At 41.1% G+C, this 71,931-nt stretch overlaps 2 protein-coding genes and 1 long non-coding RNA gene across 3 annotated transcripts in view; 2 read left to right on the top strand and 1 right to left on the bottom strand.

Annotated features, from left to right (window-relative positions):
- Positions 1-18,479, top strand: part of AQP1 (aquaporin 1 (Colton blood group)) — a 19,521-nt gene extending 1,042 nt beyond the window's left edge. Inside the window, exons 2-4 of the mRNA XM_071559914.1 lie at positions 13,891-14,055; positions 14,604-14,684; positions 16,585-18,479. Coding sequence (XP_071416015.1) covers positions 13,891-14,055; positions 14,604-14,684; positions 16,585-16,764 — 426 coding nt within the window. The 3' untranslated portion in view covers positions 16,765-18,479. The remainder of the gene's footprint in view (positions 1-13,890; positions 14,056-14,603; positions 14,685-16,584) is intronic.
- A 17,103-nt stretch (positions 18,480-35,582) lies between these two features.
- Positions 35,583-38,599, bottom strand: LOC139674050 (uncharacterized). The gene is made up of 2 exons (XR_011698258.1): positions 38,230-38,599; positions 35,583-35,679 (listed from the first exon to the last, which is right to left on the bottom strand). It is a non-coding gene; the product is annotated as an uncharacterized lncRNA (long non-coding RNA).
- Positions 38,600-41,387: 2,788 nt separating this feature from the next.
- On the top strand, positions 41,388-66,582 carry GHRHR (growth hormone releasing hormone receptor). The gene is made up of 14 exons (XM_071560630.1): positions 41,388-41,417; positions 42,070-42,117; positions 49,495-49,600; positions 50,220-50,327; positions 51,497-51,597; positions 54,786-54,883; positions 56,622-56,754; positions 57,618-57,771; positions 59,310-59,370; positions 59,474-59,543; positions 61,082-61,173; positions 61,684-61,813; positions 63,285-63,326; positions 65,658-66,582. Exons 1-14 carry the CDS (start codon positions 41,388-41,390, stop codon positions 65,778-65,780), a joined length of 1,296 nt encoding a protein of 431 aa, XP_071416731.1. The 3' UTR covers positions 65,781-66,582.
- Positions 66,583-71,931: the final 5,349 nt, after the last annotated feature.

Raw genomic sequence — 71,931 nt, 5'->3', positions numbered from 1 at the left:
CTGCAAAGAAAACCTCTGGGAGCAGAGAGAGGTGTGTAACAAGAGAAACCCTGTCCCCAGAGGTGTGAGCACTACCTGTTGCATTAAGGCAAAGTGCTCAGATCCCTCCTGACAGAATCCCATCTGCCTTTTCTGTGCATTTCTGGGGAAAAAATGGGACAAATCCTGAATTCTCGAGTGTAAACCTGCGAGGCACAGGTAACAGGGGTGCAGGTTTCATCCCTCTCCCAGCCAGATGTTCATATCATGCTGCCTGAAAACTGTCTGGCCACAACTCCTCTTCAAAATGTTGGCATTTTGCTGTAGTTGTTGTACCATAATAGCAGAAAAAAAAAAGATAAATACTCTTTTAAACTGAAATCATCCCACTGACAGAGGCAATGCTACAGCCACACAGTACTATAAATGGAAATTGCCTTCCAGCCATTTATTTCACCTGATCTCTTAAGAACAATTATTTCACATATTTTCTATGCCCCCTTTCTTGCAGAATATTCCTGATTGCAGTTTGTAACTTAAGCCAGTTAGAAACATTCTGCCTCTTTGGTATTTGGGACAAAAAGCTGTAGTTACAATACGCTTTCTGAAATAATTTAGGTGAAATATTAATACGGTTTTGCATGCTGTGACATCACAGAATTCAGGTGATGAGCCAGTTTTTTAAACATAATAAAATCTGGCATTAAGGTGATTCCTGAGCTCAGTATCATCCACCCTGGTGTTACTCTCAGTTGGCTGCTTGCCTCCCTCCAGCCTGGTGCCTGCTGCTATTCCATCCTGCCACCCTCTTGGAAATTTTGATGGGTTAATTCAAAACACTTTGGGGAAGAAAAGCAAATAATTTTATTGACTCCAGAAGGCCCTGTGTGTGTGTGTGATACATGATCTCTTCCTCTGAAACCACTGGCAGAGGGAACAGCTCAACCACATGGGACCATATCAGCCCAAGTGGTTTCCTCAAGAGGTCCAAGTGCCATTAAACACGGGAGGTCTGGTTTCGGTAGCACTTAAGCTTGGTCTTTCCCTTTTGCTTCCATAAAATCCTGATGACTTGTTCTTTCCTCTAACAAAAATCCCTAAAACTGGCCATTTATAAAGTAGAGTAAAGGTCTTCCTTCTCCTCAGTCAATAACTCCTCAAGCTACAAAGGCAAAACCAGACAATGTTGTGTCTCCATCATATAAATTTTACAAATTTGGCAGCAGTTTCTGTGCAATGAATTAATGGATAATATAGATCCTAAAAGCCCCAGTCTCCGTGTTTGGCACTGTCAAAGACATAGAATTTTGGTTATTTTTTCTTTCTCTTTCACATCCGTTTGTAAATGTTCTGGCTGGAGGAGCAGTGGGGAGACATCCCTGGGGATGGGGAGGGCAGCAGCTGTTCTTCTCCCTTGCAGGACAGAACTGGAGAGGAAAGGAAAGCAAAACCCTTCATTTCCCAGTGACAAACCTGGAGTGTGTGGGAAGGGGAGGGCTGAGGGGGGAGTTGGGTCTGAGCCCGAGCCAGGGGGAGCAGCAGACGGGCTGTGCTTGTGCAGAGCTCAGTGGGGCACAGCCTGAAACCACAGCCCAGCACCAGGAGCATGGAGCCTCCCTCAGCAAACAAAGCACAAGGAGGAACCACAGAAAGTTGCTTTTATGTTCTGCTTTTTAACCTGAAGGCAAGGAGGGCAGGGACAGGGCTGGCATCCCTGTCAGCTGCTTTGTCTTCCTGCCCTTCTTGTGGAAAACAAGGTGTGGGTTCTCTACTGAGGTGCTTGTTTGACAAGGTTGGGATGAGGGCTTGGATGGGACTTTGTCCTCTGTTCTGACCCTGACATGCTCTTGGAGAGGTGTATTTTTAATGGGAAAAATGGGGTGGAAGCAGTTTAATGGAGTGAGTGTCCATCAAATGTTCCCAGTGCACACTGGGTGGGGTTGCATGCCTGAACTTAGGTGTATCCTGCCCAGTTGTAGGTCCTGCACTGAGGGACCAAGCTGAGAACCCATTTCCACCATCTCCTCTCCAGTTCTCAGAGAAGGAGAGACAAGGAGAGAGACTTCAGCCTTTACATCCATTAAGTTGCCCTCCAGAGACACCCAGTTCTTCTTTGGCTTGATGAGGCTCCAGGCTGGGGATTCCCTGCTAAGCATCCAAAATTAAGGAGGATAAATTTGTGTCTTCGTCACTACCCAAAGGGAACAAGGGAAACACAAGCAAATGAAACACAAATCCCAGCCATGGAAGGTGCAAGGCTGAAGAGAAAGAAGGGAGAATGAAAATGCAGAATGTTCCTTTAACATGTTCCACATTAAGATCTGTTTTACACTAAGACAAGCAAACCAGTCACACATTAAGAGTTTGATCCAAACTTTACTGAAGTCAAAGGAAATATTTGTGATTACTTTGGCTGGTTCCGAATAAGACATTTTGGGCCATATTCAGGGAGGGATTTAGATTACTGAATCCTCTTAAAACACTTAACTTCCCATATATTTTAGTGGTGGTGTGGGTGCCAAAGTAAAAACTTTGAGAATTGGAAAAGCTGAAAGAGGAGTGTGCAGTGCTTGCTCTCTTTAAAAAAATTCATTATTTTTCCTTACCTCATCTTGTAGCTTTTTTTGGAAGTTGCTTTACTATGTTACAAGTTTCCATTAGGTAAAGCTGTAAGAATAGGGAATACCTAATCCTAAATGCATCCTCTGCCAGCAGAGCTGGCTATTGTCTAGTGAGCACAGATCTGTAATTTGGATAATGGAAGAAATTATTCAGCACAAGCAGTTAACGACCAACAGAGAGCTCGAGCACGAAGGACTGGTGAGAGGAGACCTCTGAGCTTAAGGTAACACAATATTTGCTGTTCAGGGATGTTTATCTGGAGAATTTTTATCAATCTTTTAAAAATGCTCTGAAGAAATTTGTTTTGCTCAGGTTAATTTAAATATTCAATTAATCGGAGTTTGTAACAGACTCTGCTTTACAATTTCATGTTTTCTGTGTTTTGACACATTGATTGGAGTGCCAGGAAATCTGCCCCCTAAGTCTATAATTTGGAAACTATTTGAAAACTCTGACTTTAAAGTTTATGATGAATGATATTGTTTGAAAAGTTATAACTGGATCAAAAATTGGAGGCAAGAAAAACAGACCTGAAGGTAACGTTGCTCGGGTAGATAAAGAGAAAAGAAAAACAACCAAGAATAACAAATAGAAGGACTTGAGTTTAGAAAACACTCAGTGCACAGACAAATGTTGTTTGTGTAACTCAAGTTCTTTCTGGAAAAGCCAGAAGAGGGCTGTGGTCAGTGGATTTCGAGGTCTGGAGCCTTTTCTTAAGATGGGTGAATAGTCAGACAGATAATATTCCTGGAGCATGGAAAGTCACTTGTTGCTGGAACACCCTTTGGATTTCCAGTGTGCTTGTTGGTGTCTCTGCCACTCCTCCTGAAAGGGCTGTCCCCAAGTCTGGATAAGCTGTGGCTGAAGAATTGGTGCCCATAAGGGTGTAATACTCTTTGGTGATAAACAGTGTCCAGATCCAAATCCTTTCTCAAAGACAGGGAGAAAGCAGCCCTTTGCCATCCTTGATTCTTCCTACCAGGGCAGTGACTGTTGCTTTGAGACCCCATTCACCCTCACCAAAGCCACACCACAGAATCAGAGAATTGTGGTTTGAAAGGGACCTTAATGACCATCTCACTCCCACCTCCTGCTGTGGGCAGGAACACCGTCCACCAGACCAGGTTGCTCAGAGCCCCATCCAATTTGGCCTTGGACACTCCCGGGGATGGGAACAAGTCCTCTTTCCGTAACAAATCCCACTAAGCTGTGTAGTGATCCAAGCAGCAGAGCAGCTTGGAACCCTTGTGCTGGAGAAGGTATCTTTTTGCTCTGCTGTCTGTGTGTTCCCCAGCTCCAGCCTTACTCTGCTACCTGGGAAAGATGAACAATCTCTTGTGTCCAGGAGACTGAAGCATGGAATGGTGCACATGATATATGGATCCTTATCTTCTGCACATGATCTTATCTCTAGAGCATCAATGCTGGTGGTTTTTCTCCCAGCAAATTTCCAAGGCACAGAGACTTGTGGTGCAAACACAAAATTGCCCCTGCACTGGGAATTCTGTTTCATAGGGTTGACACCTGCCACACCTTTTAATCGTGTTCATGAGTCAGCAATGAAGTTTTATCTTGATATTTCTCATTTACTCTTTCCCATCCTTTAGGAAGTTTCCTCAGAGAGGATCTTGGTTGGGAATCACCAGACTCCCAACACTTGGTCCAGCCCAAATCTGGTGGTCTCTGCCCATGGGGAGCAGGCCTTGCATGGCTGCCTGTGGTGACTCAGTGTTTGCCTTGTGCTTTCCCTCTCTCCTCTTGCCCGCGCCCTGCGAGTCTGTTCTCCTTCAACCTCAAATTAAACAAAGGCCGCTTGAGTTGGAAGAACTTCCAAAATAAACTGAGCGTTTAACAGTGTGAGTGGACAATTGAGTAAGTGATGCTGCTTTTCCTCTGAGTCAGTGTGGAAAATTGCAGTTCCAGAGGTGCTGCTGGATGGACAAGACATGCAGTTGAGTTCCTGACCTTTAACGCTTGTTAAAAAATCCTTGATGCCTTTTTTTAAGAAACTGTAGATTATATGCTGTGACTTTCTCCAGTCTCAATGCAGTGAGGAGCTTCATCCTCCCTGTCTCTGCCCTCTGCCCTCCCTGTTTTTGATCCAACACCATCTTCTCCTGCCACCCTTGCTCTGCTGGGACATCTGTGTGCTTAAACACTCAGGCTTTTACAAGAAGTTGCTGCATTTTTAGAGTGAGCAAAACCGTTCTGGTACATGAAATTAATCTGGGTTTTTTATTTCTTAACAAAGAGTGTCACAACAATGGCCCTTTGTTCAATGTCAGTCTTGCAGCAGAGACTTCTTATGGCCTGCCAGCATTGCATTGGATCCTCCAGGCCAGGCAGGTGGGACACAGGAAAGGCACCTGCTCAAAACTGGCCTCGGTCTTGGCCTCTTTCTAATAAGTTCACACAGTGACAGCAGAAACATCTGGGCTGAGATGTGAACTGATGGTTATCGCCCATCTCCGGAGCATTTGGGGCTAACAGGGGTTGTGGCTCTAATCCTTATCTCAGATCTCAGAGGTTATCATCCAATTTCCATTTCCAAGATCTGCTCAGTGCTTCTATACTAATAGAGCCTATCCCGAGATTCTGGCAGAGAACAGCAGGGATGCAGCAGCGTGGCCATGTCTGGCACCAGGCAGGGCCCTTAGTGACCATCCAGCATTCCCTTGGTGCTGGAACAGAGGGTTTCAGGGTGGGGTTTGTGCCATGATCCACATCCAGAGGACCCAAGGACATCTAGTCCATTGTTTGAGAAATGCTCTGCAAGACTAAAAGGCCCTTTATTTTTTCTATTTAGAAATAATAGAAATTGATGGCAGGAGTGCACAGAGGGTTACAAAACATTGAGTTGCTATAGATTTAAAACCTTACTAATTTGGTAGATTAAGTGATACTGTAATTCAAGTGGAGCTATGCTGGGATTTTTAGAGAACCATTTCTTTCTGTGTTTGACCAGCTGTCCAACTGAGTAGGATTAAGTATGAAATATAAGGAAATTCATTTTGCCACCACCCTTCCTGCCCAGTGAATGAAAAGTTAAAATTGTTTTCCTTTCCATAGCATTCTGTGTTATGCCATATGTATGGGATATTCTGTGTATAGGTGTGTGCACACCCACACATACTCACACACCAGTGACAGAGCAAGAGACAGAGATTCCTCAGATGAGGCAACCCCAAATTTAATTTCCTACTTTAAATTAACTAGAATTTTTTAAAAAACTATCTGTTAATGGCTGTTTAAAGATCTGCCATGGCAAGAACCTGGGAACAAATGGAAATTTCCACAGCAAACATGAGAATGAATATTAGGGATCAATTCAGAGGAAATTGGTGCAATGGTAAGAAAAAGCATTTAAGTTTTTGCAGCAGAGTTTATGGGCTTCAGCAGGTTATGTGAACCTTCAGGGAGCTGAGAACATTTCCTTGATCAGAGGAGCCTAAGAAGTATCACTGGCTGGGCTGTATGGATATTTTTAAGAGAAGCATTTTTAAAGCAAGGATACCAAACCACATCACAAATACTAAAGGAAGAAAAAATAGCCCTTGAAAAATTTCCTGTTTGTCTCGAGAGGAAATTGCTGTTTTCTTTAGAGAAGTGGTACATTTTTGCTTATTTGTCCACTCTCCAGCTTAATAGAGAGAATTCAATAAGAGAGAGATCTTACCTGGTACCACAATTGAAAATGTCAAAAAAAAATCTTAATTCTTAGAAAAATCTCTACTCCAGAGTTAGGGAAACCAGCCTTGTGCTTGTGCTCAAATTCATAGATAATAAACTATCTGTATGTTATGTTATATGTCTGCATTTTTTAATTTTTTTTTTATTTCCCTGCCTTTTACTGTTGTCTTTTTATTACAACTAAGCAGAGGCATTTTTTTCCTATGTGTTGATCTGGTACCAGTCACAAAGAGACTTCGTGTTCTGCTGCTGTGCCCATCAGTACCTCCAAAATAATAACAATAATACAGATGTCACAGAACATTTGAATGTCTCCTGGAGGTTTTCCTGGCCTGGCTGGAGCAGCAGACAGTGCTGTGTGTTTATTAATGTGTAACCTGATGGGAAAGTGCTGCTCTTCCTGCCCCCAGAGCCAAAGCAGAGCAGGTGTGTAACTGCAGCAGCTCCACTGCTGAGATCTGGGCTAAGGCACAACATCAGCTGCTAAATCAAATATACAGGGCCTGACAGGCATCCTGGAGGAAACTATAAACAGCAGGAGGGCAAAAACGTGGCCTGAAATCTTTGCAATGGGTTCCTCTTTTGGCATTTTGACTAGAAAGGAGTAAAGAAATCCTTTGTGTACTTCTCTGGGTGAGCCCTCTGCATCTCCTCTCTAGGAACCATAGAGGGGTATCACAGAAAATGAAAATTTTCCAGGCTCTTGACATTAATTCTGTGCCAAGTGCAGTCAGTGGGTGCTCTCAGAGCAGAACTGTGGCCCATGTTTCCTCACATGAAGGCAATGCTGACTGTATTGGGCTGAGGAATGAGTAAGGTCAGGTTTGGCCCCTTTTCCTTCCTTTGTTTTGATTTCTTGCTTGATGAACAAGGTGGAGAAGTGAAAGAGCTGGAATTGTTCCCCTGATTCCTCAAATCCAGTGCATGCATTCAGAGCTGCTTTTTGACTCCATGGAAATGCCTGGACTTCACTGCTCTTCAAGAATGACTGTATGAACTGCCTCAAACTTGGGAAGTTTGGAAACTTCACAGTTGTGCTGGAGTGTTTCTCTAGAAATATAAAATATCACTTTGGTGCAATTGCCAGCAACAATATTGTGAGGCTTGTGCAAATCCAGCTGGTTATTCCAGTAACAACACTTAGCAAGGATGATCCTATTAGGCTCAAAATTCAGATATTTCCAAAATTCCCCATAGAAAGACTATATCCTTCTGGGGTGGTAATTCAGGAGATCATGAACAACCTGTGGTATAAAGGAGGGCTTTAACTATTACAGAAAATTGACTATTTGCTTGGGGTTTGCTGGGTAAAGAAAAAAAATACAAAATCTCACAATTCTTCATCCTCTCAATAGAGGTTGTTTATTTCTCAGCAGCAAGATTTAACAAAAAAAAAATTTTAAGCAACTTTCCCAGAGGCATATCAAAAAATGAAAGTGTAAATAAGACAAAGGGTCTGTCTCCAACCAGCTGTGCTAAATGCAAGTCCTGTAGAGGGACTGACTTTTACTGCCTATCACTGACCTGACATACAAACTGTATGTGCTCTGGTTTAATATAAATTAAACCATCTCTCTTCTCTTCACACTGTGACACAAAGCCCTGGCTGGTTTCTCCTCAGCCTGCAGAGGGTGGGAGGAGGGAGCTGAGTCCTGTTCCTGGAGGGTGTCTGCTGTCCAAAGAACGGAAAATATGATTTCTGCTGTGGGAATTGAATGAGTCCCCTTTAGAGCTCTTAAGGCTGTATTTATAGGAAGGATAATCTAGCAGAGGACAATATGTTTTGTCCCCAGGTTCTGCAGAATGTTTCTATTGTTGATCTAGGACACGATCCAAAGCTAATTCATAAGCAGCTTCTGAGAGCTCCTGTCATATAATTTTAAGTGATACTCTTCAGATCTTTGCCTGTCTCTACTTCCTAAAGAAATGGGACTTTTCTCCAAACTCCAGCACTCAAATAATGGGTATAGAAATATCCATTTCACAGTGATACTGTTAAAGTGAATAACTGTAGTTAAATAGCCAGGGATAAAGTCTCTGAATTAATTTTGACTATCAGTTAAAGGAAGGGTTATATCTATAGAGATGTGGGACAGACTTCCAGCAAAAGAAAGGGATGTTATCAAGATAGAAGTTATCAAGTTCTTTTTGTGACAGAACTGGAGCTGAAAGAGGTAAATGGCTGAAAAAATGGCAGGCAAGGCAGAGGGAGAGGGTTTGGAGGGAAGTAGGGATGTGAATTTCTGAGATTCTATTGGAAGAACATTGCATTGAAGAACTTTGTCAGCTAAACACTGAAATGATAGTTGGTATAAAGCAGCATAATTAATATTTCAAGCAAGGGGATGAAGAAGAGAGAATAAACCATTTAAACTAATGTGAAGAGTTTCCCTTATTTAGCACAGGAGGGATGATCAAAGAAGGGAACGTTTAAGTTGTAGGAAAAAAATGCAGTAAGATGACAAGAATTTGAGTGTATAAAATGCTTTAATAAAACGTCTGCCATGGCAGAGATAAGGCAATAATTTCAGTGGGATGGCTGGAGGATGTAAAGGAGAAAAGTCCCAGCCATAAGTGATGTTGTATTTCTCACTAAATTGCTGTGCCTCAATTTTTCTCTCTCTAAACCACACCAGCCAGCAGTGCTTGTAATAATGTTTCATAAGAATGGGGAAAGCTAAAAAATACATCTCTGCAATTCCAGAGGCCTAGGACTTTTCTGGAACAATGAGAAAGTAATCCCTGTTATATGAAAGTGAGCTGGATCCCAGGAGCCACAATCCAGGGCTAAGGGTTGGTTGGATGAGATGGAGCACCACGTGGTGCAACCACCTTGCATAACAAACTGTCTGATCCATGCAACGGGAAACAGGTTTGAGCCTGATATACTCTTACTCATAATGAGAAAAATATGAAGCCACTGGAGAAGTACACAGAGGGGTTTACCTTGGGCCAGTTTAATTTCCTGTCCCCATTTCTCTTCTGGAGGCAGACAACGAATAAATATCCTGTTCTAAAGAAAAAAAAATCAGAAGGAAAGAAAACATACCATTAATTTGCCTGAATTATTTCTGTGGAAGTCAATCAGCTAAACATGGTGGTTTAGGGCACTTCTGAGAAACAAATTCCATGGTTCCTGTCTCCTGTCCTGTGGAGAACTGGAAGCAGTGAGACCTCTACCCATTTTCTAAGACAAAAAGCAAGTGTTCCTCTCAGCTAATTAATGCCATGTTCACATCTAGATAATATGTTTTCATTATTCTTTTCCTCAGGTTTAACAATCCTCATTTGATTGTATCTCATGTCTGTTGAGCCATTGACCACTATGGGTTCTATCACCAATGGATCTGTGCAGAGCCTTCTCAGGGACTGATCCATCAAGTGGTTCTTCTATTTGCATCTGCCACCAGCTGCTCCCAGACAGTAACTCAGCTGAGCCCGAGCACCCCTGGGGCAATTCTGCCCCAAACCTTCCCACAGGAAGAACCTTTCCAAGGAACCAAGGTCTCATATGATAACAGCTTGGAAAGGACCTCAGGAGGTCTCTGGTTCAACCTCTGGCTCAAAGTGGGGTCAGCACTGAATTCAAACCTAGTTTCTCAGAAGCATTGACAGGTAAAGGTAATATTTGGATGGGGACTCAGAATTGTATCTCATCTCATCCCCAGCAATGCAAAGCAGAGGTCTCCAGCCTACCTTCAGTGCTTCCTTAAGTTACAAGCAGTTGCATCTCAGGAACTTTCTGGATAAGATTTGATTTTTGTACATTTATTGAATTCCAGCAGATTTTTTATTCCATGAACTTGTCCAGAGTCACAGGCAACTGGGGTAAAAGTATTAATCATGTAATCATTATGGCTGGAAATAGTGGGGTTTTGTTCACAGGTTACACCTCCCTTGAGGTGTCTACATGTGGATTTCTACTTGTCATTTGGGTTCTGTGACAGCCAAGAGAAATATTCAGTGCAAACAGCCAAGACTGATTCAGCTGATCAGATAAATGTGTCTACATGTGGCTCTCAGCTCTTGTCAATGATGTAACACATTTCTTATGTGTGTTTCTGGTGCTTCTTCTGTAAAAATAGTGACTTAAAAATGAAGTTTCATGGCATTATTCATGTGAACAAAAAAAGAGAAGAAGTCTGGGTGGACTTCTATGATGTGGGAAACTCTGTTGGAGATGAATGTGGGTCTGTGTGTTTCATTTTTATCCTTAAAGAGAATTGGTTCCTTAAGGCACTGAATCTGCTCAAGTCTTCCAAGTCTGAAGCATGAAAAGCTCAGGGAGTCACTGGGCTCTTCCCTGTCCTCTGATATTTTTTCTGTTTCTTTAATGACCATTTTTGGACTGAGATGGGAAGATATCAGAGACTTCCCAGCAGATTCTACCAAGGCAAATGCAGTGTCAGCCCACATACCTTGTGACCACTGAAGGGAACAAAGTCATTGCACTGTGGGTGCAGCTCACGGGGAAGGGTCACCTTCACCCCACCACTGCAGTACAGGTGTCTCTTACATTTTGAGGCATAATTTTGTTTATTCAGGAACCTGAGATATATCCCCCTATATTCTTGATGTTCTCTGCAGCAGAATGCCAGATGTTAAGACCAGCTGCTGATTTTTAGTCAGGTTTAATGTATGGTACTGCTTCTTACTAGATTCAGATTAAACTTTAGACAACTCCAGAGCTCCTGGAGTCAGGTATCCCACAACAATTCAAGCTTTCCTTACAAAACCAGATAAACAAGGGGAAAATACAAGGAGAGGACAACAACCTCATGTTGGTTGTGCCCACAAATTTATATGTACATTTTAACTTGGCATAAGGAAAAGCACCTCCCTACTCTGTGTGTTGTGCCCCAGCAAAGCAGAACTTCCAAGCCTTGCCTGGGTTTGCCTCATTGGGAACCTGGCCCGGAGTCCTTGCTCTCCCAGTGGAATCTTATGTTCCTGGCAGGCTGTGTAAAATTACACACTAGAGGAAAGCAAAAGCCTTCCTATGACATTTCCAGGTTTTCTTTGATTCCACACAGCCCATCAATAAGTGTTGATTAGCAGGGAGAATGACCTCAAGTCACGTCAGCTGGAGGATGTGTTTTTCCTGGAGGGAAAGGAAGAATATGATTTCCACCTCTCAAAGATAAGGACTATCACAGGTTTTTAAAGCACAGTTTTGCTCTTATTGTCTTTTGTCTTTTATAGAAGCCCTTGAAACGAAGGGAAAGCCTAATGGCTGGTCAGTGTTTAATCTTTTAAAATGTCAAGGCTTGACAAATGTCAAGGTTGATGTGCCAGACCTCAGATTTGGTTCTCTGGGGTTTAACAGTTGCATCATGATAGAAAAGAATTTCCTTTTATATCTGCTTTTGGGTGTGTGCATATCAGTCACTCCTTTGCTAAGACATCTGGCTTTTAAATTTGGCCATTTGGTCTTAGAGATGTGAGGGAGGATTTTCCAGAGTCTGTAGTCCACATTCCTAAATTACTTTTTATATCAGGAAAATGCCTGTGAAGTCTGATTTATGAAGATCCACAAGTCCTACTGTCTCTGCAGTGAAAAAAAAATTGTGTTTGGTTTTTTTTCTTCAAGGGGATGGCCAAAGTAATAGAAAATTAATTAAGGGATATGTCAGGAGTGCAGAATGAATTTCTGGATCATGTAATTTTCAGTGCTGTCTCATATGTATATATTTTTGTCAGATTGACACATCTCACATGTAATTCCTATTAATGCTGAAAGTTTCATTAAATTATTTCAGTTTCTAATCTATGGATGCTGAAGGAACTGAAATACCCAGCATTTCAACCAAAATTCCCCTCCATTTGTGGAGAAACTGCTTTTAATTCAGAGGATATCTCTCCTGCATAATAAAGAACAAGATGCAAAAATATATTATTAGTGCTTCAGATTAACAGGACATAAAAATCAGTGTATTTTCAATCTTTTAATGTAATTATCAGAGTTATGCCAACCAAATCTCAGATGATTCTTTCCAGGACTTAGGAATTTGATATGATGCTACTTTGTCACAGAGAAGAAACAAGAAAAGTGAGTAGCAAAGATGGAAAGAGTTCAGTTAAATATCTCAGGTTATTGGTTTGGGGGAAATTGGGGCATAAACCCACAACCCCAGATTTATAGCACAATTTCCCACAGTTTCATTGTTCTGGGCAGGTCACAACACCATGTAATGATGTTTTTGCTGTGTATGACCCAGCAATTTTTTCCTGCAGAGGCTCTGACAGAAAGGATAACCTACTGACAGCACTATTTTTGAACAGAAGCTTTGCAGTCTTTGCTTCCTACTCTGTCACTCCCAGTCTCAGTTTCTCTGGCCTGTGTCCAAGCTCATGTTTCATTCCGTGCATGCAATGGAATTATTTCTGCTTAACACCAAGTTATTCAACTCAGTAACAGTTTTGCCTTGACTTCATGAACACACCACTGAATATAGAAATTAGCAGCAGAACTCGAAACTTGTTATAACATCAAGTGCTTTATGCTCCATTGTTTCTTGCTAAGCACAAGTTTCCTGCAGTGCTCCTGAAATATTGACAGCATTTCTACTCTATAATGTTCATTTATGTGCTTATTGTGGTTTCAGTAAGTCCCAGAGCATTTAAATTTATAAGAAACTCTACTGATTCCATGACTAATAATGCCACTGGAATATCTGTCTGCAGTTTGAGTGTTTCTAGACAGTCTGCTTTGCTTCAGCAGGAAATTGAAACACTTCTCCCATCAACTGCTGAGCATTCCTGAGTTGTGGATGCTCTTTTATGGATCCCAAGGAGGTTGAATGAGATTCAGTTTAGGTCCCAGACACCAAAAAGTAGCCTACATGTGAGTTAAGTGTCCAAGTTCTTTGCAGTCAAATGAGATCTCTACAAAATAAAACACAGAGCTCTCAAATGATCATCTACATTTCATCAGCTGAATGGATCTCCTCTTCATTGGCTTCATCCATGACCTACCCCAGTTACAGCTACACTGTCTATATGTTGACAGCTAGAGGGGGTTTAGGTACCTTTGATCTTCTGTAGGGCTTGTGCCACATCTACCAGCCCCACATGAGCACTGTGGATATCTCAGAGCATCTCACATGGCATTAGAGGGGTATTTTCAGGCAATGGGGGTCAATACTAATGTGGAAATCTCAGGAGCAATGAGTGAATTCCCTAAGGCACCACAGACTACTTCTGAAAAAGTAAACTCTGCTGAGGGACAATCTCTGGCTCAGTTGTTTCTCACATGTTGATCAGTGACGTTCTCATTCTGGGTGGTGGTGGAGTGTTCACTCTGGCTGGATGAGCAACCACTCAGCCATGCTGAATCAGCAACAAAGTTGTCTATGCCTAGACTTAAGTAGAGCAGTGAAAGATTCAAAGCTAATTTCTGTTCATTTTTCCTTTCTTTCTTTCTTTCTTTCTTTTTTTTTTTTTTAATTTTTTATACCATTTAGCAAAAGCCACCTGAGGAAAGAAATGGCTGTGCAGATCTGCATTTTCCTATTGAGAAAATAGATCCTACCAAAGTTTGTTACACTGGCTGAAGCCAGGTAGGAATATCAAGTGATTGTCCTTCTTGTCTCCCTGCAGCTTTCAGATGGAATCAATGCAGGACAAGGGCTGGGCATCGAGATCATTGCCACCTTCCAGCTGGTGTTGTGTGTCCTGGCCACCACGGACCGGAGAAGGAATGATGTCTCAGGATCAGCACCTTTGGCCATTGGTCTCTCTGTTGCCCTGGGACATCTCTTGGCTGTAAGTTTTAGCCCTCACAATGTCTATCTGCAAAGTCCTACCTCGGGGCAGTGAAGGCAGGAAGATGATGGGACAGGGATAGTTTCTTCCTTCTCCTTCACTTCTGAGAGTGACCTTGTCTCTGCAACACACATGGCCCTTCTTTCTTGGACCATGTGGCTGTGGCTACAAGTGGTGAGGTTGTACATCTGGTAAGAGCCGCTGTGTAGGATCTGTTTCCCTGATCACAGAATCACAGACTATTCTGAGTTGGAAGGGACCCACAAGGATCATCAAGTCCAACTGTTAAGTCCATGGCCCACACAGGGGATTGAACCCATGACCTTGGCATTATTACAACCAAGTTTTAACCAACTGAGCTCATCTCAGGGTCTTGATGGGACAGGACAGGCACATGGCAAACAGTCCTTCTCCTTTCCCTGAGGAAAAATGGGTGGGATGAATGAAGCTGTTGTGAGCATCCAAACCTTGCTGCAGGTGCCACTTGCCCTCCTGTGTAAGCCACGTGTACCTCAGTTCCTCACCCTGGTTCTCTTTCCTCCTCCTAGATTGACTACACAGGCTGTGGAATTAACCCAGCCAGGTCTTTTGGCTCAGCTCTGATTGCCAACAACTTCGAAAACCACTGGGTAAGTTGAATACATTTGTTTACCTTACAAGAGGCTCCAACATGCAAGATCAGAAACATTTAAACATGTGGATTTGGACCAGCTCAATGAGTTGCCATTTCTGTTTCATTTAACAAAGAATTATCTCCTTTCACTCCTGACCAGCCTCAGGAAAGTCCTCAAGGTCATTCAATCTCTTGTTCAAAGTAATACAGTGGATTTTCTGTGCTTATTTCCCCTTTATTTATTTATTTTAAATGTTTAAGTCTTATTACACAGAATCCTGTGTTGTGTATTTATTGTTTAAACTGAATTTGTAAAGAGCTGCTGCTTAATCTGGTAAAACACAGTTTAGGAAGATTCTTAAGCAGGTTTATAAACTGAAATGGATCATCCAGTATTTGAAATCCAATAAAACATTCAGCATCTTAAAGCTAAATGTCTGGTTATGTGTTTTCAAGGATAAAACACTATAAATTTTAGATTGTTCCCTGTGGTTAAAATGAGGAACTTCACAAAAATTTATTTATTTCAGCAAAACTCAATAAGGAAGGCTGATATAAAAGTTGTAAATGAGACTGTGTTTTTGAATATATAAAGTGTAGCTTGTTCCAATGCTCCTGCTCATCATTTTGGCAGCCAGTGGCACAGGCATTGGTGGAAATTCAGTGATACTACAGTGGGTTGTGAAAGTTTTGGATATGGAAACCACTCTAATCTAGCAAGAAAAACACAAAAGGACAGTGGGGAGATTTTGTCATTATCTGCCACTCCTATTTTAAGCAAAGCAACTGAGCTAGTAGCTGGTATTTTCAGAATGTAATAGAGAAATTATTATCCTTTGTACAGACATAAGGAGATAGAGGTAATAACTCATGTTAAACTACTGGTATTGCAAAATAAAGGCAAAAGTTTTCAGACTTAGTAACGCTTGGCCTTGCAAATCCCTCAATATCATCAATTATTTCTAATAAAATCAATCTGTCTGCTACAATCCTTTTATTACATGTCCTTACAAACTTACTTGCCTTAAGTGGTTAGACCAGTTCAATTACAGCAATATCACTCCCTAAAGAGCAGCCAGTAGAAAATTAAGCCCCTAATTGGGTCCTCATTAATTATTACTTTCGAATTCATGTATCACTGGCAGTTAATGGGAGAATGGAATCTAATGCCCTGTTGTTTTAGAACTGTGCCCTCCTGCCAAATCTACCTGGAGCAGCAGAGACATTTTAGCAGCAGATCCCTGATTTAAAATATCAGAACTTAACAACAGAGTCACAGTTATTACCCTCTGGGTCTACCAGCAATTCATGGTGAGAATTCCTGGTCCCTTGCCACGTGGTTAAGTAAACATTTATCATAGAATCATAGAATGGATAGGGTTGGAAAAGACCTCTGAGATCATCAAGTCCAACCCTTGGTCCAACTCCAGTCCCTTTACCAGATCACGGCACTCAGTGCCATGGCCAATCTCACTTTAAAAACCTCCAGGGATGGGGAATCCACCCCCTCTCTGGGCAGGCCATTCCAATGCCTGAGCACTCTCTCTGCAAAGAATTTTTTCCTGACCTCCAACTTCAATTTCCCCTGGCAGAGCTTGAACCCATCGTGCCCCCTTGTCCTATTGCTGAGTGCCTGGAAGAAGAGACCAACCCCCACCTGGCCAGAACTTCCCTTCAGGCAGTTCCAGACAGTGCTGAGGTCACCTCTGAGCCTCCTCTTCTCCAGGCTAAACACCCCCAGCTCCCTCAGCCTCTCCCCACAGCACTTGTGCTCCAGTCCCTTCACCAGCCCTGTTGCTCTTAGGACTGTAAATTTGATGTTCTCAGTAGTTTTTTCTGGGAAATGATTAGCTTTGCAGAAAAACTTCAAGTGCAGAAATGCCTGATGTATCATCTGGGCTTGGCCTGTGTTTCAGATCTTCTGGGTTGGCCCAATCATTGGAGGAGCAAGTGCTGCCCTGATTTACGACTTCATCCTGGCTCCCAGAACCAGCGACCTGACCGACCGCATGAAGGTGTGGACCAGTGGCCAGGTGCAAGAGTATGACCTGGAAGGAGATGACATGAACTCCCGTGTGGAAATGAAGCCAAAATAAAGCAGGATAAAGAGGAGGAACAAAAAAAAGAAGAAGAAGAAAAAAAAGCAGCACATTGGTTTCTGAAGATTTTATCAGTGTTATAGACTCTTTGTAAACCAGCAAGCAGTACTTTGGGTTTTTAATTCAAAAAGGTTTTCCATTTTATGCCCCCAGTCTTCATAACTTTCTTTTTTTGTATCTGTGGTTTTTCAATTACAGAGTCTTCAGGTGAAGAAGCAATTAGGCATCTTTGCATGAGCTAAATAAATTGGGCTGAAATTTAGCCCCTCCCTTGCTATCACCAAATTGTCTGGTGTATTTAGCGTGGGCAGTTCTCCCACCTCATCACTCAGTAATGATTAAGTAGCTCAAATGACCAATCTGTTTGCTGAAAGAATAAATATTGAGGACAAAGAGCTGTCATAATGGGGGACTTACATCTGAAAAAAAGGATTTATACAAAAGTGCAAGGCTGGGATACAATGCCAGCAATGCACAGGAAAATCTGTCTCAAATCATTGTCCAGAAGCACCTTTTGGAAGAAAAGGCCACTAAAATGTACTTGTTATATACAATTAATCATAATTTGCTAAATGCTTGATCTTCTCTGAGAAAGAGGGCTGAAAAGTTAAGCAGGGTTAGAATTAACAGAGTTCTGAGATCCTTTAGACTTTCTAGTGTTTCATTCAATCTGAACCTGCATCCAGCTCATTGTGAGGGGAGAGAATAAGTGACAAAAAATGTACAGACATATTAATTCCTGGGAAGTAATAACTAGAAGTCAAACTGGGGAGTAGCAACCACAATGGCCACAAGAACAACATGGTGCCAGTGTGTAAACAGGAGCTGATTGTTCCTGTGACTACTCTGCTTTTATTCATCTTATATATTTTTTTCTGTATATTTTAAAGCAAAACAAGGAGAACAGAAGTCCCCTTTCTTTGTGACCCCATTCCAATAGCCAGCCCTGTGACATTCAGGGACAACAAACAGATGTACACACAGGATTAATGAGGGACAAATACCTACCTGTGTGGCAGTCCAGTTTGGGGGTCATTGCTTTGTTTTTTTATATAAATATATATATATATAAATGTTTATATATATGTTTTATACAGAAAGCCTAGTATACTGTTTTGTAAGAAAATAAGAGCATAAAGACAAGTGGAAAGAAAATAATTGCAGCAGTGCTTAGCAAAATAAATGACACTGGAAACGTGAAGAAAATTAACACTCTCAACAACGTTGAAGATTATTTTCTGTTTTCGGTTTTGTGTGTGTGCTACTTATGATTTCCTGAGTAACCCAAAGCATTAGCTGGTCTTACCTACTAACTCTAGAACATAGTTAAAGCAGACCCATGCTGATAATACTTGTTCTGCACTAAGCAGTTTTCCATAAGAAATGGGGCCCAGGGGAACCTACATGAAAAGCAGCACAGTCCACCATCCAGACAAACCCCCCGGAGGTGATGTCTCCTCTTAGCACAGTGTGGGCATGGGAACTGAGAGAGGATTGACACAGGAATCCATATGGGTTGGAGCTTTTTTCAACTTGAGCAGATGTACAATGAAAAAAAATAATAAAAATGAAAATCACCAGCAAACCAAACCAGAATACATTTTATCTTTCTTGTCTACACTTGGTGTGCTATCCCGTGTATTGTCTGTGTACATAGAGCATGATTGGATTTTGGGGTGGTCTAAAAATAAACAAACTCAATTGTGCTAACACATGACCTGTTTATGGTTCTTGGTTTTTAATTTGCCATGTAACAAAAGGCAATTTCATTTTTCATACTGTTCTTCAGGGGCCCAGCTCTAAGGCTGAGGCAATTGTTGCTTTTTCCACTCTTGATTTGATGCTTTGGGGAAAGGAATGTTCCTTGCTTTTATGGCAGCAAACTCTACCCAAATTACACCTAGAAATGAAGCAGAGTACTAAGATCTGGTGCCCACTTTCCAGAATACCTTTTCAGTTTTATTTGCTGTTGTCCCAGTGCATCCATTGACACCAAATTAACCCTTTTTGCCTCACAGAATCCATGAGCCAGAATGGTGGCAGAAGTCACCCAAAGTAAAGAGTTTGTTTTGACAAGCTTGAGGTAACACTCTTAGTGATGGGAAAAAAAAGTGAGATTCACAATTTGTTCTTTCCTACATCCTGCAAAGAGCAATATCTGGGCTTGTTTTCTACACTTCAAAGTCCAAAACTTTGAAGACAAACAACACTGGCTTCCTATTTGGGGTGTAATAGGGTTATGTCATGTTAACCTGCTCTGGGTTAGGAGTAGGAAAATAAAATACAAAATAGACTAAAGATCTACAATAATTGTTTCACTAGTGAAGAAACAAACCAACAAGACCCCAAATCAAAGTAAACAAATTGTGGTTTGTTGGTGAATAAAAATCATTGAAAGTTTTGTGTTGGAAGAGACTTTAAAGGTCATCCAGTTCCAACCCCCTGTCATGGACAGGGTCACCTTCCACTAGACCATTTATTCACAGTGAGAATGTTTGAACAACTTACAGTAAAGCTCTTCAGGAAATTAAATTTAAAAAAAAATTATCAGCAGCATTCCAGGTTTAACCCCTCCCTTCTTAAAGAAAGAAAAGCTTAATGGTCCACTCAAAGTGCTTGTGTAGTGCTTGGATGCTGAACTGAGAGCAGCAGTTCAGGCCGTGGCTCTTCACGTGTCCCCACTCCTGGCACAAAGGGGTTTGCTCTGGGCTGGACAAGCACACTTCAAAATTATCCTCTTCTCTTTAAATATTTGGAAGGTGCCCAGCAAAGGAATTAAAAACACGAGGCAGCAAGGATTGAAACCTGCTAGCAGATGTCAAGTGGGCAAAGGTGATCACCCAGAAACTCAGCAAAATCTCCCTGACAGAGCAAGCCTGGCATACAGCTGTTGAACAGCTCCTGTGATGTAGCACTGAGAATTCCTGATCTATGGATTAACAGAAATTCCCTGGTGATTCCCAGGCACAAACCTCTATATTTATTGGACATTCTGAGAGGAAAAGGTGATAGAATCCTGGAATAGTTTGGATTGGAAGGGACCTTAAACATCATCTATTTCCAACCTCCCTGCCATGGGCAGGGATGTGATCCACTAAATCAGGTCTCTCAGAGCTGGCACTGAACATTTCCAGGGATGGGGCAGCCACAAATTCCCTGGGAAACCTGTGCCAGGGCCTGCCCACCCTCACAGAGAAGATGATAGATGGCAGATGCTTCAATAGGTTACCTGGGGACCACCTACCTTGGGCTCAGTAGCCACTGTGGGGTAGCCCCCAGCACCCCAAATACCTGCACTCCCTGTAAATGCCAAAGCACAGGAAAATATTCCTCAGCACAGGAGCATGGTTGGCAGTGCCCACATGGGCCATCCCAACTAACAGTCAGTCTCCCAAACTTTTCCTGGGCAACAAAAAGATGGTTCACTTGGTTTTGCCTGAGGGCCATTCGTCACCCCAGGGACATGCAGGGGCTCCCACTCTGAGGTTTGTGCAGCTGAGAAATTATCCTCTGGTTATCCATGTTCCAGCATGAGACAACTTGGAAGAAGCCTGAGGAAGGTGCTTTGGACTCACCCCTGGAGAAACTTCTGTTTCTCCATTGACTCTATAGACCATCTATGGAGATATGGGCCCTAACTTTAGCCATCTATCTTTAGAATTAAATACATATTCTGCCTTCCATTGTAACTGTGGCAATTTAATTTTAGATTTCACGTTGCTCAACTCTACATAGACTTTCAGCACGTGCAAGGAAAGAAAGGGGATTGAAGCCTGACATAATGACAGCCAATCCTCCAGGAAGCTCCCATTGTCTTTCCACATCCACCAGCTGCTCCAGCCACAATTCATAGTGCAATGTTTTTAAGAATTAGAAGAACACAATAATACTAATACAGAGTTTCTCATAGTATTTCAGTGTTTTCCCTTCTCTTACCCAGCTGAAGTTTGGACGTGCCAAGAGTCAAACAATAAATTATATTAAGAATATGTCTGTTATGACTCAGTAGAAGCCCAGGCTCTAGTAAACATCTGTGTCAAGAGTGGTTTGGGTTTCATTGAAGCTTCATGTCCTTGAAAGTACCATATTTTTTGTACATAAGTTGTCCTATATAACAGAAATTAGCCCAGAATTTCCTCTGGGGAGAGATGCATCATTTTATAGACTTTCCAAGGCTGAATTGTGAAATAAAACCTCTGTTTAAATGGATTAATTGCTAATTAGACATTAGCCATTGACGAGGTCACATTGCTTTAGGTTCTTGAAATTAATATGCCACGTAGGGCTATGAATGATGCTCCTGAGAAGGCATAATTCTTGTTGACTTCAAGATTCCCTTTTGCTGTTGGACAAATCTAACATGTTCTGACTTACAAAGGGAGTTAACATGCTAAATTCTGATTTGAAAGCACTAGGACTTTCCTTAAACCCTCTCAGTGAAATCCCATTCTTGCTGAAGCCACAGTTTTAGTCAGTTATTTATTTTGGGGATGTAAAATTTGACCCCACCAATTTGTCACCTTATAAACTCCCAATTCACCACCCTATCAGTTATTTGTTGCTGTGTGTCTTTGCTTCCTACTAGAACTTCCTAGGGACCTGTGCTCCTGACCACTTCCATGTAACCATGGATTCCTGCCCAGGGCATTCCAGTTCCTCTACAGCTATTTAAGTCTTTGGATGTGAATATCAGGCCTGTTGCCTCTAATAGTGTGAAAAAATACTGTGTACTTTAGGATTTGGTAAAGGCTGAGCACAAAATAAACACAGGGACAAAGAATGGATGGAGGGAAGTGACACAGGGCATAAAAGGCAGCTGATCTGTTGACTTTGTTAACACTCTGAAGGATTCATTCTCCTTTCACCTCAGTTGAACTCTACACCCCACTGCTCCTGAGCTGTGCCTGGTCTGCATCTTTTTCAATTATTGTGTTATGAGATTTATAGATTTTGATAAAAAAGAACCCCAGAAACTCAATACACTCCCCTGTTCATGGTTTCCTGGACTTCCTGATCTGTCATGCTCTAAAGTTTGCCATGAATTGCCCTCATTGTGCCATTTCCTCTGTTTTGTTTCTATTCTTGTCTTAGAGAGGGAATTAAGAAGCTTGTGGAAAATTATCAACATGGTGATATTATTTGCCCATTTTTTGTAGCATTCCTAGAGATTTTTTCCCCCTTTCTCTTATTTTCCTTTATTTTCAGTCTTGAGAAGGACAAACAGAGGTGATCCCTCCATTTATCTCTTCTCCCTGTAGCTTGTGCTCAGTTCCCAGTTCTGGAGGGTGTATCCTCACTCCTACACAAAAACCTGGAGGGACCCTTTATTAATTCATTTTTTTCCCATTGAAAACAAACAAAACAATGTTCCCTGGAAGCCAAACAGCCACTCTTGGCAAAAAGTGACTGTTAAGTGCAATTGCTGGAAACAGTCATAGTTTTTCTTTCCTTCTTTCTTTTAATTTTTTTCCCCCCTGAATAGTAACTGGAGCACTTGCAGGTACCAATCCATCCATAAGATGGATGTGATTATAAAAACAAGGTGCAACATATCCTTGGTTTTCTTTGGGGATCTCCAGCTTTTTCTTATTTCACCATTTCACTTTATTACTTCATCAAGAATCCCATCAGAGCTGTGTGAGAAGAGAGGTCACTTGCACTGTAACTGTATTTTCTGTCTTGGAGCCAGATCTGATTTATTCAAAATTGTTTGAGCATTTTTCAAGGAAGGAGAGAGGATCTGAATTCTATTCCTGTCAGGCTTTACAGGGGTTTATGTTGTCGTGACAGTGTGAAATGGTTTTTGTCATACAAGAGAGGAGAGATTAGAACTTTCATGGGTGCTGTAAGAGATCTGACCTCAACTCTGGCTGGTCAAGACTCAGGCCAGGCAAGGGAGAGAATCTCAAAACCTGCTTCAATCTGTGAGGGCCAGCAAGATCTGTAATGTGCCAATTTGACACATATCCCTTGCAAAACTATGTCCTTCCACTTCTGTTAATCTTCTAAGGGTACTTCAATGAGCCTTTCTTTGTAAAGGTGATTGATGAAGGAGACCTGAACTGACAGACTGCAATTTATTTGCCACAGGTGGGCGTTTTGGCTCTAGGGTAAATTCTGTTTCCATTTGTGTCATTGCTGAGGCTTCAACATTTACATCCTTTTGCATTGGCCTTTGCCTGCAGAATGCAGAGAAAATGCTCCACCAGTGGAGGTTCACATTTCCATTTCCATGGCAAGGAAGGAATGTGAAGGTTGCATTTCTCTACTAGAAGAAAATTAAGAAAACACCTGCTCAAAAATTGTCAAGAAAACTCTTCCCTTGGGATGAAGCCACCCTGGAATGGGAGGAGAATTTAGTTGTTTGATACAAATCCTATCATTCTACTTGCCCTTGGGTCCTGCAGACAGGCACTGGCAAATTATATTTACTAATAGACATATCCTGAAATAATATCTCTTGATGGGATTTTAGGAGGGAATTACTCTCAGTTGTCACCTCTCTCTGTCCAGTGGGTACATGGAAATGAGCTTTTTCAAAATTAGAATCAAACAAGATGAATGACACCTTTGGTCCTCTTGATGTGTGGAATCTGGGAGTGACTCTTCAGAGAAGTTGGAGGATTTACAGATTTCTGACTCCTGGTCAAGTTTGGCAGTCCAGAACTTGAACTTTTGGCTTTGAAGGACCTTAAAGACAACTGAGCCTCTGTATGAACATTTAAGTGATTTAGGCACTTCAGATTCACATGTTTGAGTTCTGTTTATGTCCTTTTTCAAGTACTTTGACTTGTCACATGAGGACTTCTCACAGGGATTTTCAAGCATTTTGTGCTTCTATTGCATCTGACCTTTGTCAAAACATCCAGAGTGGTTAATTATTATGCTGGGCTTTGCACTGCATGAACAATGACCTCTTTCTTTCCTCAAGGGATTGTTTGTCCAATTAACCAGTTTTGCCCAATATTGTTAAAAAGCCTTGACTTTGGCTCCTTGATAAATAAAGCTGTTTCCTGAGCCCATTCAAACATTGAATTCATTGTTAAATTTTAATAATGGCCTCAGAAAAACTGTAGGGTTTCAGCACTATACATTTATTCCAGATATAAAACAACAGAAATTATGTAAGTAATGCACAGTCCTAAGAGATTTGATTAGTAAAGTCGCTTAAATGTTTTGCATGAATAAGGAAAATGGAATAGAAGAGGAAGAGCTGCAAGCTCTGTAGATTTAATTAATTGGCAATGTATGGGCTTTAGTGGTGGCTGAGGTGTGGAAAGCAGTGGGATCCCACCCTGGTGTGGAAGGCACAGCATCCTGAGCTGGAGTCTCAGACTAGTGTGGGACTTCCATGTGACTCAGTGAAAAGTGTGTAGATGTAGGTGTAGAAAATGCTGTGCCTGCAGCCTCACATATGGAAAAACACGTGGGCCAGTTATGTAAAATTACTGATGAGTCTGTGTGGACTGCATTTTCCAAATCCTGTTATCCCAGCAAAGATGTAACACAGTTCTTGGGGGAGTTTAGATGAAGACCCAGATGGCAGCTGGTATTAAATTCATAGACATGTTTTGGACAGTTCTTTTTATGGGTTAAATTTGTTTTTCTTTTTTCTTTTTTCTTTTTCTTTTTCTTTTCTTTTTTTTCTTTTTTCTTTTTCTTTTTTTTTTTTAATTATTGTGCTGTTAAGTGGGAGGGAAGTTTTTTTCCCTACTGCATTCTGTGAATATTTTGAAGATTATTATTTTTAATAATATTGAGTTGCAGTATGATTCTGTTATTCCAGAGAATAACAGAAAGTATTTGGACTTGCAAACCAAGATATCTAAATTTAGATGTTGGCAAGGTAGGAGCCCACGTGTGAGGTCATTTTCTAAACATCTATTAAAGTCACTGCAATTCTACTGAATTCAGTTAGTGAAACATTAAAACTCTTCAGAAGAAAATTAGGTTTAGCTGAATAACTGGAAACTTCCCCTACAATATTTATCTCAATAGACTCTAATGAAGACCTGTCTGCCTTGTATATGTCTATTTGTATACATGCAAACAAGATCTATAGTTTTAAATAAAATGTTTTTTTAAAAAACATAATTTAAAATAAATAAAAGCATTTGTAGTATTTGACATGGAGCCTCATGTTTTGAACTTATAGCTCAGTTTAATATCTAAAGGGCAAATATATACATTATCAAAAATAAAATGTAATTCCTTGCCAGCATGAATGACAAGCATTAGAGAGGACTTTAAATTAGTCTTGTCTGGTGAGAAAGAAGGATTTTATATTCAACTGTGTCAACTGCCTCTCAATCACATCTAGATATAGACAGAAATTATTTGCCTATACTGAAATAGAAACCCAGCAGAACATTAACACTTTAGTACTCAGTTCTCTGATTACTCTGTCCCTCAGACTGCTGGAAGCAGTTTGACTGTTCTGTACAGATTTTCAGGATCTCAGTCTTTTGTGAAACATGGGACAGGGCATCCAAGGTGAATTTGGGGCATTCCCTGGGAATGCTTGGAGCCAAACCCTGCTCCAATGGAGATGGAAGGAGGAAGGGCAGATTATGGGGTGACAGGTTGTAAGACCAACCTTGAATTTTGGTGTATAAAGTGATGATTCAAACAGCAGGACAAATGAAATTTCTGAGTATAAAACTCCATCTGTCCATGCCTGTGGTCCTCAATACTCTCCTAAACAAGAAATCTCTGACAGTGACGCAAAAGTTCCACATCTTCCTTATCCAAATTCATCTGGTAGTTCACTCACTTGGCCCAGCTGCTGCCTGGTGGTTACACATCAAAGCCCAAAGCCTCCCAACCCCTCCAGAGCTGAGATTTCATAGGAATGGATGATCCACTAAACACCCTCACTGGTGTAAAATCAGTCCTGCCTCCACTCCTGCTGCACCTCCATCCCTCAGGACCCCTGGGATGGTAACAGGGGCCCTGCTGCTCCCTGCACTTCTCTTTAAGGCAGTCCCCAGAGGAGTGGGGACTAAAGGAAACCTGGGGATTCAAAAATAGAAGCAGCTGGCTGGGCTGCTGCCCCAGCTGGGCTGCAGTGAGCACAGGCTCGGGAACCATTGCAAGGTCAGCCCTGCACTGTGGGAACAAACAGCCTGTGCTGTGTTTGGGCTGGAGACCGAAAAATCAGCCACAGCAGGAACTATTCTTTGATTCTTCTCAGGCACTCTCAGAAAGGTTGCTCTGCTTTGTTCCTTCAGCCAAGCAGGCTGGAGATGGGGCTGAGCTTTCTGCACTGTGAATGCTGCTTGTGAAAGTAGTGCTTCACCCCCTTTTGCCTTCCTTCTTTTCCCCACATTTCATAATATTTACATTTACATCTTATTCTTTTTTCTTTTTTTTTTTTTTTTTTGTAATTTCAGGCCTTCCTTATTAACCTTTACCCCAACAGAATTTGCTTCTCTGCTCCACACAGGTATATGGACCAGTCCCAATATTAGAATAATAGAATCATAGAATGGTTTGTGTTGGAAGGGATCTTAAATATTATCTTGTTCCAACTGTTCTGCTGTTGGCAGGGACACCTTCCACTACTCCAGGTTGCTCCAAAACCCATCCAAACTGGCCTTGAACATTTTCAAGGATAGGGCAACCACAAACTCTCTTTGCAGCCACAAACTCTCTTTGCCAGGTACCTGTCCCTGATGTTTTACACTTTTGTCACTGCCTTCATAGGAGATAAGTGCCTCAGATCTGCAGCATCTTTCCTCATTGGCTTTCAGAGCAGATGTTCCTCACCCATCAGCTCACCATGCCAACAGCGCTGGGCTGCTCAGCTCCCACCATCAACCTTCTCATAGGGCTTCTGGCACCTCCTGCATTTCAGGCCACAGTACCTTCCTTGCACAATCCATGTGTTTTGGACTTGCTCCATCCTGCATCAAACACTTTCTGGAACTGAAGCCTCTCCTCCTGCTTGCTCCTCTGTTTTATTCCCAACCAAAATCAAAAGTCAAATCTCAGGCCATCACTGACACTGGCAATCCCAGTGTACTCCTACTTGGCAAAGGACTTGAATGTAGAGATAGATTTAAACCTGAACTGCTGGAGGGAGACATTTGAGAGAAGGGAGAATGAGGAACCTCTTCTCTCATTGTTCCTGCTAAAAAATTCCGTAGCATTCCCAGTTGTGCTGCTTTGACTGGCACCATGAATGATTGTTTCTATTTGGCACTTTATCTTCAGTTTCTTCATATTTTTTTTCTACAGAGGAAAGCAATTTTTCTTAAATATATCGGATTTGAAAATGTTGCCCTAAAGCATTTTATAGAGTTGGTTTTCCTTTTTAATTTGTGTCTAGGACACATCCATAGCATGTTATAGAAGTTACCAGCTCCCTCACAGCTGTCTGAAAATACCTGGGTGCCCTGTTTCACTTCTTGCTTTATCTACCCTCTCAGAAACTGAAATAAAATAAAAATTAGGTCGATAAACAAATAGGGACGTAGCAAATCTTAACTACCTGAAGGCAAAGCTCACACCTTGTCCAGTGAACAACAAACATTCAGTGCCATTGCAGTGCTGAAGGATATTCAAGTGATCCTTTCATTGATGGAGGTTTGCAAAATATTTGTGCTGAACAACAAAAACCTCCTCCCTGCTCCCTCAGGGCAGGACTTGAGGCCTGTGAGCCTTTTGCAGAGTTTCCAATGCAATTTGGGAGCAGCAGGAAGGCTGGTGAGCGAGTGACTCATTGTGTCAGTGAGGAACACACCTCCTCTGAGCTGAGACACAGGCAGGAAATCTAAACCCAGGAGTTACTCCAGCAAATGTAATCTGCAAATATTCTCTCCTTGGATTAAGTCATTTCAGGGCTCTGTCAGATAACTTAAAAGTCTGAAAGGGAGCCAAAAGAAATGAGGGGTGCTAGGCTGGGATACAGCTGTGACTGAAAGGCTGCCAATGGCTGAGGTGGGAAAGGGAGGCTGAAAGAATGGGAAAACCAGGGAGGTGCTGCTGCCCACGCAGATAAGTCCTTTCATGGAAAAGCTTTGCCAAGCAAGGGCTTGCTGTGGTGGAAAGCATATTGTCTTCAGGGTTCACAGCTGCTGAGTGTCAGCCCTGCCAGACAATTGCTCTCCTGCACCAGGGGCATTTATAACATTTAGTTCCTTTGGGTGCTCCTTGCAAAGCATCCTTTTCACTGTCTGGGAAAAGAGAGACAGACAGAGCCCTCTGTGATTCAGCAGAGGAGAGATGCCCTTTGAAGACAATCAAAAAGCAGCCTGAAGATACTGGGAGGGGATAAGATCACTAGAGCTTGCCAAGGGAAGTTGCCACAATGTTTGCCTAAGCATGTTGGACACAGTAAGGTTTCTCCCAGGAGTCATTCCTCCCCTCCCTGACTTTTACCAAGGACAAAGGCTAATTCTTAATCTCCCAGTGTGACAGAGACAATCTTGGGATGGAGATTTCCCACCTCCCTCTCCCAAGGCTGGCTCCAAGGAGGTGCAGAGACCCTTTGATGACTTGACAAAGGTCTTTCAGCACCATCCAAGTGCATTGCTCAGTCAGCCCCTTCTCCCTGGGAGGGGGAGGACAGCCAATCTCCTTCTGTACAAAGTGGCTCTGTGTTGGCCCTTTGGCATCGGAGGCAGAGCTTGTTACCAACCCGTTGGAAGGACTCTGTTCTCTTTTTTTTCTTTTTTTTTTTTTTTTAAACCCAAATAGATCTTTAAAACAAGCAGACTAAGGAGACAGTGAGACCCAAGTGACTTGCCAGGATGCTCAGATGGGTGGGATGTACAGTGTGTTTTCTCCAGCCCTTCTCACAAAGCCTTGGAAAGTGGGGCTGCCTCCTTTATTAAATATAGACAGCAATGCAAGGAGCTGGGGAAGAAATGGACACCACCAGGGCTGTTTGCAAATTAAATGAAAAATAATGATTTTTTGAAACTTTATTTCCAGATTTGGAGCAGCTCTTTTATACTGACTCAATTCTGGTCTCTTAAGAGCTTCAATGGCCTCAAGCTACCAAGAGTGGGAACTGATGTTTCAAAGAGCATCAAGGTAGTTTTTTACATCTCAAATAAATCTGCAGCCTCCATGTGACTTGTGGAGATTTTGTGGTGCCCTCTGTCCCTGTCACATCTCAGTGCCTGGAGGGGGGGGGTGGAGGTGTGTGAGGAGATGTGTGTGTCCAGAAGTGTTTGGATATGGATGTATTTACAGACCCCATTTCCTGGCCAAGCTCTGGGCTGCAGTGCCAGCTTGGCACTGAGCCAATATTGTTGTGTTCTGGGAAAACACACCACGAGAGCTCCTGTTTGGGATATGATAAAAGTTCAATTTAATCCCAACAGAAGCCAAAGTCATCCCAGGCTGAAGCCTAATGCAGGTGAAGTTGCAGCATGTAGGATTCAAAGAACATGAGCTAATGTCTAGAAAATGAGAGTGGAGGAAGAGCCCTGGATTTTGCTTCTGGCCCAGCCACAGATTCCATTCTGTTCTTGGACAAATCATTTTAGGCAATATTTGCTATCCTGGAATAAAAAGAAACAATATCCATGTAAGAGCTGGTAACCTCCCCTCCAAAGACCAGGATGTCAGCAAAACTTCAGACTATTCTGGTGTCAAACTGTCACATGCACCTAAATATGGATGTAGAAGAACAACAATCAAGTTGCATTTTTTCTTCCCCTGAAGTGAGATGATCAGAGATAATGGACTAAAATAAGAATTCACATTTCAACATTGTATTCTGGGGACTTCTGCTCCTCATTCACCCACATTTCTGAATGTCTGTGTTATGTGGTTTCCTCAGTTTTCCTCCCTCTGACTGGGACAGAACTGCTATGCTGAAACTGGAGGAAGTGTGTGGAAATTAATTGCCTGTATTTTTACAACTCTATCACTATCAGCAAGTTTTCTCTGACTATTTTAATATTAAAACTCCAAACCCAATATTTTATTACCATAAAAAGTTACTGGGAAGTCTCAGTACATACACTTGCAAATACTCTGAGTTAAAGTTTTCATAACATATTTATTGTAATTTTTATTGATGCAATAACACAGGATGAAGTTATAGGAAATGTTTCAAGTTCAGTATCAATTTCTTCAGTTTTAAGAGTTTAAACACAGTCCTTGCAGGACTCTTGTTCTGGAGGTGTTTTTAATATTTCAAAAAGGCAAAGCAGTGCCTTAGCAAGATCTACATCATAGAATACAATGTGTAACTGATTAAAAGGATACTTTGGTGTCCCACTTGGTCTGATATTTTTTCTTTCCATATTCTGGAGAATTTTTTTTTTAAATCTGACATCTCAGTTGTAATTTTTCTTTCTCTTTATTTAAAAAGTGTTCTGTGTAGTGGCTACAAAGAAAAGACCACAACACGCTACTCTTTGGATGTTGTGCCAACACTTCTCTTGAGAGTTATTATCAAGCAAGAAAAAAGATGAAACAATAAAATGGAGCTTTGAAGGAGTGTGTAGCTGACCTGTTCTAATTTCCTTGTCCAAGCTGGAAGGATACAAAAGAAATAAACCCCAACAAACTGTATATTTGAGTATTAAGATGCCTCACTTTCTCCATTAACACTGTGATCTGGTGCTTCTGCCTTTTAGGAGCCTTTTGAGGATTTTTTAAATAACTCTCTCACTTTCATAATGCTACAAGTGCTTCAGAGAAGATGAAGATGCTACTTATATAGTTTTGTTATTTTTTAAGTACAGTTTTCAGCTCCTTTGTGCTCGTTGTGCTGGAGCTGCTCTGACCTCACTGATGATGTGCAACAAAACACGTTGCATAAACAGCTCTCTCTCTTCCTTCATAGCTGTTCTTCCTCACCCTCCTGAGAATTATTGCTCAAAATCTCATCTTTGGTCACAAGTGAAATGAAGTCCTGACCTTTTCAAAGTCGTGGAAGACAGAGCCAGTAATAAGGGATTTATGAACAGACATATTCTCATGAAAGTGCCAGGGCTGCAAAATAAACACCCAACAACATTAATGGCCCCTGTATGGACTGTCAGTGTGAGTAACATTGAGGGGGAGCTTATCATGCACTCAGAGATGGTTCTTTCTGGGCAAATGACATTGCAGAAGGCAGAAGAAAAATAAAAAAAGAAGAAGGCTGCTTATTCTATAGCAAGAGGAAAGCAGACTTGCAAAAAAAAATCAGTATGAGTCATATAGTCTTTAGTAAAAGGTTTGTATCAAAGTATGGATAATCCATACAATATTAACACTCAAGAAAAAAATATTTCCTTAAAAAATAATCTGAATAATCAAAAGTCCTGCCCCAAGTGAAAACTGATTATAGGTGTATTGAGGGGGCAGAAATAACCCAACACCAAAGTCATGAACCAAACCCTTCACCTAGAAGGGTTTCAAAATTCTCCTGGGTTTGGCTGCAATGGAGTTGATTTTCTTTTTAGCAGCTGGTTCAGTGTTGTGTTCTTGGATTTAGTATGAAAATAATGTTGATACCACACTGATGTTTTGGTTGTTGCTAAGCTGTGCTCACCCAAAGGCAAGGACTTCTCAGTGTCTCATGTTCTGCCAGTGAGGAGCTGCACAAGAAACTCAGAGGGAGCATGGCCAGGACAGGTGAGCCAAACTGGTCAAAGGGATGTTCCCTATCATGGAATGTCATGCCCAGTATATAAACTGGGGGGAGTTACCTGGAAATGGGGGCTGATGCAGCCTGGGGACCAGTTTGACATCAATCAGCGAGTGGTGAGTAACTCTACTGTGAATCAGTTGTCTTTCTTGGGTTTTATCTCCCTTCCTCTCTCTCTTCTCACATTATTATTATTATTATAAGTAATATTACTAGTATTGTTACTCCTCCTCCTCTTCTTCTTCTTCTTCTTCTTCTTCTTCTTCTTCTTCTTCTTCTTCTTCTTCTTCTTCTTCTTCTTCTTCTTCTTCTTCTTCTTTTCTTCTCCTTCTCCTTCTCCTTCTCCTTCTCCTTCTTCTCCTCCTCCTCCTCCTCCTCCTCCTTCTCCTTCTGTTATTATTACTTTTTACTTGTTTCAGTTATTAAACAGCTCTTACCTCAAACCACAAGTTCTATTTTATTTTCCTTCCTGAATCTCCTCCCCCTTCCCACTGGAGACAAGATAAACCATGGCTGAACGATGACAAAATTTTATATTACACATTTTCCCATCTGGAGACATCTCCTCTCTGGGCCAGTACTCAGAATTTCAATAACACCACATGAATGGGTGTGACCAGAGACAAGCAGGGATTCTGTGATCCAATGACCATGGTGAGATGCCTCCTGCTGACACCAAAGGCTGCAGTCCCGGAGGCACAAATTCCAGCTGGGACATTCCAGTGCCCTGTGTCACACAACTCAAGCTGTTCCTGACACTTTGCTCTCTTACCCTCATCCAAACTTCAGATCATGGAGTCACTTGGGTGTGAAAATTACATGTAGCTCTTGGGCAGGGACAAGGTGTCAAGAATGAGTTCACTACTTGGAACTTCCCAGGCAATGAGATCCACACAGGGACATTAACAGAAGTGGTGAATCAGTCTGGGAGGCAGATTCCTGCTTTTTTCTTTCAGTCCACAGGGGGAAATGGGTGTTGCTTTGCACTCATCAGGGCAAAATAACCCATCCCACTGTACCTGCTCATTTGAAATGCTGTGACTTGTTATTGCACAAGACATATTCATACTGATTCCTGCTCCTCCTTGCTGTGTGTTGTGCAAGACACAAATAAATAAGGAAATTTTTGAGCCTCCTTTCTCATCCTCCAACAGCAAACCAGAGGCTGTTTCCACAAGTTCTGCCATCCCTACATCCTACCCCACCAACTTGCCAGAAGTGAAGCAGATTTATAAATGCTTTCCTGTTTCTGACAAGACTTCTCTGATAAGTTTACAACTCTGCTTTGTTTGCAGTTGATTTCTTCCTGTAACAAGCCTCTCCCCACCCTGGAATGGAAGCAGTGATTTGATAGTGTGTGGGTATCCTGACACAGCAAGAAGGGAGGGAGGGAGGGAAATTACTCCACTTCCCCTGTTTTGAGCAGAGAACAAACGGGAAGTTTGATGACTTTTGCTGTTTCACAGGTCAGTGGGTCACACTGGCCATTTCCAGCACGGTGGCTCAGTCATTCTCTGCCCTCTCCTTTTGTCTTTCCAAGGAACAAAGATAGGAAAACCACAAAACCAAGATAGTCCCTGCAGCTTAACATCCTGCAGGCTCTTGATCAGATGGGAGAAAAGAAGAGTCAACTTCTTTACAACAAAAATGTCAGGTCTTTCTGGAGAACTCATTGATCTGGAAATCCCATAGTTGTAAAAAAATGGTCAGTTCTGTGAGCAGGAGGGACCAGAGAGCTTCAGAAAAGTTGCAGAATTCTCCAAGTTGTTTCTTACTCTCTTTAGCCCATCTTTGGGTCAAGTGTCATGGTCCTTTTGGTCATATTTATGTCATAATGGAGAAGCCTTTGACATGACATTGGCTTTTACATTAAAAATGTTCAAAAGAATCCTTAAAATTTTGTTATATTTTCTTCCTTTTTATTTTACACAATATACAATATTTACACTGTAAATTTGCTAATAAATAAAGCAGAGGGGCCGGAGTTTCCTCAGAAAAAGCTTCTAGAATGAAGAAACTGGGCAAGTAAGATCTAGAAAGAAACCTCAATGAACTGGGCATGTGATTCCAGAGAAAAAACAAAGTTTGGGGTGGCTAAAATAGATGTTGCATAAGAGACAAACATCAGTTATTCCTTCCCATCATTAAGGGCAGAAGAAATGGGTTTACAAATCATCAGGGAGGAATAAAAGTATTAGGGAAAATTTGACAACTACAAGAAAAACTTCCTCACTACAAGAAAAACTGGGCTATGGAGTTGGTTGCCAAGGGGAGGATGTGAATCACTGTCAGTGCAGATCTTTTTAGGCAGCCATCTGCCATAGAATTAAATCTCCAATGATGTAGTGTTAGATTAGGGTTAAAATACTTGGTTTCCTCTCCTGGTGTAGCTACAGTGAGTCCTGCATGACTGCTCTTCATAGTTATGGATAATCTAAGAGAAACCTTCTTGTTTCAGTGTTTCAGGTTTTTTTTTCTTTTGTTGTTCCCTGTGTCTATAAAAGTTTGTGCAAGAAAACAACTGCCTGATTTTGCTTTTCCTACGACTGAAATATGGCAAATATAATGGGGTAGGTGGAGAATTTATCTTGTGGTAATTTCAGTAAATATCCAAAACTTTGCATCCCAGGAAGCTGAGTAAGCTGATCCTCTTCTGGAAGGAAAAGAGGTGCAGATATGCCTCAGCCTGAATGATGGTGGAAAGAAATATCATGGTGAGCTGTTCCTTCTTTACTTATCACAGATTCCATAAATCATTAAGTGAAATTTAACTGTTGTCTCTTCCCTTCTGCTCTGTTGGAGGCGTCGATGTTTTGTTTTCCTTACTCAGGGCTTTAGTCCAGGAAGATACAAACTTCTGGAGGGTATCAGAAGATTTGTGGAGTAATCAAAAAGAGCAATGATCAATTCTGATTTTAAAGATAGAGGGAGATTATTAAAGAATGGGAAAATAGAGAATTTGTGGGCAAAAAAAGTAATTTCTCATAGAGAAAGACCTTGAATCTTTGTAGACTCCTGGGTAAATGATGGAGCTGGTCAGGGGTCAGACACAGCCCAGGAATAAGAACACAGATATCCTGAACTCTCTGATGAGGCTGGAATGACTAAAACAGAGACTTTGGTTTTTAGGTTAATCTCATCTTTTAACTTTCTATTGAGTCCTGAACACGGTTCAGGATTTCAAATATGCCATCTTGAAAAATTAAAATAAATCCCTGATCTTTCTAGAAAGGAGGTTCATTCAAACCTGTACATAAAAGACATTAAATCTGATGGCCAGTTGGAAAAGAGTCAGAATTTATTCTCCCCCCAAACTTGAAAATGTATCTTAATCATCACAATTCAACCATTTGCACACTCATCTGTACTTCCATATGCATATAATTCTTGTTCTTTTTCCTTCAAAAGCTTTTATTCCAGTGTTTCCCTAAGGTGAGCAATTTGTCTGAGCTGAGAACTATTTCTATGGTGCTTAGGTTTGTAAGCACAGGCCACTTCCATGTTCTTATGTCACTGCCTCAAATAAGGGTCTGTGTTGCAAGATGGAGTAGTTAATTATGGTTCTCTTTTCTCTTTAGTCATTCCTGAATTACCACGTTGTGTAATTACTCAGTTACTACACTGTAATCAAAATAATAACATGTTTCTTCCTTTTCTCATTACTACTGTAACCAGTGCAACCAGAACCCTTACTTTTTGGCCCAGAATGTTACAGTGTGAAACCATCTGCAGAACAACCACAGGCTCAGCCTTATCTGTGGTCCTTGGGCCACCAAGAGCGACCAGTTGACTTCACTCATGTCGTGACACTGTTAACACTGCACAGTCAACACCATGGTTGGGTGTCACTGACTTAATTATTTGGCTGTGCCCAGGGCTTGATTGCCTCACAGCTTGAGTTCCCAAACTGCCAGGTGCTGTGAGAAGATGTCTGATAATTCCTAAGTGTCTACAAATTAAGATCTCAGAGGAAGCAGCTGAACTCACCCAGAATCTGAGTTCCTTCTGAATTGCTTTCCACTTAGGCTGGAAGCAGCATATCACAAGTAGACTTTTAAGCTGGTGTGGTGGGTTGACCCTGTCTGGACACCAGGTGCCCACCAGGCCACTCCATCACTCTCCTCCTCAGCAGGACAGGGAAATGAGGGAAGAAAATAAGACAGAAAAAGCTCAAGATAAGGCCATTCAATAAAATCAAAGGAAAGGCCTCATGCAGAAGCAAAGGAAAACCAAAGATTTATTCTCTTCTTCCTGTCAGCAGAGGATGTCCAACCACTTCCTGGAGAGTAGGGCTTCAGTGGCTCTTAGGAGTTGCTCTGGAAGACAAACACTGCAATGAGGAATGCCCTTTCCCACTCCCTTCTCTTAACTTTCATTGCTGAGCACACATCATGTGGTATGGAATGTCCCTTTGCTCAGTTTGGATCAGCTGTCCTGACTGTCTCCCTTCCCAAGATATTGCCCACTCCAGCCTATTGGTGAGGGAGGAGTGTTGGAGAAAATCATAGAATCACGGAACAGTTTGAGTTGGAAGGGATCTTAAAGATCATCCAGTTCCAACCCCTTCCCATGAACAGGGACACCTTCCACTAGACCAGATTGCTCCAAGTCCCATCCAACCTAGCCTGGAATGCTTTCAGGGATGGGGCAGCCACAGCTTCTCTGGACAACCTTTTCTAGTGCTTCGCCACCCACACAGGAAAGAATTTCCTCCTAAAATCTAATCTAACCCTGCCCTCTGGCAGTTTGAAGCCATTCCCTCTTGTCCCATCACTCCAGGCCCTTGCAAATAGTCCCTCCCAATCTTTCCTGTCAGCTCCTTTCAGGAAGGCCACAGTTAGGACACCCTAAAGCCTTCTCTTCTCCAGGCTGAAGAATCCCAGTTCTCTCAGCCTTTCCCAACAGCAGAGCTCCTCCATCCCTCTGATATCTTGGTACCTCCTCTGGACTCCTCCAACAGGTGGATTCTGTCCCAGACTGCTCAGCAAGAGCCAAAGTGTTGGTGTGTTCCCAACACCTTTCAACACACAGCACAGCTATCTTGGGAAAAATTAATTCCATCACAGCCAGACCCAGTTCAGGCAGGGACAAAATCCAGACTGAAATTCGGACACCTCATTTTCAGCATCCTAATATATGTGTGGAGGAGAAACTTCTGTCCTAGACACTTGATTTTTCTGTCCCAACATGATGCCTGTGGATATCTGAGAAATGCCAGGGTATTGGAGGCACCCCTGCTGATGGATTCAGGGAACATCTGGACTATTCCTGAGCAACTGGAAGTGAAGCAGGACCAGGACAATTTGAATATTAATAGCCACATATGTTCAGGTAACTGAATCCTGTCCCAGATGTCTGGAGTCACATTAAGGTCCATGGAGACTTTTCCAGTGTGACAGGAGGCAGGTAAAAATAGCCACTGGCAAAAGAAATTCAGCCATCCCTTAGAGGCAAGAGTCCAACCACACTGCTGCTCACCCAGGTCATGGGACAGCAACACTCTGAGGGCTTGATTTGTTAATCTGCATCACAGGGAGTGAAGCAGAACCCCAGCCACGACTTTTCCAGCTTTCATGGTTAATTAATTCCACTTTTAATGAATAATACTCAGGTTTTGCTACTAGTCAGGGGAAAAAAAAGACCAAAAAATGGAGCCTCACAGATGTCAGGCAACTGGTCCACTTTTATCCAGCCTCTCCCATGATGAAGATGATCAGGGATTTAGTGATTATTTAACCTTTGGCCAACAATCCAATCCAAGGAACACTCAGTGCCCTTCCCAAAGTAAAATTTGGCTGTACAGGGGCTTGAAAAAAATAAACATCACTTTGTAATAGAAGGGGTTATAATAACTATCCACCTGCTTAATTAAATGCAAATGTTTCTTCATCAGTGATTTCTGCCTAATGTCTGATCAGGACAGTAACACCTTATTAGAGTATAATTATAATAAGAAACCCTCTTTACTGGCCTTTTCAATTTTATATATTATATATATATATAAAAAATACAATAGAAAGGCAACTAATCACTGTTTCTGTGAAGTTCTTCAATTTAATATTAATATTTCATTGCTATTTGTGACTCTGTGTATCTTACAGGATTGTGCTAATAATTGTCCTGTTCCCTACTTGGCTTTAGCATTCAACATTTAGGACATCTCTTGTTACACTCTTCTGCCATTATTTGTTTTTAACATTAGTCCCAAAAGACTGAAATAATAATTTTATTTCTAGATCTGTATTAAATACATGGATTTTTTCTCATTACTTTTCACAGTTTCTATTATTGCTGTATATAAACAATCAATAAACCATTTACAGCACAGAAATTTCTTCATCATAAGGTGACATTGTATCTCCTCTACAAAACTGTGGTTTCCAGAAAAAAAAAGAGCAGAAAAATTGTCTTTTCTCTCATTAGTTTCTGAACTTCTTAAAAAAAAGAGAAAAACATTAAATCCATTGTTCTTGCCAGTTTGACTAGGAAATGAATTACTGGTATGAAGGAGAAAATATGACACTTTTCTAAACAGTTTTTTCCTCACAAATTCTCCTTTGTTTCAAAGGCTGTTTGCTTTGCCCACCCCTGAAGACAACCCTGTGGGCTGTGCACTTCCAGGACCAACCTTCTGTGGCTGCTGGAAGCCCAACACAGAGCAGGGGAACTGGACTTGGTGAGACTTCAGGATACCAACCCACCCACTGTCCAGCCCCAAGGCAGCCTCAGTCATTCCTCCCCTGGATATCCATCTCATCTGTTCCAAAACCCTTCCAGTGACAGAGACTCCACATTTTCTTAGTTTCATTTGACATCCCACCCACAGTTTTCCCCTCACACCTTTAGCCAGTGTCTTTTTGTCCTACCTGCCATGTCAAAATGATTCCTGTCTCCTTTCCAGACCTCTGTTGTAACACAGGATATCTCATGTCACCGTGGTGTAGTGGGAGGTCTCCCTGCCCACAGCAGGGGGTTGGAACTGGATGATCTGTAAGGTCCCTTCCAACCCAACCCATTCTGTGTTCCTGCCATTCTGTGATGTATCTCCATCTTCCTTTTCTTGACAAAGTCACAGCTCTCCTCCCAGCCTGTACCCTCAACCTGCAGTTTCCTGAATCTCCTCAAACCTCTGCTTGCCTCTAGATTATTTCCAGCAGATCCAAAGCTTTCTGGAAAAACACATCCTAAAGAGACCTCATCCTCTTAGGAGGATGATTTGACCTCGTCCCAGGCTGGACAAATCACTCTGGTAATTTGACTCCTTACCATCAGGAAGTTCTGCTTTATGGAGGAAATAAGTACTGCCCTCATTTATACACCCAATAATTTGGCCTTTCTCCAGCACTGTGACATCACTGACATTATTTACTCACCTTGTGTAGTCACTTGGACCCTCAAATGCTTTCTGGGGAACTCTGTGGGAACAGCAACTTCATAGGTTGTATTTCTGTGCTTAATAATTTCCAGTTTTGCTTTTTGCAGCTGTTTCTGTTCTACTTTATCCTGAAATTATGAATGTAAAGGTGGGTTGCTCTCCTTCTCTGGTGTAAGGCACTGGTGGAGGACAATCAGCAGATAATGATGAATGCTGAATGCAAGGACCATTTTTAGATCTTGCAAGGTCCTAAGGAGTAACTGATTAAAAGAGAACCAAGAGAGACACATTTTGGGGCACACAGTGATCATTTTCATGCATAGGCTGGAGAAAGAACTGATATATTTGGTGTTGGAAATGAATGTTCTGTTTGGCTGAGACAACCTTGCACTTGAAGAGGAAACTGAATTTCCTCACTTGAAAAATTTCACAGCTATTAATCCCAATTCCAGATGACAACTAACTTTGGAAATTAGTGTTTAATGCATTTATCTATTGATGCCAAACCCAAATAAGAGAAATCATGGGAAACCAGTAAACAGTTCAAGCCAGAAGATGTCTCATGGAATTCACCAGAAATTTTAAAATTATCCTCTGCAGAACTTATAAGAGACATGGAGATGCTTCACAGAAGACTTTTATTTACTTTTTTGATTAAAAGATAATTTTTATTAAAATGCCAAATATTTTTTAATCATTTTTGGGTTGTAATGGACAGGCAATGCTGAACATTACAGAACAGTTAGTAAATTACAATCAAATTATTAATCAAAGCTTTCTCAGCAGACAATATTGTTCCCAACTCAAAATCCAAACTAAGCCTATTAAAGATGATGATGTGTCAATGTTTCTTACTTAGCATTACAAAAATCCCTAAGTTTTATTTTATGTTAATGTTCAAGACCTTTGTTATTTTAAAGAAATATTTTCATTTTATGTTCAACTTGACTTTTTTTCTTTAATTTGGTTGCTTTCAAATGCATTTGCATTTTTCTTTTTTTTTTTTTGTCTTTCAGTTTTGTTTTTCTCTGAATTAGAAAAGTACCACCCTCCAAAAATTCTGTTCAGCCTGTTAAAAAATATAAATTTTTTTCCCACTGAGTGATTGTAGAAATGTCTGAGATATAAATTGAACATATAATCAAGATATAAAATATTAGTATCTTATTTTATTTAATATACATTACACAATATTTTATATTATGCATTTAATATGTTAATATATAAAGAAAATAATTTATAATATTTATATGAATTTACAAAAGACTTTTATAGAATACCTGACAGAATAAAATGGTTTTCTTACCTTTCTCTTTGTGTACTGAGAGCCCTATCATGAATTGCAGCCTCAACTTTTGTAACAAGGAGATGGAAGGGAAACCTTTTTCTCTGTAAATCAGGAAAACAAGTCCAATATCATGGATTAAACCTTTGCCCATTCCAAAACTGAAGGCAATAAGTGCACATGAGAATCCACTTCTATCTCTAGTTGTTCCTTATTAGCATGTCATTTAAAAATATAAAGAACTTGTTTTCATAATTAAGGATGAAGCAGATCCCAGAATCCCAGAATTGTTGGGTTTGGAAGGGACCTCTGGAGATCATCCAGTCCAGCACCTTTGCTAGACCACGAGAGCATGAGTTTATGTTTTCTTATTTCTGCATCTAAAAACTTCTGAGTTTTATTTATCTCCCTTAAGAGAAGCATTAAATGCAGCACTCCAGTGGCAAAGTCTGAACACATCTCCTGATGGGAGCCAAAAAACGAGGCTTCAGGTCTGTCCCAGCAGCTCCTGAATCTGGTCCCACTCCCTCCAGGAGCAACATTCCCATTGCACTGACAGCATTTCAAGGGGTACTGAGGAACTGAAGGGGAAAAAATGTTTCTAGCCTGGATCAGGGTGTTTCTAGCCTGGATCAGGTCCCTGCTCCATTTCCCTGCAGTGCCCACAAATAGCTCTGGCAGGGAAGAAGCAGCCAGAGAGAAGCTGAAAGGGGAAAGGAAAGAAGTGCTGAAGAACTGTGTGGTCAAGAAGCTGTGCCATAGACTTACTGCCAGGCTCAGAAATGTATCCCAGTGGGAAAAGAAACAGCCAAGCACACTGCTGCAAACCCCCAGCATACAAGGGCTTAAACAGATTTATCTTAATGTAATGTCAGTAAGAGTTAGTGCTCTTCATTTTGTGCTACATTTAAAAAGCTTTGGTTAAAATCTCCCCCCTCGTTTCGTCCGTGGTGTGAGAAAAATGATCATCCTCTCACACTGCAAAGAAAAATTAACTCAATTGCATGATTATGACTCTGTAGATTTTTGATCATCAGTATTAAAACAATAATTCAAGGCCCCATTTACAAAACTCCTCCAAGTTCTGGATTGCCTGAAGTTTCCCTGTTTCAAACATTCCTTTTTTCCTCTGAAACTAAACATTCATTTGTCACGTCTGCACAACAAAATCGCCTATTCTTGGAGCTGTGGTTAAATTACTTAGACCCAGCTTTCCTCCTCCTCTCCCCTCCCACACCTTTCCTCTAAATTTCAATAGTTTTAAAGAATTGTCATGGCAATAAGAGACTCTGTGAGACAATGGTAGAGACTGAAATTTCCTTTTATTTCACTATAAATTTGCCTTTGATATTAAAAACTTCACCATGTCATCTGTGCTCATGGCTCTGACCTTGGTAGCCCACAAAACCAGTCCTGGCTCTACTGTCACTTTGGACACCTCTGATTGGATTAAGAAGTCCAAGAAAAATGTCACTTGTAGCTCTTTTCTCGGTGTTGAATTCCAAGATTGTTTTTCTGGGCTTGATCCTTGGGAAATGCAAAACTGTAGCAATGCTATCTCAGAAGCTACAACTATTTAACTCAAATGGTTTACTTTTAGATTTGGAAGATCCCTGGGGTTTATGGGACAATGAAATCAGTTAGGTTTTAATTAACTAGGGGGTTTTAGGTGAATTATGAAATAATGACTTATAGTATCAAGGTTTCCTCCAGCTTTCCATCCTGACACAACTAAAATCATAGAATCACAGAATCATGGAATGGTTTAGGTTGGAAGGAACTTTAAAGCTTATCCAGTTCCAACTCCCTGCCATTGACAGGAACACCTTCCACTAGACGAGGTTGGTCAAAGTCCCATCCAGAACAATTCAACTGCAGATTTATCTATGTGTAAATGTCCTTGTAGCCACAATAATTTACCCAGAGAATCTGTGACTGCCCCACCCCTGGAAGGGTTCAAGGCCAGGTTGGTTGGAGCTCGGAATGAGATGATCTTGAAGGTCCCTTCCAACCCAAACCATTCTGTGATTCCTTGATAACGGAGAGGATCTTGCAGAGGGAGAAAAAGTGGCAGAAACAACCCAGGAGTTTCATGTAAGTTTTGGGATGCTCTTATATATGTTTGGAGGGAGTACAAACACAGGGGTGGCAGGGCTGGGAGGAGACAACAAGCTCTTGTGAAATCAGCCAGTATCTTACAAACTATGTGAGTTGGTAACACAAACTAAAACCACTGTGCAAAAAGCTGCAAGAGGAACCTTGAGACAGCTGTGAAAATGTCGGGCTCTCACCTTTGAGAGAGCCAGTGGGGGGGAAAAAAAGCTCTTTTGCTGCGTATTCAATCTCTCCTCTGCAGCTCTGCCATCCTGAAGGCAAGATGCCACCAGCTAGAAAACTTGGCAGAGGAGCTGCATGGAACAGGGAGTGTGTTGATGACGGAGGTGATGAGTGGAGAGAAGATGTAGTAATTACTGATCTCCTAAGTGCCTGCTCTGCCCAGGAGAAGTGTGGGAGCAGACTTGCAGAGGTGGTGGTGGTGTTCAAGGCTGAGAAATTTGGATAGAACTGGTAGGAAGTGAGAACTTTGTGCCTGTGGAAAACTGGTCCTTCAGATGTGCTTTTATGGTGAGACTGAGCAGCTCAAAGTTTTGTTAGTTATTGAGGAAACTTTTTTTCTTTAAATGAAAAAAATAGTCATTTGGGTGGAATAACAAAACAAAATAAAAAAAAAGGACCCAATAAGGCCATTATTTTCTTTTAGACTTGTCTTTCTCTGTAACCACAAACAGCTGGAAATTTGCACAAAACAGCCACAGTAGGAAGGAACTCATTTTAATGGAATGTCTGTGCTGCAGATTGGCTGAATAAGGCTGAAAATACAGAAAAGGCAGGTTTTCCAAAATGATCCATGGCCACCAGAGTTCCCATGTGGTGGATTTCAGCGTAAGACCCCCCTACACCAATTCCTGGAAAATGAAAACTTGTGAAATATCTTACATTGGGCTCTCTCTGTTCTCTGGTACTTTGAAGAGTGGCAAATAATGCCTTGTGTGGGTTTTATAGGCATGACTGCAGCAGCACTGAATAAGCAGACAGAATGATTCCCATGTGGTGGCTGAAATGGAAAATTCTAGTGTGGACACCAAGAGCTTATTCATAAGCAACTTCTTTTCCTATGATGCTGAAAAGGTTTTTTTAATTTCTCAATTTTCATATTTTGTAGATTTTAGGAACACAGTAGATGCAATGCTGTAGATTTTAGTGAATTAATATTTAGCAGCTTGTAGCATAAAGTCCTTCTATCTCTACCCCTGCTCTAGAACAGGCAGCTGAGATCTGCCAGCTATTTAGTCTCTTCCTCAAGGTACCTGATTAAAGCATATCAGAAGAGAACATAAACATGGAGCAGTGTGACCCAAAGCCCTGGAGAGCATCCAAGAGACCTTTGTGTGCTGAAGCAGAGGAGGTGGATGAAGACAGAGGGTCCCAACGACCTCAGCCCCAATTCAACAGGGGTGGGAACTGGGAGGGGACAGAGGTGGAACTGGACATGTGGACAGTAGTGATTGGATAGGTTATATTATAAAAGCTGTAGAACGTAGAGCTTGCTTGCGCACGTCGATGTATTCCTGGATGAGCGGGGCTGCTCATTAAAGTGCCTGCCCATTATCTTATCTCCTACAAAACTTGGCTTGGAGTCTTTTTTTTACAGACTTTTGCGGCAACACCTAATACATGGACCAAAAAAGTGCATCCCCATGAAATGGGAGATGTTGCTCCTCTGAAACGGGTCTGTTTCTGATCCACTTTCGAACACTGATTGAAGGGGCTGTAGGGGACATGATCAGTAAACCCTTTGTGGGACAGCCTAAAGACTTTTAACCTTAACAGAACTGAGACATTGCAGGAAATACAATGGATGATAAGACAAATTTCTTTTCTTAAAACTGGAATCTCTTTGGGAAGCAAAGGAGAGGAAATGTGTCCAAATGCAACAACTGGCAATGACAGCAGTGGCCACTGTAGTCTCATTAGATTTTCTAGGATAATAACAGTATTAAATATTCTTAAAACAGCTGAAAGTCCCTACTATGGTCTTACCAATGAAAGCACTTTGAGCAGCTTAAATCATATCTTCTCATAGAATCCTATTGTAGGATCTGTGTTGGAAGGGACCTTAAAGATCATCTTGTTCCAACCCCCTGCCATGGGCAGGGACACCTTCCACCAGCCCAGGTTGCTCCAAGCCCTGTCCAGCCTGACCTTGGACATTCCAGGGATGGGGCAGTCACAGCTTCTCTGGGCAACCTGTGCCAAGGCCTGCCCACCCTCACAGGGAAGAATTTCTTCACAATATTTAATCTAAACCTTCTCTCTTCCAGCTTGAAGTCATTTCCCCTCGTCCTGTCACTCCATGCTCTTGTAAAAAGTCCCTCTCCATCTTTCCTGTAGCTCCCTTCAGGTGCTGGAAGGTTGCAGTAAGTTCACCCCAAAGCCTTCTCTGGGCTCAATAAACCCTATTCTATTCAGGTTGTTCACTCAGATTGGCATGAGAGGGAATCAGCAAAACACTGGCAAATACTGGATCCTGTTGCCAGCCATTATTTTGAAGAAATGTGTCATAGTGAATTAAGATTCTGTTGGTTTAATTTCTCTTACCAGCTTTTTTTTCATAACTTTACCCACTGGAAAAGTAGATATAACATTATGGGCTGAAATTTTTCCATGTTACACCTCTGCAGGGAAATCTTTCAGTTCTTGAGAGTATTTAGACAAAAATAGGAGAGTTTCTCCATGATAAATACATTTATGAGTGTTCATTTACAATTTCTAGAGCTTTGACACTGGTGTGCAGTCAGTCTTATGATTTCTAGACATTAAATTAGACAACAGAACCTTATAAAATAGATTTTCATGTAGTTCTGAGTGAGAATGGGTGTTTTGGGAGTGGGATTCATCTGACCTGCCTTAAAGCTGAGGAAGAGATGAATGAGTTGGGTTGTACCTATTTTGACAATTTGACTAAAGGAGTTGAGCTGAGATTTAGACACTGAACTTTCAGAAGGATCAAGAAAAGTGGGAAAAATCCCTTATGAATTTTGCCTTCAAATCAATGTCCAGCAAGTAGCCAGCAGAAGTTTTTTCAGGTGCCTGTGAGTAGCATTTGATCATATATTTTGAAGTGCAGCACCAAGGTCATTACAGTCCATAAAAACACCCACACAGATCCAGTGGAGCCACATTCATTAGAATAAATGAACATTAGCACTTAGGAGATGGTGTCTCTTATGCCAGCAATGTTGTTTTAATATGGGATTAGCAACATTTAGAGCTCCTAAAACTATTTGGGTTTTAAAGAAAGAAAAAGGGGTCTTGTCTAGGAGGGTACAGGATTCCCATAATCTCGACATCAATCACTCAATTCATCCAGCCCAGTCACTGAGAATGCAGCAAAGTCAAGAAGTTGGAAAGCTTAAATCCAGCATTGTTAATATTTATTTCCCACTTCACTGTCCTGTTACGTCACTTCTGTGCAAAAGGATAAATGCTTCAAATCCACAACTGAGGGCAGAAAGAGAAGCCAAAAGCAGGTGTAAAATGCTAAGGAAGGCTAAAGAAGTGAATTCTGGCTCTTGCTTTGGAACATGAACTCTTGTGATTTATACCACTGTGCCCTGCACACCCTGAGTCTGGCAGTGCTTGTGAGTAATTGCATGGAAACAAAAAAAAAAATCTTTTACTACATTGTGTTTCAATAATTGTTTATTTCCTTCTTGGAGCAGATGGGCAGATACAGCTTCTTCTTTTCTTTATTTGTTTATTTTTTTTTAGGAGTCTCTGTTCTCTTTATTTGCCTTGGATTCCAGTTAAACAAGGCAAGATGCTGTGAAAAGTGTGAACAGCAGCAGAAGGGACACACATTGTAGGATCTTTATAGCAATTCATTTCACTGCTTTCTTATCCCACACTCACTACAGAGAACCAACAAAATTGGCAGAATTATTATGTGTGTGTGTGTGTGTGTGTGTGTGTGTGTAGGCTTTAAGACAGTGACAAGACAAAACTGGAGGAGGGCTGTTACATTAGAGTAGCAGAGTTTTGATAGAGTTTTCTTAAGTTTCAGATTATACAGTCTTATTCATTACAATTTCATCTGTTTTTGTAGGAACTTTACCATCATTTGATACCTGAGCAGCTGAGATGCTTCAGGTTAACAGATGGAAGCAGCAAAGATGTTTATAGCAGAGTCAGAAATATTTAAAGGATTAAAAAGCCCAGAGGTTTTGTTAATATTTTGATTTGGACAATGAGTAGTAAACCAACCTTCAGGATCACAGGGATGTCAGGAAAGGCTTGTTCAGACTTGGGGAATTTTGAGAGTAATCACATTTTCAACATCTTCCTTTTGTGATCTTCCTTTTCCTCTGTATTCTTTCTTCTTTCCTGGGAATCTCTTTTCTGAAGGAATATTTCAGGAGGGATGGCACACCAGATTGGGTTTTTTTTGTGAGAAAAATAAAGCACCATGAAGTGACTGAAAAGACTTTTTATTGATGTGAAGCCACAGCTTCCCCTGTATCACCTGTGTGACAAACTCCACCTCTCTGTGTGGGAGTAGATAAGTATGATTTGTAAGTAGAATATCAGGCTAATAGTTAAAAATATTACTGAAGGTCTCTGTAAGATCCTGTCCCATTTGCCTAAGAAAAACAGCACTTTCTTCTATAAAGTTGGGTTGGTTATTATATGATTATGCACTGATCAAAAAAAAGTTGATGTGTTAGTGTATAATAAAAATCTCCTTGCAGGTGCTGCATATTTTCCTATAAGAGAGGATGGGCAAAGCCCTTGGATTAGAGTATAAAATAGTCAAAAATAGCCACCCGTTTTTTTTGGTGGTGTAACTGATCATACACTTTCTCTGCAAGAGCTGAATTCAGCTTTTGTAGAGGTTTTAAAGGCTTTAAAAACTGACTGAACTTCCACAAACTGAGGGTCTGCTAGAGGCAGTCAAATGCTCTAGGGAGATGAATCTATCTGGAACACAGCCTAGGAGTGGAATAAATAGTTTTAATTTATTTTGCCTGAGTTTCTGTCATAGAAGACCTTGCTCAAGCAATGGTTAATGCTGACTTGTACATAACCTGTGACAGCATCCCTTAAGGCTGAGCTTCCTTGAAGGAACAGGCAACAATTTGAGTACCCAGGACTTGATCAGCCTCATCTTTTTATTTGAGATGCATGTGGTAAAATGTTGTCACAAGTCTGGAGACTTAGAAAGAAAAAGGATAAAAAAAGGTTTTCCTGGACTGGTGAATAAGCCAAACGAGCTTTGCTCTTGCCATGAACATTTCAGAGCAAAGAGAGTTTTGACAGGCAAGGTCTAGTAATGTCTTTTGCCAGGAGAAACAATTTAGGACAGTGCAAATGGGTACATTTCCTGCCTACTGAGGTTTTTCTGGGCACAGTTCACTGAAAGAAGAGAATTTTGTAAAATGGTTTGTCAGTAAATGGTTTTGACTGTTTATTCTACTGACTAATGAAGCTACTTTGTGCAAGAGCTGTCACACACCATGGTTAGGGAGCTTTCCAGCACTGCCACTATCCAGGGTGAATATATGGGAGGAAAGAATAGATTTTGGCATGAAAAAAGATATAAAGTGAATAAAGATTCTCAAGGCAGATGCCAATTTTCTATCATTCCACCTATCATTCCATATCTGGGTTGGTCTGATGGGCTCTCCAGGCTCCTTGTTGTTACTGAGCTGGCTGACATCCCTGAGACATCCCCCACATCAGATCTCCACCTCTTGGACCAAGGCAATGTGTGGCCTCTGCTCCGTCCCTTCACAGTGACCCTCCTCTCAGACACACCAAACCTCATTCAGCCTCGAGAGCCTTTTCATTGCTGCCTTAAACTGAGCCGTGGCCCTGCTGCCTGCAAATTTGGCAAGAAAGCCACATCCTCCTGCAAGTGCAGTAAATGGGAAGCAGATGTTCTTGAAGGGCATAAATGGCATTTTCAACTACCAGGGTCCAAACCCCAGAGAAACAAATGTTGTGCAATGAATCCAATGTTTTCCAGCAGCCTGAGAGCATCGAGTTGTTAGTCAATATGCAGTTCAAATGTTCTGCAGACCAACATGAGATTTGGGCATTAACATGGAGGGGAAACACCAGCTTATTGGAGTGGGTACAATCTGCCCTTTGAATGAACTGAAAGGCAGATATTTCTTTTCAAAATTCCCTGAATATTAATCCTGTCTGGGTGGAAGCAAACTGAGCCATATGCCAGCCATCTGTTCATCATGCAAGTCTCACCCTGAGTTCATTTTCTGTTGTGTCTCTGTGTTTTTATGTCTGTATTCACACCAGTAGGTCATGCCAGCACCAGTGGCCACAGGGCTCAGAGCTAAGTCAGTGTCTCTGATGACAACTTTTCTTCTGGGACTGGGGACAGTGGATATGGTTGGACAAGGCACATATTCCTTTCTTTGGGACACACAGACACATATTCCTGCTCATTGTCCACAGCAGCTGAGGTGTGTAACAGGCTGCTGCAGACTTTGTCCTTGGTGGCCAAGGTTCACTGGATGCCTTCAAATTATCTTCTGGTGCCCAAATAACCTCAAGTCTAAATAAGAACTAATGCACCTAAACAGCTCCTGCCATCAGAGCACCATCATACCAAACCAACAAATGCTTTGGTGCAGGGTTGTTGTTTTTTTTTCCAAAGAAAGGAGCTTTGCCTCCCACCCTTTGTAAATAAAGGCAGATGGCAGAAGTGAGAGAACATTAATTCCTTTTAGAGTGAAGAACTCTCTCAGAAGCCAATTTTGCAGTAATTGCATGTGATTTCAAGCTGGTGTTTCTTTGGAGGTTGGCAGGGGCTTGTCTATGCCCAGGTAGGCTCTGCAACCTGTCCTGCAGGAAAGGAGCCTGGCCAAGTGCAGTCTGTCTTTCTGGGAGCAGATTTAATGGTGTCTATAAAGTTAAGGAGCAAATGAGTCCTGCACTCAAAGCCAGGTCTTAGCAAAGAGGTCTTTGAGAATGAACATAGCCAGAGGAATCTTAAAAGCTTTCCAGCACAGAGGTGTAACTACCATTTCTGACATCTATATTGCCTAATGCTTTGCTATGATGTAAAGTATTAGAGCTCTACTGCCTCTGGTAGAGCTCAGCTGGGTTCACACACATCATGTGGTGTTTATGGACATGGTTTAGGGGTGGATCTGACAGCAGCTTGGATTTGGTCTTGGAGACATTTTCCAGCCTTAATTGTTCTATGATTCTCTGATCTGCTCAAAGCACTGCAATTTGTGAAGAGCCTGTGGTATCCTTTGGATAATAATCCTAAGGTAGTGTTTTATGATCTTAAAACAACCTTGTTAGCTGCAAAAGAAGGTCTGGACTTAAAGGCTGATGATCCAGCCCTCTCTTTTTAATCACCTAAACCTCTTCTTCCTGTAGGTCGCTGGAAATGTCCACCCAGAATGTGATTTTGTGACAGAGCTGAAGAAAAAGGAGGCTGAATGCCTGGAGGACCCACGAGAGCGTGGCAATGCCACACCAGCAGGTATCCATGTGTGAGGGGTGAGGAGAGGGAGAAGTGACCCACTGGCAGAGTGAGGACACAGCCAGACAGTCAATGTGTGTGTTTGAGTGCTTTACTTATTGTCCCCCATACCTGTTGTCCTGTCAGCTCTTCTTCCATCTGCTTCCATTCCTTTCAATTCTCTTTTTTTTTTTTTTAATACAGTCTTTCACATTCAAACATGAACAGTCAATTTATCTGAGTCAATCCTTGTGTCCTTGTTCTATACCTTATCCAACTGGATGCTATCATGGCATCTTGCTTGCATGTTTGTGAGGGTGTGTTGATCTTTAAAAATAGGGTAATCCTTAAGTTCTGTGAGCTGATGTTTCTTCCAAAATCACTCTCCTTCCATTTCCACAATATATTTGCATTTATTGCATTATCTCAAAACCCCACCCCAGTCTATCACAGTGGGTTTAACTAAAGTAGATTAAATAATCCTCTGGGGGTGTTTATTTCTCATAATAGGATAAAAATTGTGGCTCAACTATTTTTATAAGATATGTAAGTGGTGGAGTGGCAAAGTTTAAAAAGGTTTGGGGTTTTATTTTGTTCAAATGTAATTATGCTTAAAAATATGTTTCACCTTCTGCCTGAGGTTGCGAAAGGACTTGGGACAAATTACTGTGCTGGCCAGAGGCAGATGCTGGAGAGACTCTTGCCTTACCATGCCCAAACATCCTCTTTCACTTCATGAAGGATCCAGGTGAGGCACTATCATGGTTGTGCTCCTTCTGCTGTGTGGAAGAGCATTTGTGTGAAGTGGGGTTGAAGACAGAACGCTGCATGTTCCCACTCTCCAGCTGGATCAGAGCAACACTGCAAAGATTTTAGCAGGATTTGAGGGACCTTAGCAGTTCTTCTCATATTTTAAGTACTATCTATGGTCTGTGATGAGGCTCTGATCCAGAAGCCACTGAAATAAAGAGTCATTCCTGTGGTTTCCACGGGCTTTGGGATCAGTCTGTTGTGCGAGTTTTATATGAAGTTCATAAGGAGGTTGTCTAGGTCAGAACTTAAACATGGAGCTTTCTGAGATTTATGCTCTGATTTGTTTGGGATGAAATGAAAGGCAGAGGAATGAGTAACATGATTGCTCTTTAAGACCAAGGTTGGAGATACAAAGCAGATCTTAGTCTTTGAACTGGCATATGTGTTTGGTCAAATATAAAACTGCAAACTAATGCCTTGTGCCTGCTTGCTCTGTGGGTGAATGTGGCAAGGAACAAACTGTGAGCCCACGAGGAGGAAACCATTTTCCAGGACAGACCTGGATTTGGCAGTTCCACAAGAGAAAGAAACTGCAAAGCCCAAACTCTGCCTCACCCAACACATGCTGGTTATAAACTGGGGATAAGGACAGTCCCTTTCATCTGTGCAGATTCATTTCCTGCCATGGATTCTCGGATTTATCCTTCATCTCACTCACAAATCTTTATATGGAAATGAGCTATCCTCATAGAAGGAGCTGCTTATCCCAGCCTCTGATCCACAAGGAAAGAGCCCCAGGGGAGGTGGGAATGAGAAGGGATGTGTTCAAAGGGTGAATGCTGTGAAAAAGAGAATGATGGAGCGCTGCTTCCCAGTCTTCTCCCATGGAATTCCTGGTCCCTGATATAATTCATTCCTTATTCCTTCCCACCTCTATCCCTGTCACCTTGGTTCTCTCACTTCTTCCCATTGTTTGTCTATAGATAAAGTTTTGTATCTATGACCTGAATGTACACACACAAAGTGTCCTCCCAACTCTGTGAGATGCCAACACACTTGATCCTCTCCTCCTGGTATAACCTTTGCACCAGACAAAGGTCTTCTGGGATTTACTTTCCATATGATGTGGCTTTTCATTGGAAAAATGAAGTGCTTCTGTTTCAGCTGGGATAGTGAAAAGGAACTGCACAAGGAAAGGCTGGTCTGACCCCTTCCCTCCCTACCACGTCGCCTGCCCAGTGGAAGATGAGATTCCCCTTGAAGAAGTAAGTTCAGTTACATAAATATATGTGAGTGGTGTTCTGATTTCTTCCTATTCCTGAAGGCCACTGCAGAGGGAAACTCAGCTGAAGCTGCAATTTCTTTCTAAGTGTGGAATGCAATTCCAAATTGACTCTAGCCATTTATTTTGGAAAATAACTAAGAATTCTTTGTTATTCATATGTAAGAGTGTAATAAACACAAAGCCAGCTGCAAATTCCAAACCATCAGGAAGTTCTGTTGAGCTTGCTCACAGATATGTAACAGCTAGAGATGTACCATAAAATGTTAATAAAACATGAATGAAGACATTTTAGCAATATCAGGCAGCCAGATGAATTTGTAATATCACAGCATCAGAGTTGTGCTGCTCTAACATGGCTGTTCCAAATTCAGCAATATCTGAGGGCAAGAGGGGGATTGGATTTCTGATCCTGCATAAAATATCTAATTCAACAGGGGAAAAAAAGACTCAAAATTTAAATCTCTGTAATGCAGACTTAATATATTTCTTTAGCCAGATTTTCACAGTTGGTGATATCTAGAGGTTATAAGCTTGATCCTTAAATAATAATAAGAAAAACATAGTTTATATTATCATGGGGAGACATTTTGGCATCTTCCCAATACTTTTTGTGCTAACTGCTATAACTGTTTAACTCAACTTCCTTTCCAGCCTCTAAGCCTCAGCACCTGCTGCTCTGCATAAATAAACAAGCTGAAATGCAACTCTTCTCTTTCTTTCCTTCTTTTTTGCTTCCTTACATTGCTGGGATAAAAACAAGCTTCAGTGAGGGTAGATTTATGTCAGATATTAGAAAGAAATTCTTTCCTGGCACAGGTTGCCCAGAGAAGCTGTGGCTGCCCCATCCCTGCAAGTGACCAAGGCCAGGCTGGACAGGGCTTGGAGCAACCTGGGATGGTGGGAGGTGTCCCTGTCCATGGCACAAATTAGAGCTGGATAATTATTAAGGTCCCTTCCAGCCCATTCTGTGATGATTCTATTATTTTACCTAAAGGTAAACTCCTCAGTTGTAGGTTTATCCACGTAAGGATTTGATTATTCTCTGGGTTACTATTTGATTTGTTGCCTGTTAAGCCCAGCCTAGCACAGCTTTCATGTTTCTCATGCAGGGCTGCATCCAGACTTGCTGGCAAGCTTTGTAGCTCTGAGGAACTTCTCAGCTCTGGCTGGAATTGTGCACAGTCAGGAATTTGGATAGTCATATACTACTCACAATTCATCCAAGAGCCAAAAAAACCCCACTATGTCTGGTGTCCATATCATACAACTTCATCAATCTCAAAAAATTTTGGTACAAATCAAGGCTAATCACTACCCAGAGGATCAGGTGGGAACTTTGCAGGGATATCTCTGGGCTCTCCCCACCAACAGCATTTACACTGAGGAGAGTTCTCAGAAAGCATAATCTGTTTTATGGATAAAACTAACTTGGAATACAAAATCAGGGGGTACCTGGTGTGATCTGGCATGTAATAAATGTTCAGTCCATGGGATTAGACTGTGGATGGTCAGAAATCTGCACACAGGGGTGGAGGGTCCTCAGCACCAAATGTTTCATTCCACTAAAGCAGGAGCTGGAATTAAATGGAATTAAATGGAATGAAATCACCCTGACTGGCCCTTCCAACCCAGACCAGTCAGGGATTCCATGACCTGCACTTATTAAGGTAGATGTAGTGAGAGATCCTTTTTCTTGCTATCAGAGATCAATAAGGTGTCATCTTTCAATGCTTTTAATTGTCTTCTGAGGGTTCTTTCACCCCCTTCATTAACTAGAAAAGACACAGAATGAGAAGGAACAGGACTGTGCCAACATTTAGGCAGTTCAGTCCATGGCCAGGCTCTCACACTGCTCATTTTACACAACCTCAGCTGCTCATATTTAGGCAGCTCATTTTTAAGCACCTAAAACAAATTAAATGAGCCCTACCCTTAAATATAATGCCTGAATTACACTTAAGGCTCCAAACAAGAATCTCCCCTTCCCCTGAGTGAACTGCAGCAATGCACTGCCCAGCTGTGAAGATTTAGGGTTATAAAAACATTGAAATGGGACCCAAGAGACAGACCCTGTTAGGTTGAAGGGAAAGATTTGCAGCCAGAGCTTATTCATTCTATTTTCTGCTTCCATGTGTGATAGTGGAAGTCAAATTCTCCTCACTCAGAGATCACGTCTGATAGAGCTGCCACTTAAACTGAAGTGGGTTTTGATTGACATTCTGACTGAGTAAGAGTTGAGTTTGGCAGCAAGAAAAACAGAGGAGAAAAAAGCCAAAAAACCCCAACAGATTGAAACAATCAACCAGAACACAGTAAGAGTGAAAAGGAAGACTAGATGTCAAAATTGGAAGGAAGGAAGCAGAGAGCAGGAAAGTGAAGAAACATTGGGAAAGGCTGAGAGAATTCTGTATTCATCATGGAGCCAGCTGTCATCTGGATTAAAAAATATAAAATACAGGATGTATAAAATACAGTTTGTAAAAATGCCTATAAAATATACTATAGTATAAAATACAACACTTATAAAAATGCATAGGATTTTTAACAATACCTTTATGAAGGGAAGTTCTGGCCAGGTGGGGGTTGGTCTCTTCTCCCAGGCACTCAGCAATAGGACAAGGGGGCACGATGGGCTCAAGCTCTGCCAGGGGAAATTGAAGTTGGAGATCAGAAAAAAATTCTTTGCAGAGAGAGTGCTCAGGCATTGGAATGGGCTGCCCAGAGAGGGGGTGGATTCCCCATCCCTGGAGGTTTTTAAACCGAGCTTGGCCGTGGCACTGAGTGCCATGATCTGGTAAAGGGACTGGAGTTGGACCAAGGGTTGGACTTGATGATCTCGGAGGTCTTTTCCAACCCAATCCATTCTATGATTCTATGAAAGACTGGCTTGAGTTTTTATGGTTTATAAATCAGCTTGAAAATACCCTGATCAATACAACTTTTGGTGTCAGACTGGGCTGTATCCACACACCTATGGAATGGGGCTTTACAAAAGAAACATGACAAGTGATTTAAGTTGAGTTTTGCTGTGGAATTACAAGGGGGAAGAAAAGGCAGTCAGGGATGTGAACAGATTGGAAGCACCAAACAAAGCAAAGCTGCCAGAATCAGTAACAAACCTGTCATTTAGCTGCAAGCTATGTGACAAACAATTCTGTTCTTTCATAGCAATCCTATTTCTCTACTATAAAGATCATCTACACCGTGGGGTACAGCGTGTCCATCACCTCACTCACCATCGCTGTGACAGTTCTTATCGCTTTCAGGTAAAGGTGTCCTCTGACCTCAGTTCTTTCCACAGAATTCTTTATCTTAGACTGTAGAAGAAAACAATAGACATAACAAAACAATATAGATAGAAATCCAGAAGAAGAAAAATTAAAATTTCCGGTCATGTTGGTTTAATAATATTAAATTGAAGCTGGAAATGAAAAGTGATCAGAAAAAGCCAGTCATAAAGAGAATCAGAGCTGGGAAATAAACCCTGGCTGGCTATTGGTAAAGCTCAGCAACTCACTGATACAGAATAGCCAGCAGAAAAATTTACTTTCTTTAGCTGGAATAAGGATATATTTTTACTAACAATGTGTCCTTGCCTTTTGTGGCTTCAGAGTATTTTATATTAATAATAAGTATATACAGAAAGAACTCGATTCTGAATCAATGCTCCCATGGCATTGAATATATTACTACTAAAAGATTTATAACTAAAGACGTATTTTAAAATCAATCTCAGAATTTGGCTACATTTGGTAGGATTTCTTTCTTACTGAACTATCTGTTAGGTATTTTCAGGTATGGTTTGGAGTATCAAGAGAAAACCAGCTTATTTTATCATTTAATGTATATTTAATATTTGCTACTGTGTAGGATTTATTTTATTAATCTTTGTTTATTTCTCATATTTCTGCAAAACAACAAAAAAAAAAGGCTGGAGTTTTATTATTGTGCTGTGAGAATCAGAGTTCTCTGGGGAAAGTTTCTTGACCTCTGCTGGTTCCTAGTTCATGTCTGGAAGCCAACAGATCCATTTATTGACATCCACTCTGACCTCAGGGAAACAAAACAGCCCAAAGGAGGGGAAAGAAAGAAACAATGGACACAAAGAGATGTAGAAATTGGGAGGAAAAATTTAGAGTTAACAATGGGGCTGACACTTGAGGTCAGTAATAAAATTCTGCCACTCTCGGTGAACTTTGAGATTAGATGACCCTCAGATTACTGGAGCTGGATGGAATTCAGCCTTTAGTGGAACTCTTTGCTTATTAGCTGAAATCTTCATGGCCAAGTGAAATCATAAAGTTGAGGCTGTGTAATTCTGTATTTAATTACAGTCAAAATTTAAACTTAATTAACTCAGAATTTAAGGTGAATCAAATTGAATGTAAAGTAGATGCGCCAAATTGTTTTAAAGCCTTTTACTGCTTTCACTTAATTCATAAAAGAAACTTTGGTAAAGTTAGGAAAAAACTCTTAATTTTGGATAAGGTTGTCTGCACAGGGGTTTAATGTAATTTAACTCATCCATGGCATGTGGCATAGAAAATGTTTCTAAGAAATTTCTACTCTGTTTGAAAAACTGTCTGGATATCCCTCCCTGCTCGGTCTGGGGAGTGGTTTAACCACGGTCTGAGTTGGATCACTAAAGGTCATTCCTTAAATGCAGGTTTCTCTTGGCCCCAAAATCATGCCAACCAAAAGCCTGGCTCAGGTGGACTGAACACAAACCCAAATTTCAGGAATCTCATATTCCATAAATTTGGCAGGTCAGAAGTATCCTCAGGCCTCCATGTAACAAGGAAGGAGATGGAGATGCAGCCTGTGGCTGAATTGCTTCATGTGAGGGAGGTTTCTCTCTCTGCCTGAAAGGGTCAGTGGATGAAAATATTCTTCCTATATTTATGTTTGGAAGTACCTGAGATGAAGCAAGGGCTTATTGCTTGTTTTAATTACTCCCAGCACAAGCCAGTTGTGCTGAGAAAGTCCACTCTTCTTTTTTTCCAGGAGGCTTCGCTGTCCCAGGAATTACATCCACGTTCAGCTCTTTTTTACATTTATCTTCAAAGCTATTGCCATTTTCATTAAGGATGCTGTCCTTTTCCAAGAGGAAGGCATTGATCACTGCAGCTTCTCCACAGTAAGCACATGGAAAGCAGAATATTGTGATGCTTTTGTTTTTGCATGCCATTTTTACATGATTTCATTTTTCATGGCTCTTTTTTTTTTACACTTTTTTACTATTTACTCTTTTTTCCTTCTAGCCTGGTAAAGAAAATTATATATTTCTTGTATTCATTATGTTTTGTCTCCATAAATGTGTACTTTCTATGTTCTGAAAGCATCAACCTATGATCTACATCAAATTTAGACTTTGACATAGGGAAAATTAGTGTCATTTCACTGTTATGTTTCTATAATCTGAACCCTGAAAGTGAAGATCTCTGAGTACTTCACAGGACAGCTTTTAAAGCTGATTCTTCTGGAAATGTTGGATTTCTTGTTCTGACTAAAACTCTGATCTGTAAATCACAAAATGCTCAAGGTACTGAGCAATCAACACGCAGAAACAAATCTTGGCAATGTGGTTTTCAAGCAGAGGTTTGTGGGATGGTCCCTCCCCATTGCTCCTGGCCACACAAAATATTAGAGCTGAGCATAAGGAGAAAAATGAGCCTTCAACCTTTGTCCAAGAAGGATTAGGCAGCAAAGATACACTGAAAGCAGTGAATTTGTGGGAAAAATCACATGCTTGGGAGCCCAAATTGTATTTCTAGCATAGAGATACAGAGCAAAATACAGTGGAGATTCAAAAGGATTGTGATGGTTAAAGCCTTACTGCTCAGAAAGCCATTTTTCATGTGAAGCTCTCATTGTAAATGTGCTGTAACAGTGAGATCTTGTTCTTTGTAGAACTAAACCAGAATGACAGATGTCTACATCTGCAAATCAAACACTTGTGTCCACAAGCAATGCCTAAACTATGACTGTCCTGTTCCTTAGACTGAGTGCAAGATCTCGGTGGTTTTCTGTCACTACTTCATGATGACCAACTTCATGTGGCTGCTGGTGGAGGCTCTTTACCTGAACTGTCTACTACTCTCGTCCCTTTCTCATGGAAGAAGATACTTCTGGTGGCTTGTTCTCTTTGGCTGGGGTAAGTATGGCTTTGACATGAAATTAGTAAAAGGCAAAGTGTTAAAAAAGGCTGCTCAGCCTGGAGAAGGGAAGACTCTGGGGAGGCCTTAGAGCACCTTCCAGTACCTACAGGGGGCTTATAATTAGGCTGGTGGGGGACTTTACAAGGGCATGGAGTGATGGGAGAGGGAAGTTCAATGTGAGGGTGGGGAGGCAGCAGCACGGGTTGCCCAGGGATGTTGTGCTCTCCCCCTCCCTGGAAGTGCCCGAGGCCAGGTTGGATGGGGTTTGAGCAACGTGGTTGAGTGGAAGGTGTCTCTGCCCTTTGCAGAGATTTGGAACTGGATGATCTTCAAGGTCCCTTCCGATCCAACCCACTCCACGATTCTGTGATCCATTCCATTAAAAATATTGGATGTGGAATCTAATCTGCCTAATTACCTCACCTAGGCATTGCTTTGATTTTAGTTTCACATGCAAAATAGTGAGGAACAATCAATGTTTTTTAAAGGACAGCATTAAAGTATCAGTGAAATAAGTGGAAAATTAAGTACATGTTGGAAGTCACAGGGAGAGATCCAGTCTCAACCTTCTCCCCACCAAAATTCAACCCCCTCTAAGGAACTATTACAGACACCATAGTTAGATGAAATTTGCTCCTGTTGAGGCAGCCTGAGAATCACAGCAGGAATTTTTGTAGTCCTGATGCTGCAATGGCCCATCTTTTGGATTGAGCAATTGCAGGAATAAAGAAGATCTATCTGCTCATTAACAGGGCAGGCATGACACAGCAGCACCCCCAGTCCTTCCTGGTGTAATCTGGAATAAATCACATTGTTCAAAACTTTATGGTGACCCAGAAATCAGAAACTAAGTGGCTGCCCCCAGAAAGTTGCTGTGCAAAGAGAAAAGCAAAAAACTCCTTTATGGCAGGTGAATGCACTTGCCCAGAGGAATTTTTATGATTGGTTGAGGGAGGAAATCCGTTTGGTCCCCAAAGATTAAGGCAAGCCTGACAAATCCCCTTTGGTGTTTTAGGGAGGCTTGAACTTCCTTTTAAGGAAGGCTTGAGATGGAGTGTATCACATTCTGTGTTTGTGAAGTGCTAATAGTACTATTATTCTGAGGTTTGGTAAGTGCAATTCCTAAATATATTTTCATGCAAAAAGTACCTTTGTCACATAAACCTGGGGTTTAAAGAGCTCTCTGCATCCAAGTCCCAACTTCAGGTGAGTTGTGTTCACCTCAGCAGGAGGTTGTACGTTCATTCCTCCGGGACAGACCTGTCTCATGTGCAAAGGAGCTTCTGTGTCCCTTTACACGTCCCCACTGGTGCCTGACACCAGCCAATGGCAGAACTCCCTTCATTCCATCCTCGGAATCAGCAGATTTCCCTTTAAGTTCATATTATGAGTTTAAAACCATTCCTGTTTTATGAACAGACCAGAAAGGGTAACTCAAGCTCTTGAAATGAGTGATCTGTATCGTTACAGCAGAGTTTCAGTGGATTAATTGATTAAACTGGACAACCCCAATTTTTGTTTAAATGTCTGACAGGTTTTCCAACACTTTTCACCCTTATCTGGATCTTGGCAAAATTCTACTTTGAAGACACGGCGTAAGTAATTGTTTCCTACATTATTCTCTCTTATTGGATCATATTTTTAATTGATCTCAGTGATTACATGCATAAAACTTTTTCTAAACTTACTGTTTTGCAGATGCTGGGATATTAATGAAGGCTCTCCTTACTGGTGGCTAATCAAAGGACCTATTATCATTTCTGTGGGGGTAGGTGCTTCTGAGTTTGCCAACATTAATTAGAAGAAAAAAGGCTTTTAAATTAAAATCTGGTCACTCTTTGATGAGATGTAAGAAGAGGAATGATAACATTTCTAGTATTAACTTGCTTACATACAAAGCAAATTTAAAAGGGGCAGAGACCTGACACCCCTACAAAGCAAATGTTCTTCAAACAAATATAGAATCATCAGTTTAGCTTAAATTAATAGGCAGTGAGTGGCTAAACCATCTTTATACTATTTGAAAAAAAATTTTAGCATTAATCCTCAGAACCAGCCATAAATTTTAACAGAAACTTTCAAGGTCAGGAGGTTTCTGTTCACAGCTGATCACAGTGGTAATAACTCTTGAGCCTGACATTTACTGGACAAACTGATGGGCCTTGAATGATTATCATATATTATTACTCCCACATGTCATTAAACCCAAGAAGTGATTGAGAAAGCAGCTACTGGACCTTAGGGCCAACTATTAAAAGCTCAATTTATCTGGAGGACAGATGCACAAAAATGAGAATGGTTTGGGTTGGAAGGGACTTAAAGATACACACAAATAATGTGAATAAAGAATTTCAAGCTGAGTTCTGGTCATGGTTCAATAAGTTGTTTGTTGCACTTCCTTCTACTTCCATTATTTCCCCCCTTCTAACACCCACATCTGAAGTCAAGGGTTTGCAGTGGTGGAATGGACACAAAGCAGCACTGGTGGACAAAATGAGATCAGACCTTCTGGTGAGAAGAGAACATTCTTATGCAAAATGAAGAATTCGGCCTCACCTAAAGAAGAGCTGGTGTGCACAGACACATGAAAACACACAGGGAGAATCTCTCTGGTGGTGGGGAACTGAGCAACCTTCCAGACTTTGGATAAAGCTGTGCCAAACTGCACTTGCAGAAAATTTGATGTGCAAGTTAGGCTTGACCCTAGCTAGCTTTGGAGTGAGCTGATGCTCCTCAGAGACTCCTTCGGCGTCAACAGAGAGAAATATGCACTTTTGGCATCTGATTTAAAATAAATGTCTGCTTTGGGAAGGAGATGAGTCGTCCCCAACTCCACCTGAGGCTCTGCTGAGGTCTCCACTGCTGGCAAAGACAGAGCAGGGTGATGAGCTGAGATGGAGATACCTCATTGTAGAGCTATTTAGTCAGATGAGTTCCAATAACAATATCTAAAGAGATCAGCAAAAAGCCATCTAAGAAGAAATTCCAACTGATATGAGCTACAAAAATAAAAGAGTCACACAAGTTATTGATGACAGCACTTTGTTTAACAAAGTCAGATTCTCAAGTTTTCATCTCCAGCCAATTCTTTAAGAAGGAATGCAACTTATTTAGATACTCGAATGCTGCCAATAGGAATAATATTAATAACCTTACACTGATCTCATTGAAATGGCACAAATTACATTATAACTGAAATAAAAAATAAATACATTTTTTTAAAAAGCCCAGATTTTCATTTCAAAGTTTTACATCAAATATTAACCTTTTCTTTTTCTTCCCCTCTCCACCAAATATTGTGAACAGGTCAATTTTGTCTTATTTATCAACATCATCAGAATTTTGCTGAAAAAACTAGACCCCAGACAAATCAACTTCAATAACTCTTCTCAGTACAGGTAGGGTATGGAATATTTTTTATAAATAAATTCTTTTAATAATAAAAACTTTTAATTTTGAAATGGAGAAGCACTTGTTCAGTGTCAGAGGATCAATTTAAATGGCATTAAATTTTAGAAATTCATAACTTTATCCCATTCTCAAGGAAATAAGCCAAAAGATGAACCTCAATTCACCTAATACTGGTCAGCATAATATATTCAGGTCAGTTCAGATGTCTGCCTTTCAATTGAAATCAATGGGGAGACAAGAAAACCATTAATTGAATCTGCATTAGGTGTCTAATTTAGGGCAGGATAAATTATCCTCTGTAGTTGCCTTTTCCTATATCAGAACTATAGAGGGAGTCAGCATATTTCTATGTCATATATATATTAAAAACATAAAAATATAAAATTATAAATATATATATAAAGGGTTTTTTAACTTTAGTACCATGCCATACTTTGTGCATTAGTCTTTATTCAGGGAAATAATATTGCCTTCCTTCTTCTCCTGTCCTGTGCCAGGCGTCTCTCAAGGGCAACTCTGCTTCTAATTCCATTATTTGGAACCCATTATATCGTCTTCAACTTCCTCCCAGCATACACCAGCCTGGGGGTTCGGCTCTACTTGGAGCTCTGCATTGGATCTTTTCAGGTAAAGTCACCACAGAGGCTTCAATTCCTTCTTAGCAATTTTTCTAATTTAATCCTTTTGTCCACAGGACAGGTAGGGTTGCACGAAAAAATCACTGGATCCCCAAACCAGTGTCTCCTCGCCGAGTTCCTGGTTCTCTGCTGGGTTACAGTCCCTGATGATGTGTCCTCCATCCTACCTGGCTTTAGGCTTGACTGGAAAGTTGCAGTTTGCAAATACAAGGCCAAGGCTTTCAGATAAGTGTGTAGATTGGGTGGGAAATCTTTGCTACCTGTACTAGTCCTCACACCTTCCCTGACTTCACCAACAAGCTGATTTGGGCTGTTGTTCAATAATCCAGAGGTAATTGAAGCTGTAGGTCCAGCCCCCTCACTAATTTTTTGGCAAAGGATAAATTGATAAGCAAACATAACCACAGAATAGTGCCTGGGGCAGGTACCAGCCCCACACAGAGTTCTGTCCTGAGCAATACCACATGAGTTTCCCTCCTGCAAAATATTTGGTGGATGCCCCAAACTGCCCTGAATTGGCACACAGGGCATGAAGAGATCGAGGAGTTTGGTGCCAACCAGAACAGCTCCTGGGGCTGCTTTGACAAGCCTCTCAGGTCATTTGGCTCCAGGAGTCATGAGCCAGGCAACACCCAACTACCCTTTGCTTCCCTCCCTCTCCGTGTGCTGCTCCTCAGGGTGTCCAAGAAGCAGATATGGGAATCCCACCAAACCTCCCAAGGAACATCTCTCCCCCAAAACAGCTGCATGCCATTGTTTGCCAGTGAGAACCACCAAAAATCCAGTTGCTGGGCTGGTTGAATCCTCTGGAAGGCTGAATTCATTGTTTCCATCCTGTCCAGTAGACCCTGCCCACCTTGATCCCAGCCCTCTGCACAGGGAGAGGACTTCCATTGAGTTAATGAACAGTTTAATGAATAAGTTAATGAATAAAAGGGTGAGGAGTTCAGCTGGTATCTGGTCATGTGGGTCCTTTGACCTCCTAGGAATGTCCTGGGTTTATCTCAGTTCAGAATTTTAACAGATTCAATAGGCAGGAACTTGATCTCATCTGATACACTGTAAGGACTTTGAATTTGACTGGAAAGCTGTAGGAGCTCCATCCATGGATCTCCTTCTCAAGTCTGTTTCCTTTCTGAATTATTGTGTGCAAAGAATTAGTTTTTGGCTGAAAAATGGACTATACATTTGTAAGTGTGTGGTGGGAGAACTTCAATTGCCACATAATCCCATCATCTGCTCTTGTGAATTCACATCATTTTACTGGCTTTGATGAAATGCCACTAACTGGGTGTTTATGGGCTGTTCAGCTTTATTGGAGACACAGAAAGTGTCTTTCAGTTTACAGCAATCCTCCCACCTCATTAATTCACACAAACAGCACCTTCATGAAGTCAGGTAATGAAAAGGCTTTTTCAAACCGTGTTAACATTCAAAACTTTTTCTCTGATCTTTTTCAGGGCTTTATTGTAGCAGTTCTCTACTGTTTCCTGAACCAAGAGGTAAGGAAATTATATCCTCTACAACAGCACTTCCATTGGGAAACATAAAATCAGTTTCTTACAATCAGATCTTTCAGTTTCTCAGCATTCTCTGTGGACACGGGAATCAATGTCGATAAATTTCAATTATCTCCATGGGAATGAAGCCATCTAGTGGAGAAACAAACCTTTACTACTTTTCTATCCATCAAATATTTTTTATTCTTTCTTCATATTTTTGTCCAAAAGCAGGGCTTGGATGTCCCTTGTTAGGTCTTGATGTGAAAACACAAACTGCTGTAGTGATGCAGAAAGATCTCCATCCACTAAAGGTCTATGATTAAATCAGAATTAAAATTTATGCTGACTTCCCAATAATTAAATATTATTTTTTCAGCATTTTTCTTATGCTTCTGAAGATTTTCAGTATTTCTTTTAGTTGATAAATCTGTTTGTATAGAGTACATAATTTGGAATTTTACTGTAGATGGGACAGGAATAATTCCATTTATCAGAGTATCCACATCCATTTCTATGGTCTAAATGTTGTGATAAGAATGAGTCTTAAACGAATTATGCAGGAAACATAAGTTTATTCTCCATATTTTAGAATATGTTGACACTCTGGAATTTCCTCTTCTCCTCTGACTCCAGGGTAGCTGAGGTAACTATTTTAGGGTATAACTGGGATTCACTTTCAGATTGCACTAAGACTTGACCTGCAGCTCCTAAAAGGGAGACTCCTGTGCCATAAATGCCCTCCCTCCCCACAAAGAGCATCCCCTGGAGTGTCAAAGGTGTGTTTCAATCCCTCCCTGGACTATATTGACTAAATCTTCATTTTCTAAGTTTAAAGTCTGGGGCTTATTAAGCTTTCAAATAGTATTTAATCATCTACAGGTGTCGTGGTCCAGAATTCCTGAATTTTATCAGAAATTTCTGAAATATGAAATCAAATATTTTCAAATATCTTAACACTTCTTAGCATTTTGTTTGAGTTAATGGCTATAAATTATTGTCTATACTGTCTATATGTCTGTGAATTATTGACTATACTGTCATTAGTCTGTGATCCTCATCCCTTCTAACTGCAGACCACAGCTTTACATTCAGCCTGACATTCCAGAGACACACAGCCCTTCAATTTAGAAATTTCCTTCCTATGAAACATCTGAGAAGGCACAATTTCAACAGGACTCAGGTTTTAGGGACTGGTCTGGACCCACTCTGTGTTTCCGTGGACATGCTGATACCTGACATAAAGAGCAGTCACAACAGAAAGCAAATGTCTCCTGAGAGCTGCTGGCTTTCCCCTCATCATAAACATCAAAGCAGAATGATTTCTCAGCCACAAATTGGTTAAGAAACTTGCTGCAGATGATGTTGTTCTAGAAGCAGATGGAAACAAGACAACACCCCTTAGCAACTGAGGAAGAGCAGGCAGGGTGGAGTAAATATGTTTAATTGTGTAGGTGACAATGGTGAGACCATGAGTAGAATAAATTTTCAAAGGGTTATTTTAAAAAAGGGGGAGAAGATTAAAAAAATAAATGCTGAGAAAATATTCTAGTTGTGGAGAGCATATTTTACAGCTCGAGTTAGAGAACTCAGTCATGGTGTTGATAGACCTTCCAGTGCAGTAGAGGAAGGTGGACTGAGTGCCACAGGGTAGAAATTGAAACCAGGTAAGTTAAAAATGGAATTGAGACTTTTTTTCCCCTTTATTTAATTGTGTGACAGCTGTAATAATTAGCTTTGGATGCTGGGCCCAAAGTCATCAAGCAGGAACACAGAACTGGGTGGGCTCACACAGAATCATAGAATGGTTGGGTTGGCAGGGATCTTAAAGATCATCTTGTTCCATCCCATGCCATGGGCAGGGACACCTCCCACTAGCCCAGGTTGCTCCAAGTGTCCAGTCTGGCCTTGGACACTTCCAGGGATGGGACAGCCACAGGTCCTCTGGGCAACCTGTGCCTAAACAATTTCTTTGTAAAATACCAAATCCACTCTCTCAGTTTAAAGCCATTTTCCCTTGTCCTATCACTCAATAAAATATGTCCCTAACTCTTGAAAGGAAGAGGGGGGTCCATTTACCATTGTCAGCATGGGAGGCCAACTCTGAGCCTGCCACACCAGTTTTCATCAGTGCAGAAAGATGACCATGCTGAGACAGGTCAGATGAAACTGGAGGATCCTACTGTTCTCTGTCAGCTAGAAAGGCAAATACTTGGACTGAAGTGTCAAAAACCTTTATTCTTCTCCAGCCACTGTTCCTGTCTTGCCTCTGTCCCACTGCTCTGCTCCCAAGGAGTATTTAACCACAAAATATCTTTCTGCTTTGTTTTTGAGGTGCAAACAGAAATTGGCCGGAGGTGGCGCGGTAAGAGACATGGACTTGTGCCAGTGTGGAGGAGGACAAGATGGACTGTGCCATCCAGCTCTGGAGTAAAAATGACCACTTCTGTGTGCTGAAGATGGTCTCAGGATGTGGAGCAATCACATATAAAAGCCTGGTTAGGGAAAAAAATCCCTCACAAAACAACAAATAAACAAACCCCCCAAGAAATGCAATGATTGCAGTTTACACTGAGCAAATAGGAGGAGGTTCCACTTCTACAGCAGTTTGCCCATGGGACAAACATTGTAGTGACAGATTAAACACTGACTGGCCTTCTGAACACAAAATAACCTTTTCATCAGTACACTCTGCATCACAGCAAACACACAAATCACCTACTGTGGTTCACTTCTATGCTTTCATTGATAAACATATAGAGTAAAGTGCCCAGGGAATGGACACCAGGAGTACCCTCCAGCTCTGGAAACTGGAATTCAATCCTCATGCAATGGGACCTGGACTCTACTCAGCTTGTTCAAGCTTTGCTCCTTGGTTTGATTCAGCAAACATGGAAATAAGAAGCCAAACTTGTTGCTGAACTGCAACACAATGGCTAAAAATGTCCTCTTAAGTTGCCTATTTATATTGTCTCTTTAGTAGCAAAAAAGATTCAAAGTTCCCCCCCAAAAACCCAAACTGCTCCCATGCTCTGATGTTACTTCAATAGCTGCAGTTTAGAATATTTCTGATAATCAAGAAGCCAAAGTGGAGACACTGGGAAGGCCAAGGCTCCATGTGATAACCATTCAGGAATAACTGCTCTTTGCAAGGAATTTAATAAGGAAAACTAACTTTTGCACAGAAAGAGAGTGAGGCCTTTGATAGACAGACAAGGAGAGTTCTAGGGATATTGCCAAGTATTTTCCTACCCATGATTGTTTTTGCTCTCCAGTGTTGTAAAACATTCAGAAGCTTGAAAATAAACTTGTATTCCCTGTGTTTGTGTTTGTGAGGGGGGGGTTTATTTTTATTTCTTTGGTTGGTTAGTTTAGTTTGTTGTTTGTTTGTTGTTTTTTTTCCACAGTGGTTATTGTAGCTTGTAGATTAATGGATCAATGAACCTCTTTGGTGGGAACATCAGGGATTGGAAAGGAGTGAAGAAAGCTACACTGTGCCAGCTAGTGAGGATATTACATCAAGACACTTTTACCCTGCTCTTCTGAACCTTTCAGGGAGCTGCCAAGACTAAATAGCAGGAGTCATAACAGAGAAAAATAAACTTGCTTTTCTTTTTCCTTTCCTTTTACATAGAAAGAAGCCTAGAGGGCATAACTTTCCACTTCTTCGAGTGGTCTGTAATTACCTGGATGCAGGTGGAATGTTATGTCACCTATTTTTTGTGTAAAATCTGACTGCCAAGGAAGCATCTTCCTCTTCCAATTAAATAAAGTGCTTTTCTCCTTGTTATTCTTCTACCTGTGAAAATCACAGCAATGCCTTCAATGACTTCAAAGTGAGCTGGGTGGGAAAGTAAGAGAGGTGCCTTCACATGGCTCTCAGTGTCACAGAGCATCCAACTGACATGGAAAAGTGGCATAATTAGCAAACACAACTGTTGAGGCAGTTGGATAAGACTTCTCTGCTGGAGATGGATGTTCTTCTGTCTCCAAAAGATCATGGTCTCTATCAGAACAGAGCCCAGAGGAAGAACTCAAGAAAGACATCAATGTTTTACCCATCTCTACCCATATATGCTGAGACTGAAGATTTCCTGCAGCTGCTGCATTTCTGTTGGTGTGTAATTAATTGTGAAAATTGGCTAATTTGCTCTAAAGACCATCATGCTCTTTAAGTGGAAGATAAAAGATAAAGCAATAAAACCCAAATGCAATTATTTCTTCTTCTGAACAGGTTGTCTGGCTCAGCTGAATTCTGAATGTGTGATGGCATTTTCTGATCTCCATGTCTCAAGCAGTGATAAAAAGTGTCATATTAAGACTCTTGCAAGTCTTGACTGTATCAAATGGATTTTCTGGCTTGTAATTAAATCCTATGGTTTTGAAATGGGGTTTCCATGATAACTCTGATATTAAATGGACAGGTTAGTAACAGATATGAAGGCACATGAGTACAAGGACTTCTCAGGGCTTTTTTCTCTGCTTTTATAGCAGCCTGAGTCAAGGGATTGGCTCCAAATCCCTCTGCATCAAGAATGCCAGTGGTCTGTCCAAATAATTGCCATTGACTCTGCATAAACATAAAGGCACAATAATTTGGCTGCATTATAGAACCTGTGGCACCCATTGGCACCCAATTAATAACACACTGGCTCTTTGTCCTCTTCTTCTCAGCTTTTTCTAACATGAACAGAGACAGAAATCTTCATTTCATTCCCTCCTGAAATAAACAGCTACTTCAGAGAGAACAGTTTCCTGTGAAATATCTGAAACTGGAAACACAAATGATTCAAATCAGAAGAAATTACTCTAATTATTTATTAGAATAATAATATCAGTTTGTGACAATCCATGGCATGGATGTTTGGGTTACATTATGTTTTCAACAGACTCAATTTTAATATAAAGAGTTAAATAGAATTTAAAAACTTAAGCAAGTTAGTTTTTCAGGAGTTAATTTAGACAACTTACACTGAGCTTAACCCATGTACAAGTTCTTGTTTGTCACGTGCAAGGTTTGATAAAGCAGGTATGAGAAGTGTGAGCAGCAGAAACTCCTTAACCTTTGCAGAATAAATGTGGCTAAGTGTGATTTACTTTCACTTGGAGCAGGGCCAGAGCACTGGAAAACTGAGCTTAAACAGGGAATCATTCCAAGGTGTGCAAATTGCTACAGGGTTTACAGTGCTGTGAGGAAAGACAGAATAAAATGGAGCTTCCAGGCACGGGGGCTTGAGCTGATCTCACTGCAGGCTGCAGAAGGGAGAAAAAAGATCAGTTTTAGGTGTTACTGGCAGGTTTCTGGCAGCTTGAGTGCAAATTAAGTCACTTAGTGTCATATCACAACTAATTGTATGATATTGGTTAACTTTTCCCCTCCTGACCTCAAAGACACCTGTCAGATGTTTAAAAATAAGGAATATATTTGGCAGCATGGCATGGCTCCATCTTCCAACCATCTTTTTGACTGCAAATATCCCATGTATTTCTGGGAGTATTTGAGTACTTTAGTCTATATCACACATTAAGGTAACATTTTTTGTTAGGAGTTTCTGCACTTTTTTCCTCATTTTTTTGTCTTTCCTCAGTCAACCAGTCACCTTTTTAAACAGTTTTTTCCTGTCCAACTTAGTGCCTTACAAGCTTCCCCACATGGTAGAACTATTAATGACTTCATTGGCAATTGATAGCAAGGGTGAAGTGTCTCCTACTAAAAGTATATATTTTACATTTTATATTAACAAAATTAAATATATTGACTATGAGTGAACCTTGTGGTTCTTCTGACTTTGTCTACCACCAAGTCAAGCTCACTATTATTGTTTTTACTTCATGAAATACTTCCAGATTTCAGTGAAATCTCAGTGTTTTGTTTTATTTGAATTATGATTCAAGCTCTAACACAGGAAACACTTGGTACTTCTGCCAAGGGATGTCCCACAGTGATAATGACATTGACCTTACAGAGAGGAGAAAACAGAAAAGTATTAAAAGTCCCAAAGTATTGAGCAAGTTTTAGACTGATTATTCTAATAAAAACTCCACTGGCAAAACTTGTTTTCTGAGCCAATTTGTACCTGAAATCCTTCCATGTAAGACCCCAAATCTTCTGTGTTGCCTGTTTGTACCTTTGGTAAAAGAGAGATGTTGCTGTGTGTCTATAATGGATTGGGAACAAGCCTGGGACATATTTTAATTATAATTGTGCTGTTCCCTGTGGATCAGGGAAAGGTCTGGAAATTGAAACTGAGACAGACACACATAATCCACCTCAGCTTTGATGGCAAGAGACACAATTACATCTACCCTATCCCTGAATTGTGCTCTTGTATCATTAAATTAGGATATTAATATGGTATCCTTAAGGTGTAAGTCGTGCAATTATCCCTAAAGAGCAAAGGTTTTAATCAGATCCTGCCTACTGCAAAATATATCAGAATGGTGGGGAGATTTCTGGTTAGTGAAAATGATTGTACAGCACACTAAGAAAATCCTATCACTAAAGAGCTTAAATAAAGAATTGCAGTTTGTATGAATATTTCATGACTTTCGTGCTTGCAGAATTTAATATTATTTAGTTGCAAATAAAAGCACATCATGTTTATAATTCGTGACATAAATGAAATTACTTGGATGTTTACTTCTACCATATTTTGGTGCAAATGCTATCAATTATTAATATATGTTAAAATTTAACAGTATGGGAAAAGAAAGCTAAAATATTATTTGCTGTTTTATGGAGCAACAGGATTTTCCTGTCACTTCATATGTGATTGAACACAACTGCTGTGTCAAAGTGCACAGTAAATGCTCTTCTTGAAGTGACAGGAACACATGCAATAAATCCTTAATTAATCACTGGGCACACAAATATCTGCAATGAATCTCTGTTTCTTTATTTCCTTCATTTAACTTGCCAGAGCATTTTATCCGGAGCACAGCTGGGCATGTGCAGAGCTGGTGGAAACTGTCCCTGCCCATGGCAGGGGTTTTGGAACTAGATCATCTTGAAGATCCCTTCTAAACTAAACCATTCTGTGGTTCCCCATGATCAGGAGAAAGACCTAAACCCACCCCATTAAACTGGGAATGGGCCTCAGCTCCAGCTGTTGCAGCTCAATCAGGTTTTGGAGGTGATGAGCAGGTGAGGTGGTGCCTGCCCTCCTCTGCTCAGGCACAAGCTTTATTTTAATAACTCACTTTGGTTTCCAGCCAGATAAAACCCCTTGATCCAATGGACAATGTCCAGAAAATTGTAGAAAGACCTCTTTTTGGTAAAAGCATTCATTTTTGATGAAGTGATTTTAGAAACTAGAGAAGTATCCTCACCTAATCCACACCAAATGCATCAACAGGCTGAGGATTTTCTGCATCTCCTTACAAAACAGATACCAGGGTGTAAACCAAACCATTGATTCCAAATCAGCTTGATATTCTGTTTATACTTTATTAATTATGCTTTCTTATCCAGTGGGGTCTACAAAGACAAGGTAAAATTTCATAAGGGAAAATGAAAACATCTTAAAGGAAAATGAGCCATGTCAGTGTGAAGGTGAGAGAAGGTCCCTGTGCAACACTGAATTCCTTCCCAGGCATGGAAAGTTTGTGTGCGTTGAAGATAAGGCTGAAGAAATGAAAATTTGGAAAATGCCTGAGCCACAAGTGGGTTGGAGTCTCCGAGGTTCTCAGGAAAGCAGAGTATGTGGCCACTCTAAGCCTTTACTCTTCTCTAGGTGTGAGATTTGACCACCATCAGTGGTCAATGTTTTGTAAAGAAAGCTCTAAAGTGAACTTTCACTGAAAACCTCTGTCACCTTTCCTAGCAAAAAGGGACAGTTGTGCTGCGAAGTGCACACGGTAGAAAACAGGTTGGGGTGGGAGAATTAAATACCACCTGATTATTTTGAAAACAGCCCGAATTGCCTTCTATTGGGTGTGAAAACCCCTGAGTGGTTTTCCATTGATGTGAGAGAGGTCACAAACTGTTCCAGACACAGGGGCAAAAGATTCATTTATCCCCTGTCCTTTTATCCCCTTTCCTGTGATTCCAAGGAGGTGTCAAGGCTACTTTATTTTTTATGTCTTTTTCTCAAGTCAGGAGGGTATTTAACCTACACATTACAGAGTAGCTCTCCTTTATTCCCCAAAGTACTATTTATTTAAGCCTAAGGACACATCCCGACTCCACTAGGTGGCAGCCGGGACCTTCTCAGATCCCATCCCGCTAAAACCAGATCGCACTTCTGATGGATTCCCTTGGCAGACACCAATTAAGATGTTCCATTCAATGGAGGAATTGCTTCCCTGCCTTTCCAGAGAGACTCCCAGCATTCCATACAGCACCAGTGGACTCCACTACCCATCCTACAGCCAGCACATGACACCTCTCCTTCTCTTGCTGCTTGCCTGGCTTGGACTTGATGATTTAGATGTCTTTTCCAGCTGATTCCAGGATTCCGTGATCACGAAGACACCTGATGGTCCCCCTGCAGGCCAGTTCCATGCATTTATTCTGGATGTCCCTTGCTAGAGGGAACCTGCCATGCCTTTTGCAGCTTGTAAAACCTCAACTGTGGATTCAGGCATGGCTGAAACTCATGCTCACCCC

Source organism: Pithys albifrons, chromosome 7 (genome assembly GCF_047495875.1).
Source record: "Pithys albifrons albifrons isolate INPA30051 chromosome 7, PitAlb_v1, whole genome shotgun sequence".
NCBI classification, from domain to species: Eukaryota; Metazoa; Chordata; class Aves; order Passeriformes; family Thamnophilidae; genus Pithys; species Pithys albifrons.
The sequence above is the reverse complement of the archived record's forward strand: the minus strand, read 5'-3'. Positions and strand labels throughout refer to the sequence as shown.

Excerpts from the sequence above, each read along its gene's own strand:
- GHRHR (XM_071560630.1), top strand. The coding sequence starts at position 41,388 with ATGTCATCTGTGCTCATGGCTCTGACCTTG. Across the intron at positions 42,118-49,494 it reads AAACAACCCAGGAGTTTCAT|GTCGCTGGAAATGTCCACCC; the intron begins GTAAGTTTTGGG and ends TTCTTCCTGTAG. Across the intron at positions 63,327-65,657 it reads ACTGTTTCCTGAACCAAGAG|GTGCAAACAGAAATTGGCCG; the intron begins GTAAGGAAATTA and ends TTTGTTTTTGAG.